General features: G+C 37.9%; 2 protein-coding genes across 5 annotated transcripts in view; one reads left to right on the top strand and one right to left on the bottom strand.

Annotated features, from left to right (window-relative positions):
- The first annotated feature begins 636 nt into the window (after positions 1-636).
- On the top strand, positions 637-38,086 carry vsnl1a (visinin-like 1a). Its single transcript, XM_046836711.1, has 4 exons — positions 637-878; positions 5,216-5,386; positions 29,338-29,553; positions 36,228-38,086. Exons 2-4 carry the CDS (start codon positions 5,225-5,227, stop codon positions 36,423-36,425), a joined length of 576 nt encoding a protein of 191 aa, XP_046692667.1. The 5' UTR covers positions 637-878; positions 5,216-5,224; the 3' UTR covers positions 36,426-38,086.
- An 11,992-nt stretch (positions 38,087-50,078) lies between these two features.
- The window catches only part of LOC124376549 (adenylate kinase 9-like), an 18,106-nt gene continuing 7,236 nt past the window's right edge, over positions 50,079-60,948 (bottom strand). For all 4 annotated transcript variants that reach the window (XM_046835696.1, XM_046835698.1, XM_046835697.1 and 1 more), the window contains exons 17-33: positions 60,749-60,948; positions 59,772-60,029; positions 57,565-57,686; positions 57,138-57,357; positions 56,984-57,046; positions 56,683-56,889; positions 56,344-56,562; positions 54,823-55,036; positions 54,475-54,676; positions 53,862-54,008; positions 53,456-53,673; positions 52,886-53,082; positions 51,891-52,060; positions 51,610-51,708; positions 51,420-51,522; positions 51,134-51,248; positions 50,079-51,002 (exon numbers count right to left, since the gene is read on the bottom strand). The exon at positions 60,749-60,948 is cut by the window's right edge and continues 1 nt beyond it. In XM_046835696.1, coding sequence (XP_046691652.1) covers positions 50,782-51,002; positions 51,134-51,248; positions 51,420-51,522; positions 51,610-51,708; positions 51,891-52,060; positions 52,886-53,082; positions 53,456-53,673; positions 53,862-54,008; positions 54,475-54,676; positions 54,823-55,036; positions 56,344-56,562; positions 56,683-56,889; positions 56,984-57,046; positions 57,138-57,357; positions 57,565-57,686; positions 59,772-60,029; positions 60,749-60,948 — 2,975 coding nt within the window. In that variant the 3' untranslated portion in view covers positions 50,079-50,781. The remainder of the gene's footprint in view (positions 51,003-51,133; positions 51,249-51,419; positions 51,523-51,609; positions 51,709-51,890; positions 52,061-52,885; positions 53,083-53,455; positions 53,674-53,861; positions 54,009-54,474; positions 54,677-54,822; positions 55,037-56,343; positions 56,563-56,682; positions 56,890-56,983; positions 57,047-57,137; positions 57,358-57,564; positions 57,687-59,771; positions 60,030-60,748) is intronic.

Here is a 60,948-nt window from a genome sequence, read left to right as displayed (position 1 = left end):
TACAAATAAAGACAAAAGCCTGCTTCATTACGAGAACATTGAGATGAGTGTAAAAATGTAGATAATTGTGTGTATTCTATAAAATTTTGTGTGTATTGTATGTGGTGTTGTGTATGGTACAGTGCTGTGTGTTGTATATAGTGTTGTGTATTGTATATAGTGTTGTGTATTGTATATAGTGTTATATAGTGTATATAGTGTTGTGTATTTTATATAGTATAGTATATTACATATTATGTGGTATATGGTATTGTATATTGTATATAGCTTTGTGTATTGTATATTGTGTTGTGTATTGTATATAGTATTGTATATTACATATTATGTGTACGGTATATGATATTGTATTGTATATAGTGTTGTGTAGTATTGTGTGTTATTATTCTAGCAGCACATCAGGCTCGTGCAGGAGAGAAAGAAAAGAGAGACAGAGAGAGAGAGAGAGAGAGAGAGAGAGAGAGAGAGTGTGTGTGTGTGTGTGTGTGTGAGAGAGAGAGTGTGTGTGTGTGTGAGAGAGAGTGTGTGTGTGTGTGTGTGTGTGTGTGTGTGTGTGTGTGTGTGTGTGTGTGTGTGTGTGTGTGTGTGTGTGTGTGTGTGTGAGAGAGAGAGAGAGAGAGAGTGTGTGTGTGTGTGTGTGTGTGTGTGTGTGTGTGTGTGAGAGAGAGAGAGAGAGAGAGCGCTCGTGCTCGTTCGGCAGTTTCTCGTCTAGCGTCACTTCATCTGCGGCGTCGCGCGCTTACGGTTTTCTCCTCCTTATCCCGGCATCGGCTTCTTTCCCATCCAACTCCTCAGCTTGGAAACACACGCACACGCACACACTTACAGTGTCGCTTAGAGCGGATAACAAACCTAGTTATTTCTGCTACTCCTTGGAAAAGGTAAGTCATTTTTATTGCATAATGAATCTGGATCTGAACCTGCGGTGGGAGCGCGCGCACTGGCAAGTCTTTTCACGTCGTGCACATACTTGTACCGGTTTGAACGCTTTCACAGATGAAACCCGTACATGTGCCCACTGAGAGACATAACTGTAATCACAGCAGAAGCTGCAGGATGCATGTCCTCCAGCACATCAACCAACACAAACAACACAGCACATTATGGGCTTGTGTCGGTATCCCACTTATAGGAAAAGGCTTGCACTCTCCTAAATTGTCTCCCCCCATGTTATTCTGCAATTTATCTGTCTGTTGTGCATGAGATTGGAGTCCAGGGGTGAACCTGATGCGAGGTCAAGTTCCTCTGCAGAAAGCCACGACAGCTGAGTTTAAACACAGGCTTTATTGCAATCTACTGCAATAAAAGTTATCCATATTGATCCCATTCTTGTAGGACCTCAAGGTCACTGCAGAAAGAAGAGAAATAATGGATGCTTCAGTGGTTGCATCTCCTCTAGTAAAGCAGGTCCTCCTTCATTCTACACTTCGTATACTATGTACAGGCTTGTCGGGATCAACTAGTACTTCTCAACCATATAAATAAAGATCAAAAACGTCTTTGAACATCAAAATAACCATTAAAAAGAATGAATTGTGCAGCATGATAAAAAGAGGAAGCCATGTGAAGCTCTCACTCCACTATGCATTCCCATATCCATACTGTAGGAACCATATGGAAAATCAGCACTGAGAGCTCCACATGTCCTGGTATTACGTTCTTAATGCTGGTCAGCAGTGTGGCATTGAATAACCTCAGATCTAATGCTGTGTAAATGATCAGGCATGATTTTATTAATTTTTTTAGGTTTAGACGTGGTCATAAGATCCAATTGTTAGTCATGATCTGGTCGTGAATGTTACAGGACTGGAGTGGGATGTGCTCCGCTCTCCCCCGTCTCTCGTCTCGGCTGTCGATAACAGCCTGTCTTTCTCTCTGTGTAATTGAAAAAAGATCAATTCAATTAATGTAGCTGCATTAAAAGCAAACGTTGCTTGAAAAGACAAAATCATTCATACAGATCGATCCAACCTAGTATAGGAAAAAGCTTCTCGCTGGGTTTTTTTTTGTTGTTGTCTAGCTGATGTAGAATAAATAGAAAATAGACAACGGGATTTATTTGCAGGTTGATCACTTTTGTTCTCAAGTCCAAAATCGTCACGCTTAGATCATATTTTTACCTGTAAGGATTTTTCATTTGTCCCTAAATAAGACATGATGTAGTACAAATTTAAGGATCATTTCGAATGCACGAGGTCCGCCATGACAGGATGGAGTGGACATATGGTTTATGCAAATGCTCTGCTCTTAAAAGAGAAACTCAATCACTGGGAAATCTTGCTCGTGCTTTAGAACATGAGTGCGTGTTTTACAGTTTTTTTTTACAGAATGTGTGAAACGTTATTAAAAAAATAAAATCAATGCATGTAATGATGATATTGAAACACAATATCAAGCTGTTGTGGTATCTGTTTAGTTCTTGTCACTATGTCCTGTATGCTGTATGCTTGACAGATATACACACCTGGTCAGGATGTGCTTGTAATGTTACTTTCTATTAATATGAATATATATGTTAACAATATGAGTATTTTGAAATGCCATCCTATCATGTCATGCTTTTACACTGGACTGTCCGGCATTAAGCACCTGCCAGTGCTTTATAATCTATAAAATAACTGAATCATTGAGGATGTTGGTCAATTTGAGGAAACAACCCTTTTGATAATTACATGTACTATATTTCATAGAGGAGTGCTGTTTTTACTCTGATTCAGAGCCGCTGAGAGGACTGTAAACACCCCACAGTCACATTTGCTGTGTCGCAACAAAAACAAAACAAAAACAAACAAAAAAAACCCTGGGGCAAGCATTGAGTCGATGAGAAGCTGGCGAGGAGAAACATTCTCAAAAGATCTCGGTTACTTGTTTGGCGTCAAGATATCGTGTCATCAAAATGCAAATTAGGCTTTTTTCTCCTAGTTCTCCTACGTGATGTGTTCATCAGCCATGACCTCTGACCTCAGCTTGCGTTTCCCAGAGCAGTGTGCCATGGGTGGTGAGGTGAAATCTAGAGTGGAGTACGACTCCTATTCTTCATCCACCTCCAGTCAAGAAAATGAACAAATTGTGCGGTTCCAAGTCCTCCATTTCTTCGGCAATGAATTTAAATATTGCTGGTGTGAGAAAATGAATTACAGTCTGTTAATCTCCCAATTTCAGTGTTGACTCTGATCCCTATCAGTGTCTGTTTGATTATTAATTGTTTGTCAAAGTGTGTAACGATGCCTTTGTTTTCGTTTGTGATGGAGGCTCTGGAACAGACTGACACAGTGAGGATGATTCCAGCTAATTTGTGGATGGATTTGGCTTCAACTATGATGTGTATTTTGGTATTTTTGTGTGTTTGCGGGGTTTCGGAAAAAAGCCATCTGCACCATCATTCCATCAAACCTACACCATGTTTTCTGGAAGACTCTTGTCTTTTCTAAACTGTTATGCAAGCTATGCAAGTCTCGGCCCATGCATACGCCTGGGTGTTTACCAGAATACATTCTATGCAGAATTGTTCCCTGCGGTCATATTATAGGCATTGCGAAGTACCAATTAATTTTGATTTCTCATTCTGTTCTTTGTTGTAGGGCTCTTTAATTAGGTTTATCACACCAAACATACATTTGACATGTATGCTTAATTATCTTTCTAATGATATCATCTCCAGTTCGCTTTATTCATGATTCAGTAGCTACAATAATCACCAAATACCATGTGTTTGTGCTGGACCTCAAATGTGTATTTCATATCAGTAAATTTGGGGTCATTTCATTCATCTATATACCTAAGGCACTGTCTGTAGTTAAAAAAACTCTTAAATGATAGTGTCAGTGTGCAAAATCACAATATACAGCCATAACATTAAAACCACTTGTCCACTATTGTGTAGGTCCATCAAGGTTTGGACTCTACAAGACTTGTGAAGGAGTGCTGTGGTATCTGGGACGTTAGCAAAAGGTTGTTTAGGTCCTGTAAGTTACTATGTGGGGCCTCCATGAATCAGACCAGCACGTCCTATAAACACTGGATCAGATTGAGATCTTGGGAATTTGGAGGCCAAATCAACACATTGAGCTTGTGTGAACAACGCGGCCTTGTGTCAGGGAACATGATTCAATTCAGTCGTAGCACTTTTCTAAATAGACATGGTCCCAAAGCTGCTTTACAGAGATAAATACTGTAGGTTCATAACTTGGAAGAAAGCTTGAAAGGAACCAGACACAAAAGGAAACCCAACCTCATCTGGGTGGCAACAAATGTTCATTCAATATAATTCATTATTCTTATATTATCCTGCTGAAAGAGGCTGCTGCCATTAAATAGTGTTTACTTGACTGCAACCATGTTTAGGTAAGCTGTGCGTGTGAAAGTAACATCTGCGTAAATGCCAGCACACAAGGTTCTTCAGCAGAGCATCACCCAGAGCATCACACTGCCTCGTCGGTCCATAGTGCATCCTGGTGTCATCTTTTCCTACAAGGTGGTTCACATGTAATAAATAACGTGATTCTACATACCAGGGCACCTTCTTTGATTGGTCCATGGCCCAGTTCTGGTGTTCACAGTTCTTTTGTAGGATCTTTGTGTGGTGGTCAGGAGTCAGCATGGGCCCTTTGATTGCTCTGAAGCTACTCAGCTTTATACACAGCAGGTTGTGAGGTATTGTTTGTTCTGACTCCTTTTTGGGAGAGCCAGCCTTCACTTTTCCAGCAATTTGTGCTATCTTGGGTGTTCATGATCCTGTTTACAGTTTGTCAGATGCCCTTTCTCGGATCAGTTTTGTTAGGTATGGACCACATTGCCCTCGCTCATTTTAATTATTTACCTATTGTTCTAATGAAGTTTAATATGCAGTACTTTTTTTTCATACTTGAATTCTAGCAATTTTGCAATGAACATTAAATGTGTTTAACCTTGTTTTTTTATGAAAGGTTGCGAATGATTTGTCGGGGTGGAGCATTTTGGCGGGAGGGCGGAGTAAGATTGGGGGGGACAATAGAAATTTCGCCCAGGCTGCCAAAAAGACTATAAACCCTGAAAGTTATTCACTTTACCTTTTATATTGTAGAATGGATATATAGAGATATAATTACTATTTATGTCTTTTATTTAAATTAGAATTTGTCCATATTGTAGGATGAATTTCCCCACATTAGAGAGCATTAGGCATATGTTTTTTTGGAACAATTCATTAATTCACCTTTTTTTCTGGTTTGTTTCCTAGAGAGACACCATGGGGAAACAGAACAGCAAGCTGACCCCTGAGGTGCTGGATGACCTGGTAAAGAGCACAGAGTTTAATGAGCATGAGCTAAAGCAGTGGTACAAAGGCTTTCTAAAAGACTGCCCCAGCGGCCGCCTGAATCTTGAGGAATTTCAGCAGTTATATGTGAAGGTGAGCATTTTACATTCCATTGTTCGGGCAGGTGATCTTCCTCTTGCCAGTAAAAGTGTTAAACTACAGTTTGTGTGATTTTTTTTTAGTTATTGTGCCTTTCTGGCAGAATAATGGTATTGCAAGCTACATCAATAGTTCCCTAAATGGGTTTTGCCGCTTCACCTCCAGTCTTCTCCTTTTGATGACCTTTAAATAGAAATCTTGACAGTGTCCTAATCCAATGCAAAACACAATTGCATTAGTATGGCGAAATATTAATAACAATGGCATAGTAATATTTGCAATTATAGATTATATTTAAATGCTTTATTGTTCAACCTGTCATTTCCTTTGTTCCAAAAGAAACTCAAGCCATTGTTTTAAGGTACAATTATAGCTGGTTAGCTGTAGTTATCTATAGTCACAGTAAACGCTTTACTTTCTCCACATTGGTTACTATACAAACTCCCAAAGATGATTAGGTATCTCCTTGTCCCTATATATCACTCACTCAAGAAAAAAAAAAGTGAGCTGTAATATTAGGTTCAGGCTGGCTTTGGATTTTCACTGATTGAGCAGCACATATTCTGAGACACTTCCAGAAATATAAACTCAAACTAAAAATAATCTCCAAGCAAGTGAAAATGTTTTCAGTATACTCTAATTTATGTAATCAGTCAACCAATATAACCAAATAATAAGCCTATTTTAAGACATTTCTACTAACCTTGAGCTTGAAATCTTTATACAAATCAAACAGTACATTTTGGCTATTACTTTTGTAGAACGAGGCAAAACGATCTGCCAAAAGAATTAGAACTTTAACAGCTTAAAAATGAATTCAAATTAGGGAAGCAACTAACGAATATTTTGATAATCAAATATAGATTCTTTTCTGATTAATCAGATAAATATAAAAAATATATATTTTATGTTTTCCTTATTATAACTATATAAAACATTAATTTAGAGTTTTTATGTATAAAACTGTACTTTAAAAAATACAAAAGCCACGTATTAAGTTTAACTATCTTTAATGTTGACATTTTAAAGCTTATAGTAGCTGCTTGTTGAGAAATGCATAGGGGATTTCTCCTTCAAAGGAATTTCCCCGTGCTGGGTTGTTTCTTTCTGTAAAAATAATCCCCCAAAAATAACGTTTGATTATGCAAGGTGAAGCAATTTGTGTAAATCAACATTTTATATTGTTTTTAATGATAATTGCAGATGGCAAGTTTAAAACCATGCTTAAAAAAATCTATATAATATATTTTGATAATGTTTAAAAAATACACTGCCATTTTGTTCAGTTGTGAAAATATAAGCATCTAGAATATATAATGAATTCAATGTTGTATGGGCAGTGGTAGTCCAGTGGTTAAGGCACTGGGTTACTGATCACAAGGTCAGCGGTTCGAACCCCAGCACAGCCAAGCTACCACTGTTGAGCCCTTGAGCAAGGCACTTAACCCTATCAGCTCCAGGGGCGCCGTACCATGGCTGACCCTGCGCTCTGACCCCAGCTTCCAGATGAGTTGGGATATGCGAAAAAACTAGAAATTTCCCCACTGTGGGACGAATAAAGGTTAAATTATTATTAATTAAATGATATATGCTTACATTAAATATACAAACATTTGAAGTAAATCGGAGTAAATCACCTTTGAAAACCGATAAGTTAATGTTGTAGTAGACAAATGCTATAAAAAGAGATTGGAACGGAGAAACGCAGCTAACAGGCTTAATTAAAAAAAGAAAGAAACTATGCATTGGTGTACAAACGCATAAGCAGTCGCTGAAAACCCGAACAGTGACTAAACATGTACTTGTTTACTGCTGCTGTTATTTGCTGCTTTTAGATTTAGTGCAAGCTGATTGCACAATGTGAATCACACCAGAACAGATCCGGTGCGACTGTCCCGAAGTTAGCAAACAAATAGTTTACACAATAGCACTTCATTAAACTACACCATACATGAGGATTATACCGTTTTTTTTCTTACCATGCTGATGTTTTGCCTTCATCTGTGACACCAGCGTGTTTTCTCTGCATGTGCTTGTGCATCACTTTGGTACTTTGATGCCACACCAGCTCCACTTTGCATAACTTCCAGGTACAGTTTTCTTTGTTGTGTTTAATAAAAAATGCTCCCATGTCTTGGATGAAAATTGAAATCTGAAAATATTGGAACAACAAGGACAATTTGTTGTCCAACCAAGATATTTGAGATTAGGATCAAAGAGTTCTATAAGGAGAACAAAGAGAATGTTCCCTTTTATATCCTGATATAACAAGATGTATTAAACAAATTTGGTTGTATGTCATGACTTGCTTACAAGGACTTGAATTAAGATGGTGAGCCATTAATATCACCAAACTCCAACATTCCCTTTGTGATCTTCATCCAGTCCTTTTTTTTTTTTTTTTTTTTTTTTTTATGGGGGCAGGAAGGGACTCCTTTCAGTTTCCCCATTGCCTCAATTCTAATGATTGACTTTGCCAGTCTAAAACCTTACACTTTTTCCCCTGGTGGAGTCATTTCTTGCGTTGGCTGTGTATCTGCTTCCACCATGAGTTACATCACCCATCAATGTCCAGGCCATGATCTCATCTCCAAAGGTTTGCATCATAAGCATTTCCTTTCTTACTTCAAAATTTGGCCATTCCATTTCATCACTTTGGTCAAACGTTAGCTGGGTTTTGTGTCTATTGTGTAATTGGCTTTTTCTTTGTTGATTTGTTCAGTGTCTGGTTATGTGTACTCTAGTGGTTTCTTTTTATTAATTGTTGAATTGACTGAAAATTCTGATAGATTTTCCATTTTTCAGGTTCTGTCACTTGCATTTCTCCAGTAGACAGCTCTCTGTTCATGTTGGTTGATCCACTTTTATTAACACCAGAGCTCCACCTGAAGCAATGAATTGTTAAACAATAAATCGAACAATTACTCACAATCATTGTTTCAACTATGTCTTTCTAATTACTAACACATCTTGATGTGAATAGCAGGAAATGAAGCTGTAATTCTGATCCTTCATCTCATTTTCATCTTTCAATCTCAAACCCAGATGTCTCGCCAATAGGTTTGTGTGGACCGTATATTATACAACTGGACTAAATGATCAGTTCAGCCATCTGCGCAAGCACTGTGCCTGTTATATCAGCTTTGCCCACAAAGCCATTTAGTTTGCTGTTCACTAACCCTTTTAGCAATTGTCTGATGGGTTTCCCAGCAACAGTGTATCAGACAGATGGTTTTATTAAAATCCAGAGGCAAAGATAGTGAGAAAATGGATGACCTTGCATTATCACTGGAAAAGTGTTGTGTTGTCTGTCTGAGAGAGAGAGAGAGAGAGAGAGAGAGAGAGAGAGAGAGCGAGAGGAGAGAATGTGTGCTTTCTGATATGTTGACTACAGCATAGTGAGTGGTGATAGAAATTTGTAATTATCTATGCAGAGACATTTTGTCACAAAATGTAAATGAATGGAATGACTGTCATACTGTAGCTGTTCCACATGCACCCCTCAAGCAGGACTGTACATTTACTCATTTGTAAGTATTAACGAATTAATTAATGAAAGATTGGAAATTGTGTATAGTACTGTAGAAAGGTTTCTGCTACAGTATCGTGAAAAATGCAAGCGATAATATTCCTATTCTGAACATTTTTGAGCATTTTTTTTTACAAATTTAATTTGATTCAGTTCAATTTTTTATAAAACATTTAACAATGGATATTGTCTCAGAGCAGCTTTACAGAGATAAATAGGTTATAAGTTGGAATGTTTACGTTTAGTGTTAAGTTCTTTATATGTTTACACCTAATGAGTGAGCCAGTGGCAACTGCATTAAGAAAAAAGATGGCATGAGGAAGAAACCTTAAGGGAACCAGTCTCAGACATTTAGAACTCATTACATTTTCTTCAGATAATTTTTCTTCTTTTAAAAAAATAATTAATTTAATAAGCAAAAAACTAAGGTAAAAATGATGCATATCGGTTTAATAATCATAATTTTTGGTAGGAACTATTTGCTAAATTTGACTAAATTGGTCCCTTTCTCTCCTCTCTTTCTCTAAAAAAGACCATTTCATAGCTACATATAATGCCACTACATCACTTATAAAATTTGACCCAGGTTCACTTATGATACATATAGATTTCAAGTTTTTTTATCACAATACTGTGGACTATTAAATACAATTGATATACAGTAAATTCATTTCATAGAACCATAAACTGAGACTTCTCAGTTTCTTGCAGACACATTCAGACTCGCAAATCACATGGTAATGCAGTTGAATGTTTTTCAGCCTGTAATTTCTTTAGGTTATTGCCGAAAGGATTAAGTGCAAAAACATGACATACAAAGAATTTGCCATTTGAGTTTGCTATAGTGCGATGCAAAATACATAGACATGCACATACATAAGAAGGCTTTTGATGTCAGTTACATATAAAACAGCTGCTTAGTTGGACATCATTTTAGGATACAACCTTTTGTTGTTTTGATTTGTTTTCATCACATAAATTAGTTTAAGAGAATCTACATTTATGGCATTTGGTGTAAATGTAGAGTAGACATACAGTATCAACTAAGCAGTGAAAGGTTAAACCTTGCTCAAGGGCCTACCTTCTTAACCATTAAGCTGCCATTCTATGATGAGCTTGAACCTTAAATGTGGTCTGTTCTAGCTTTCTGCTAAAGCTCACATGCTGCCCGGCCAGTCATCAACTTAGAATTTAATTTTAATCCTGATTATACATATGTTCAAATGATTACACGACATCGGCAACAAATATTTTTCAGATTGTCTTAATTTTACTTTTTTTTTCTCCCTGCATGTAAACATGTGCCATTTGATACAGTGTGTTTGTTAGACCTCAGCAAAGTGAAACACGCAAGCAGAATGCCTAAAAATAGCATGCTGCTATTGTTTCCCTGTGTCTCGTAGTACGCTTGTCAGGTTCGTTTCACCGAAAGCAACCACAAGCTTCCAGATTTATCTCGCTGCCTTCCTCCTGCTGCTGCTCAAGTTGAGATGCCTGATCTGTTGTATTGCTTGGAATAAGTAAGGCAGACTATTTACAGCAGCATGATTATTATGAACCATTATGAACTATGAGATCCAGAATATGAAAGTATAGAGGTAGCAAAATTCTATTTAAAATGTAATATTCAAAACGTTAATGCAATGTTCAAAATGGCAATGTATTTATTTATTTAAATGTGCATTTTCCATTGCAATACACACAAAGTTTAGTGCAAAAATTGTAAATGAAATTATATAATTTACATTTGCCATTTCAACAGTAGTTTTAATATGTAAATTACATACTAATGTTGATGCTTTCTAAGAAAACGTTTTACCCAAAATAATTTGATATGTGCAACATGTCCAAGCAGAAATTATAGCAAAATTATAATTTAAATGTTATTTGTTCTAAATGCATTGCATTTTCATCATAACGCCATGTAATATATGTAGCAAAATTGTGTGTATTTTTAAAATGCATTCTGAGCTAAAGCTATAGCAAAAAGGTAGCAAAATGGCATTCTAAATGTCTGTTTTAATGCGTTGAAGTTTTAAAAGTGCGTTGCCAATGAATACTCCGTGACAAATCTATTTGTCAGTGTGGTTTTGAGAAGACATTCTGACCTGACCACGCCCAAACTCAGTCATGGCGAAGTCCGTTTCAAACCTTCTCTGAAAAGATGCCCAGGCACATGTAACATTTAAAATTGAATTTTGCTACCTCTTTTCTTCCATACATGAAAGCATAGCATATATTTAGAGTGTAGACCTGTAGGAGGATATATGTTTGATATGTGATGTGTGATGTATGATGTGTGATATACGCCTTGGGTGGTTCCATGAAATTCCGGAGTAAGAACAGGCGCTTTGAGGATGGATTGGACTGTAGTTAATGTCAACAGTCTGCTACACTGACTCAGGACTACTTTTCGCTTCTGATCATCATCACTGTACCCCACAACATCGTATATCTGCTATAAATGGACATTCGGTGGAACCCAGATGAGGATGGGTTCCCTCTTGAGTCTGGTTCCTCTCAAGGTTTCTTCCTTGTCCCAACTTCGGGTAGTTTTTCCTTGCCACAGTCGCCACCGGCTTCCTCATCAGGGACAAACTAACATATAAAGAACAGATTCACTATAAATCACCACATCATCTGTGTAAAGCTGCTTTGAGACAATGTTCATTGTTAAAAGCGCTATACAAATAAAAATGAATTGAAATGAAATGTTCTATATAGCAAAGCCATATTTAAGTGAACTCTGGTGTATTGTGTATTTTGTTTTTGAATGCTATAAATATGTTTAAATTTACATTGGGGTATTGTTTCTGTGCATGTTCTCTGTGTATAAATATGGGTTTTCTGTGGGGTCTGCAGTTTCCTCCTGCCTTACTATTCAAGCCAGTGGGTGAACTCCAAATTGTCTATTCACCGTCAGGGCAAAGGGTGTGTTTGGAGTCCATTGCTTAACACACAGGGTTGCTGGGGTTGTAACCTCACTGAGTCATGGTTACACCTTGAGATCATTCTATCCCCAAAAAAGATCACTTATATGGCCAAAAGGCTGACAAGAGGATGTATGAGGTGCCTATATTATCAGATACCAAGTGTGTTCCTTTGTGGGTACTTCTCCAGTGACAAGCATCATTTGTCAATGAGATATTTTTATTACTACAGTTGAATAAAATAAATCTATGTGTTCTGAGAGGTGGAATGCATCTACTGCTGCCCAACTCTGGGCAAACTCACCTTCCTACTTCCAAATGTCTTATCTACTCAGGCTTATTATAGTTATAGAATGATATGCCTTCGCCTTCATGCATGTCGCTGAATTTAAAGTCATACTGAGTTGTTCCTGATGAGGGAGAATAAATTTATTCTCTGGGGTCAGTAGTAGTTTCTCTAGTTTAACATTTTTGTTTATTCCCAAAGATGACTCAGATCCAATTCTATTTTATTTCTATTTTGAATACTTCAGGAAATTTTAACTATAATTTTAGGTCTTGTCAATGAAAACAACAAGTGCCTAAATAAAGCTAAGAAAAGGGTAAAGGGTAATGCTGTGGTCCTGGAAAATATCCCTTCACTGTGACGCAGTCAATAACTAGCCTGTAACTGGTACAGAACAAAACCTTACAGTACACGATGGCAAGGCTGAAGACGTACATTCTCCTGCAGTGGTGTTTCGGGTAAAAAAAACAACAAGCCATGGATGGCTGCTCTGATTAGCTCATGGTAGCACAGCAACCCTGACACCTGTCTGTTCAATGTTACCCCAAGGTCTTCCCTCTGCCAGTGATCTACGGCCTAGCTGAGCCTGAAAACATCACTCAAATTGAGACTTTCAATTTACTGCACACGTAAATAGGGAACTGATACCATAGAAAAACAACAGAGAACGTAAAATTAACACAACAGACTGCAGATGTGAATTGTACAATATACTGTATGTTACATATTTTGCAGTTGCTCAGACATTAAAACAGATGCATTTAATGAACACATTTAACCTTTTTTTACTACCAGCAACAACAACAACAAAAAAATACAGCCGTGTTCTGGGTCAAAGGTTAGCAGCAGTATCTTTGTACAAGCATTTACACAAACTATTTAGCATTCATGAGAATTCCTGATGAATTTCTGAGAAATGGTTTTCTATCTATCTATCTATCTATCTATCTATCTATCTATCTATCTATCTATCTATCTATCTATCTATCTATCTATCTATCTATCTATCTATCTATCAGAAAAGTAGCTAATGTAAACTAATGTAAATTTCAGGAGCCTTTTAAACATAAACTGCTAATGCAAAGTAACTGATTGATTTCAATAATCAAGTTTGATTCCTGCACATTTAAATATTTTTATTACAGTAAAACCAAGTTGTATGAGCATAATTCGTTCTTGAAAATTGCTTGTAGGTCCATTTGCTCGTAAGTTCGAACTAATTTTCCCCATAAGAATGAATGTAAAAGCGATTTAATCCATTCTGAGACCTCATTCAATCGCTTATTTCTGCACTTAAAAAGTATTTGTAGCCTATTTTAACAGACAAATTCACCGCAAATTACCGTAATGTAAACATAATTTAACACTTACCCTTGTGGTAGTGGCTGATTGCGAGTGTGAGATGCACACCACGCTCGTAACCTTTATGGTTTTTGCTGCACTGAACAACAAAAGCGACCGAGCAAAATGTCATCAACTAAGTGACTGATGCGTCCTCAGCCGAAAACAGGGAACCGGTAGCGTGGGTTTCCCTTTCATTCTTGCAGATTCCCTACTTTAACAAATCACTCCTGTCACTCTTCTTCACCCACTCCACCCTGCCTGCACTCTTTTCTTTACTTCTCTAACACACTCTCCATTACTTTGCACTGTTGACCCCAGGTACCTGAACTCCTCCACCTTCTCCACCTCTTCTCCCTGCAACCGCACCACTCCACTGCCCTCCCTCTCATTCACACACATGTACACACATGTCTTACTCCTACTGACTTTCATTCCCCTTCTCTCCAGCGCATATCTCCACCTCTCCAGGCTCTTCTTAACCTGCTCACTACTCTCACCACAAATCACAATATCATCCGCAAACATCATAGTTCAGGGAGACTCCTGCCTGACCTCGTCCGTCAACCTGTCCATCACCACTGCAAACAGGAAAGGGCTCAGGGCCGATCCTTGATGTAGTCCAATCCGCACCCTGAACCAGTCTGTCGTTCCTACTGCACACTTCACTGCTGTCACACTGTCCTCATACATGTCCTGCACCACTTCTCCATCAACATCCTCAAAGCAAATAAGGCATCTGTGGTGCTCTTCCTCGGCATGAAACCATACTGTTGCTCACAGATGGTCACCTCTTCTCTCAGCCTGGCTTCCACTACTCTTTCCCATAACTTCATGGTGTGACTGATCAACTTAATTCCCCTGTAGTTACTGCAGGTCTGCACATCTCCCTTATGCTTAAAGATCGGTACCAGCACACTCCTTCTCCATTCCTCAGGCATCCTCTCACCTTACAGAATCTTGTTAAACAATCTGGTTAAAAACTCCACTGCCATCTCTCCTAAACATCTCACGCTTCTACGGTATGTCATCTGGTCCAACCGACTTTCCACTCTTCATCCTCTTAATCGCTGCTCTCACTTCCTCCTTACTAATCCTATCTACATCCTGCTTCACCAACTCCACATCATCCAACCTTCTCTCTCTCTGATTTTCCTCATTCATCAGCTGCTCAAAATACTCCCTCCACCTTCTCAACATACTCTCCTCACTAGTAAACGCATTTCCATCTCCATCCTTTATTGCTCTAACTTGAAGTACATCCTTCAAAGGCTCGGTCCCTCTGCCTGGCCAATCAGTATAAATCCTTTTCTCCTTCCTTAGTGTCCAACCTCTCATACAGCTCCTTATATGCCTTTTCCTTGGCTTTAGCCACATCCTCGTTTACCTGCTGCCGCATCTCCTTGTACTCCTGCCTACTTTTCTCATCACTCTGTCTATCCTACTTCTGTTTTGCCAACCTCTTTCTCCTTATGCTCTTCTGCACTTCCTCATTCCACCACCATGTCTCCTTGTCTTGTTTTCTATTTCCAGATGTCACGCCAAATACTTTTCTAGCTGCCTCCCTCATCACTCCTGCAGTAGTTGCCCAATCATCCAGCACCTCTTCACCACCACCGAGCCCCTGTCTGACCTCTTCCCTGAACCTCACACTACACTCTTCCTCCTTCAGTTTCCACCATCTTATTCTTCTTTCAGTCCTCACTCTCCTCCTCTTCTTCTTTGCCTCCAAAACCATCCTACAGACCACCATCCGATGCTGTCTAGCTACACTGTCCCCCGCCAACACCTTACAGTCTCCAATCTCCTTCAGGTTGCATCTCCTGCATAGCACATAGTCCACCTGTGTGCACCTTCCTCCACTCTTATCGTCACCCTATGATCCTCCTTCTTCTTAAAATAAGTGTTCACCACTGCCATTTCCATCCTTTTAGCAAAATCTACCACCATCTGCCCTTCACATTCCTCTCCTTAAAACCATACCTACCCATCACCTCCTCATCACCTCTGTTCCCTTCACCTACATGCCTATTAAAGTCTGCCCCAATCACCAATCGTTTTTTCCCAGGTACACCATCTACCACTTCATCTAACTCACTTCCAGAATCTTTCCTTCTCCTCCATCTCACAGCCAACTTGTGGAGCATAGGCACTGATGACATTTATCATCATCCTTCAACTTCCACCTTCACGATCATCACCCTATCAGAAACTCTCTTCACCTCCACTACACTCTTACTGTACTCTTCCTTCAGAATCACCCCTACACCATTTCTCTTTCCATCCACACCATGATAAAACAGTTTAAACCCACCTCCAATGTTCCTGGCCTTACTCCCTTTCCACTTGGTCTCCTGAACACACAGCATATCTACCTTTCTCCTCTCCATCATATCAGCTACCTCTCTCCCTTTCCCCATCATAGTACCAACATTTAAAGTACCAACCCGAACCTCCACTCTCCTGCACTGCTCCTTTCCCTGCCATCTCTGTAGACGTCTTCCTCCTCTCCTTCTCCTCCTTCGGCCAACAGTAGCCCAATTTCCACCAGTACCCTGTCGGCTAAAGATACCCCGGGCCTCGACCGATCCGGTATGAAATTCTCATTTGTGATCCGCATATTTGATTTGGCACATGTTTTACGCTGGATGCCCTTCCTAACGCAACCCTCCTCATTTACCCGGGCTTGGGACCGGCACTAAGAGTGCACTGGCTTGTGCATCCATAATGGCTGGGTTAGAAACATGCTAATTGAACAATGCATAATTGAACATTAAGTCAGAGACTAGAGTATCAGGCAGTTTATATTATTGGCATAAATTAAAGACTGAAAAATGAGCAAGTGAGTGAGCTAACACGAACCCATACATTATGAGAAACAAAACCTATTATTAAATTATAACAAAGGTTGTATACATTAAAGCCTCAGCTGACTTAAAGCAGGAGCTGCTGTAATCGAAATGTAATAGTGTTAAACAGTTTAGGCTTTAATTTACATGCTTAATGCCACCTGATTAAATAGAGGACATTTATTATTGTCAGTTAAACAAGGTTAATTGGGTATATTGTCTCTTTTTATACAGCAACCTGGTCAGTATATCTTTTAGGGATGTGCATCTTCATAAATGAGTGCAAAGAAAAAAAAGTAAAATTATTACATAAAAACAGATGTTCTTTTCCTGTTGTGTCTCCGGAGAAGACGCAGCACTGCCTCTGCCATATTAATCTGTATTCTATGGATCTCTCAGGACATGCCTTGTTCAGTGTAGTGTTGTGATGCATCATATTTATGTAGCAGCCGTTGTGCTGAGAGAACGCGCTCAAGTTTAATTGAAATAATAAAAGTATTGAGCATCTATTAATAATTATATGGAATTCTTTTAAAATCGATGCATCACATTATGAACTTTTATGCTGATGCATCAATGTGCCACTGAATATTAAATATACAAGTTGAGTTATGATGAAATCAAATTAAAATTAATATCTTTTGTTTACTGGGATGACGATGGATAAGAAAAACGGTGTTGAAAAAACACCTAGAAGCCTTTTTGATTGGTAACTGGGTTTGTGTTTCTGATCATTTTTCAATCAAGGGCTTTGTTTCTAACCTTTGTCTCTGTGTCTGTGTGTGTGTGTGTTTTAAATCTGCTTGTTTGCTCTGTTTATTCAGTGGTTAAGAACGCAAGAGGCGTGACAGAGACTGAGCCCTGGACAAATTGCTACAAACAGTTGATTGCAAATTAGTCATTATGGTGGTGTAGGTGGTGGTGTCCTGTACACAGCCCCAGATTCGCTTCTTTGAGCTTATACTTGATTGCTTGAAATTGTGCTCTTACCAACCAATGATCGAGGTGATTGTGGTGATTTGGCAATGAATTTGGACATTGAATGGCAACCATCTAGGACACAGTGTCCTCTGGAGAATTCAACCTGCATTGTAGTTTCCATCAAATGATGCAGGAGAAACTGTGGATCAAGCAGGTAGAGGAGAATTTAAAGAACCAGTGGCTTGTTATAGAGGAGGCCAGAAATGTGACTATGAAGCACCAATCCTGGAAAAGAATGGGCCAACTCTGACAAATTCCAACTGTAGGTAGGTAGGTAGGACTTTATTTATCTACGTTTACACACTATTATCTTCAAAATAGTCCCCTTGCACAGCAAGCTCCCAGTGTTCTTCTGGAATGTGTCCTGGAAGTCTTCTTTTCAAAGCGTGACAAGCACCTTCTCCGATTTAGGCTGGATCCGCAATGAGCCGGATCTTCATCTTCAGGAAGTCCACAGGCGTCAAATCTTGCCAGCTGGGTGGGTGTGAAAATAGGATAATTTGGATTGTTCTCCGATGATCATCATTTTCGGGGGTTGAGCTCGTTAAAGGTCTTCCTGATCTTTTGCCGTCTTTCACTTATGTTCTGCTCTTGAAGTGCGCATGCCACTCAAAACACCTTAAACCTTGCAGCATCGCCGTATATCAGACATACGTCATGCCAAACTTCTTTCTGGCAGATTTGCCCAATTTCACATAATATTTAACGTTTGCTCTTTGTTCTAACTTGCTGTCTATGATGAAATCGCAGACGTGGTAACGCATGTGGTCATAATAGCACCAGTTACACCATTAGTTTAAAAACTTTTTAATACCATAATGATAATCTTACAATTATAATGTCATTTGAAAATAATTATACTTTACAATAGACACAGAGAAATAGTAAAAAAATGCATAAGTAATTGCCAGTGTTTTAAATGAAATGATGCTTCATTTAGACTTTCTTTTTCTTTTCATGCCTTTTTAATCTCTTGTTTTTTTTTTTTTTTGACTGCAGTCACAAATGCAATATCTGCCTTGGTATACACTATATGTAGGGTTGCTACCAAGTCTTTCCCCTGACTGGAATCTAGACCAGGCTGTATTCCTGCCTCACAGGATCTGGGCTCTGATTCTTACTGAAGATGGACATATCCAATTATATTAAAGCACATCTAACCTGATGTCATGAAGGTCAACAGTAATTGAAAGGTTGTAAACTGACAGCTTGGTTGAAAGCACTGTGCACTTCAGTTGATTCTTCCAGTTCTCTGTTTTAAAAATCTCAGGAATGAACTTGAGTCTTCAGTAATGTATAGACGAGGGGGAGAAAGTGAAGTATGCACGTCATCTCTCAGTGGTTGGCAAACAGAAATGCTCCCACACATAACAGTCTTGCACTCACTGCTTTGTGCATTCTATTTACATCATGCCCACAATTGTTTTTGTCCTATGCCTTGTTTGCAGTAACATATAGACACCACTGCTATAAATCTTCTGTATCCCTTCATGAAAAATGTGTCCCCCCTCAAATGTGTCCCCGATTACATTTTTTTAAATCCATAAAACATTCCATAAAATTAATGACAGACTTGACTAAATTAGTTTTTCTTTCTTTCTTTCTTTCTTTCTTTCTTTCTTTCTTTCTTTCTTTCTTTCTTTCTTTCTTTCTTTCTTTCTTTTTTTCTTTCTCTCTTTCTTTCTTCTTAGACAGTTATTTTTTTTTCTCATTGGCAGCACTGCAATTTGTTGCTTATATATGTTTAAATGATTTTCTACTGTAAACTTATAATTAATTTTATAAGCATTTCCCTTCTATTATTTTCCTGAATTTCCTGAACAACCCTGAATTGTTATTGCTTTACTGCATTTGTAGATACACGTACAAAATCTGTTTCATTTAATCGCCTTATTTTACAAACTGAAACATCAGATTATTGTTGAATATAGTGTAACAAGGGGTAACAAGGGGTTATTGTTGGCATATATGGAGACAGTCTACAGTTCCAGCAACTTGTCAACAGTTCAAGACACTTCTTCAGGTTTCTCTGAAAAATCCTCATTCTTTGTCTTGTTCAATTCAAGAAAAAGGAAAAAAGTAGAGTCTGGTGAAGCACTGACTCTTTATAGCTGCTGTAAGACAAGATAACAGGAACAAGGACATTTTTGTGGATGCAATAAATCATTCTTTGTTAATTGTAGCTGCTGTGGGGCTGCAACACACCACCCTGTTGTAGATTATTTTCCAATTGTCCTGTACTACTTACACTATATGAACAAAGGTTTTGGGAGACCTGACCTTTCCTGCCATATGTGGTCCCTCTCTAAACTGTTACCCCAAAGCTGGAGGCACACGAGTGTATAGCGAACGTCTTTGGATGCAGTATAATAACATTTTGTGTTCACCAAGGCAATGCACTTGTGCACAAAATTGAGCTCCATTAAGATCTGCTTTACATGGTTTGGAGAGGAAGATCTTGTGTGGCCTGCTATAGAGCTCTGATCTCAACCCTACTGAACAACATTGGGATGAATGTGAACACTGACGGCACCCCAGACCTCCTCACCTCACCTACATCAGTACCTGCCCTTAATAACACCCATGTGGGCAATGAACACGTCCAAATTAAGCACATCACATTCCAAAATCTAGTGGAACAGCTTCTCAGAAGAGTGGGGGAATTATAAGAGAAATTGGGACTAAATGTGAAATGCGATGCTCAGAAAGCACATACCAATACTTATGAGCAGGTGACTGCAAACTTTGTGTATTTGGACAAAGAGAAAGAAAATGAGAAGAAGAAAAAAAAGCTTTATTTAAAACAGTGTGATTAATTTGGACAATTTTCATAAGAAACAGAACCTGTTCATTGTTTAAAATGTATTTAGATGTTCTTTAACGCTAGCCAGTCTGGAATGAATAGGCTGCAGGGGATTACATTATGGCATTTGGAACTGTCGCGGCAGATGGAAGGATGTGCCAACTGGACACAAATACACCTGCAGGCACCTGGCCAAGCTCACTCAATCAGGGAAGAGGGTTAGACACAGGGTAGGAGAGAGACAGACCCCTGCACATAGTATTTACTTTATGTAATGCATTAAATTAGGAGGTGTCCAGCTTAGGTGTTGGAGGACTGGGCTCTAGTCCAGCTCTAAGAGTGCTTCTACATACATGCTTATACATGCATACGTGCTTAGTGCATTTAAATCAAAACCTGGTTACGTTTTTTTCTCTCTGTGCAGTTTCAGCAACAGTTTCAGTTGCTGCAGTAAGAAACAATTTGATCCTAAAATTCGTAAACCCAAAAATGTTGTGTATTTTTTATTTTTGTATTTATTTTTGTATATGCAAGCTGCTAAAATGAGCCAAAAGTCAGACACTAAGCCAAAATAGTGAACTGTAGTACAGATTTATGATATATTTTGTGGATATTTTGTCTTACTCCTTTACTATGCATTGTATTTAATAGCATTAATTTACTCTTTTTCCAGTGTCGTAATAGATCATTTTATAGCAGTTACTTATTAATATAGAATAAAAAATAAATAAATAACTGCTTAGTGAACATGTGTATACTGTATATGCTTACAGTATACTGTGGCAACTCGCAGCTGCATCGGGCTGAACACAGACTTGGGAAACTCACATCTGGGAATACAGTGTCTTTATCGGAGTGATTTCCCCTTACAGTACTTGAGGTGGAGGCCCATCGTTACAATACACATATACTTATATTCAAGTGCCTGTCAAAAGTTTGGAAACGCTTCACCTTTTATGTTTTTTGAGACACATGCATGTTCCTTTGTCAATATGCCACAAACTTGATAAAAATAAAAATAAAAACTAAGAATTAGAGGTTGAATGACAGGGAAAAAAGATCTGTGGATAGATGAGACCAATTTGGAAATTTTTGGCACAAAATGGGGAACAGGAGAGAAGATGATCAGACTGCCTCACCCCCACAGTCAAACATGGAGGTAGAAGCTTAATGGTTTGAGGTTGTTTTGTAACAGGAAAAGTTGTTGACTTATTCCAGGTGAAAGAAATTTTGATCCAACATGGCAACCATTCCATACTTCAACACAATGCAATTCCATCTGGACTGCGGCTGATTGGAACCAAGTTCACCATACAATTAGGGATGCTGCTAACGATTATTTGAGTAATCAGGAATCGAGAGAGAAAATAAGACGGTCTCTTAAAATTAACAAGTATTTTGTTTTTCTTTTTAGATACATTTACATTTTTATTGCTGAAATAGCATAAGAGAAATATCAGTGGAAACTTAACCCATTTAGTGCATTTAATAGCCATATTACATCAAAATGCAAATACAGTCCCTCAGCAGTGGCTGTAGGTTATGAGAAAGTATTTGTATTTAATGAAACTCATTGATGAAATGAAACTAATTTGTTTAATGAAACTAATTGTTCTCACTCATGTATTTATTTATGAAATGTATCGTAACAGTATCGTTTCTTGTCTCTGGGAAGCTGCTTGAAATTTCATTAAATCAATGTATTTATCGCCAGATGTAAACACGTGCTCCACTACTCTGCTTTGTACTCTGCATGGTATACTACTAATGCATACAAGATGACAAAAAAGTGTTTATTTTAAGGTGTAGGTAAAGCTTTTTCACCCGGTGCATAATATTTGCCCTAGTGACGTGTCTCTGTGTCTGAGTGTTTCAGTGTGTAATATAGATTGCACGATGAGTCTCAGCTGATACAGAGAATGTTTATCTCTATAACTGAGGCCGATGCGATTCGCATCTTGATGCATAGCCAACCATACTATACATTAAAGATGCATATAAAGCAGCTAACGATGCAATGCGATAAAATTCACCCCAATTACGATGCAGTGCGATTTGATTCAACACAATGTGATTCAATGCAATACGATGCAATATAAAAATTATGATGCTCTACAATTCAATATGGTGCAGATAGTTTGCTTTTATTTCTTCAGTTTTTTAAACAGACAGCAAATCATCAATTTATTGAGTGCCTTCTGATTTCTAATGCATGGCCCTTTTTATATTGGCCACAAATGTTTGGTCATTTTCTAAATTATAAAAGTAAAGCACATCTACTAATAATTAAATATAAATAAAAAAAAATTTTACTAATGCAAATATTTAAAAAGAAACGATGCATAGTCATACAAATGCCAACTTGTATCCATCGTTAACTTTTATGCTGATGTACCGATGCGTATCGCTGAATTTAACTGTCTCTAGCTGATACTGGTGGGTTTTTTTTAAATACTAATCTTTTTTAATGGCCGACTTACTTTAAATCAAAATCATATTGTAAATATAATACAAATAATATAGTAGAAAGTATGGAAATAATTAAAAAAGTTCGAACAGGAGAAAAACAATAATTTGTCCAATCCTCCATTTTTTTTTACTGGTACTGGTAATAACATTGGTGTCATTTGTGTCATCTGAAATTATCAACCCAGAATCCCAATATTTATTTTTTAATTGCTTATATAAAGAAACACTACTTTGGCTGTTCCTGTTTATAGAGGAATTTAATAAAGCTTTAATCCAGACCACAGGTTTTAAGTCGGATACTCTAAAAATGGTGGATGAATGATAGGAGTAATTGTCTTATTTAATAATAATTATTATAATGTATATTATAATAATAATTAATAAATAAGATAATGTTGGATATCCAGCCTGTTTTTGGCCTTTAATGTCTTTAAGCCATAGTATTTTCACTCATTTTGTTCAGATCTGGGATTTAAATTTGCTACCAGGCATTTGAACTCAGAACCTTCAAATGTCACAGATACAAGGCCAAATCCAACGCTTTAACCTCTAAACTACCACCTCCCCCTGACACAGTGACAGAGCCTTCAGCTGGGCCATGGGTTGAAATACAGCGTATTTTTTCTCCATAGCTCCAATTGTGGAACTTGAAGCTTGTTTGCAACAACACACTATTGTCAAAGTTATTCTATTAACAGAGGATTTAAAGTGTTTTGACCATTTGACTAATTATTTGAATTTAGTTTAATTAATGAATGAATTTCCAGTGATACGCATATAGATTTTAACAAGGGGGTCAGTGGCTGTAGAACATTTCGATTATGGACCTGGACTGCGTTATCTATTTTGTTGTATTTATCACTAGGTCTGTATTGTAACAGACATCACACCACCTCTTCACTGATGGAAGCTGTTGTGTTCTTAGGGAACATATAATACCTGCAGAAAGTGTTCTTACAGTATGTCCATTACCCAGATGTCTATCAAAGCATTATTTTGCCTTGGAAGGCTACAGTTTCTTCACTGAGTTTTTTACTGAGACATACACTGTGTCGAGGTCTTTATTAATCTTCATTAATTCATCTTCAGCAACCACTTTCTCATGTTCAGGGATGTGATGGATGGCAACACATGTCATAACTCTAGATAGCTATTTGAAGAATTAGCAAACTGCAAGTCAATGAACTGCATTTAATTTGCCTACAAAGTGGAAATTTGTAACTCGAAATTACATCTGAGCATTGAAGCTATGACAACATTTGTTTAGCACAAACTGTAATGAGTGGCCTGATAAGTGATATATACTGAATTTTCCTCTTTAAAAAAATACTAAACTCTATAGTTATAGTGTTATAGATTTTAAAATTCAGTATGTCTATGTCTGTCTACCTCAAATAATAACTAAAACTTATATCAAGATGAGAATGCTCCTTGGTGTGCTGCTAATGCTGTGAGCAGCCATGTCGATTTAACATCACTAGTCAACAAAGAGTGGTTTCTGCCAGAGGTCCTATTCAGTTAAGGGTCCATTTTTTTCAGAGGTCAGGAAATACAAATAACAAATCAATACAGACTGGCATTAGCATCTGCTAGGAAAGTGCTAAAGGTAATGCATCAGTGAGAAACTGTTCAGGTTACATGCGCCAGCATGTATAGATGATGGTGAACCACTTACTTATCCTCCAGATAATCCTTCTACTTATAGTTAGATCTGTCCGACTCTTCCGGTACTTTATATTTGAAGCTCGCAATTCAATGAATATTGATAGTTTCAAGGGGAAAAATCATATTATTATTCTTTAAATCAACTATATGAACTATTGTGTATTGTATGTAGGTGGAATATAATTGAAGCGGAGTAAATGTGGTTTAAAACACTTGAAGTAATTCTAAGTATCCTCTTTAGTTATACCTACATCTGTATAATCATAGTAATTAGACCCTGGAGCTATGTTTGTTTTGCAGCCAACCTCAGAACTATACAGAGCCCCCAAGTCACTGAACGTTTTATAAAACCCCTCTCTCAGGATCATGTAACATAACCTCAGAAAACCACATTCACACATTACTTTATTGTTATGATTTAATAAACAGCCTTTCTAGTTTTCTCTCATTTCTCTTTTTTCTTTCAGTTGACTGATGATCTGTAGTTTCACAAACTGTCCCTGGCCAAAACAGTTTGGATAATTAATGCACCGAAAATTTGATCTCAGTCAGATTAGATTATAACTAAAAGTGATTGATTCTGAAAATGTAAAAAAAGTTATTTAAATATTCCCCTTTATATGTGAACTTTGCCCAAACAAAACTGTAAATGATGTAGTTGTTGTAGCTTTATGTAAAATTAGTACATGTTTAGAAAAAGGAGAAAAGGATTTATACCGATTGGCCAGGCAGAGGGACCGAGCTGGGAAGGATGTGCTACAAGTTAGAGCAATAAAGGATGGAGATGGAAATGTGTTGACTAGTGAGGAGAGTGTGTTGAGAAGATGGAGGGAGTATCATGAGCAGCTAATGAACGAGGAAAATCAGAGAGAGAGAAGGTTGGATGATGGAGGAGATGGTGAAGCAGGAAGTGGATAGGATTAGTAAGGAGGAAGTGAGAGCAGCGATTAAGAGGATAAAGAGTGGAAAGTCAGTAGGCCCCGATGACATGCCGGTAGAAGCATGGAGCTGTTTGGGAGAGATGGCAGTGGAGTTTTTAACAAGATTGTTTAACAGGATTTTCGAAGGTGAGAGGATGCCTGAGGAATGGAGAAGGAGTGTGCTGGTACCGATCTTTAAGCATAAGGGAGATGTGCAGACCTGCAGTAACTACAGGGGAGTAAAGTGGATCAGTCACACAATGAAGTTATGGGAAAGAGTAGTGGAAGCCAGGCTGAGAGAAGGGGTGACCATCTGTGAGCAACAGTATGGTTTCAATCCGAGGAAGAGAACCACAGGCGCATTATTGAGGAAGTCGGGTGTGTCAGAGAAGTATGTGAGGGTGGTGCAAGACATGTATGAGGACAGTATGACAGCAGTGAAGTGTGCAGTAGGAATGACATACTGGTTTAAGGTGGAGGTTGGATTGCATCAAGGATCGGCTTTCAGCTCTTTCCTGGTTGCAGTGGTAATGGACAGGTTGATGGACGAGGTCAGACAGGAGTCTCCATGGACTATGATGTTTGCGGATGATATTGTTATTTGTGGTGAGAGTAGGGAGCAGGTTGAGAAGAGCCTGGAGAGGTGGAGATACGTGCTGGAGAGAAGGGGAATGAAAGTTAGTAGGAGTAAGACAGAGTACATGTGTGTGAATGAGAGGGAGGGCAGTGGAGTGGTGCAGTTGCAGGGAGAAGAGGTGGGAGATGCCAGAAGAAGAAGAAGAAAAATGCACAAACATTGATTAACTTGCTGTTTAATATGCTGTAGCTCACTGCTTGAGCAAGGCCCTTAACCCTCACCTGCTCAGTTGTATAAATGAGATAATTGTAAGTTGCTCTGGATTAGGGCTTCTGCTAAGTGCTGTAAATGTAACATGTGCACCATATCTGTAAGTTGACTTTGCATCAAAGACACAGGAGGGTTTTTCTGAGAAGGTGTGAAGGCGAGTTGGAGTTGAGGATTTGAGAGTCAGACGAGGTATATCTATAATAACGCTTCAGTTAAAAAAAAACTTTGCTGTGCTGAGGAATTTGAGGTTGTGACTTTTTTTAAAATCAGGCATTAAATTGCGAGAGGAAGCAGCTTGCACCAGAGTGGGAGGTGAGCAGTGGTGAGAGTTTGTACCTCTGATTTATTATGATTGCTCACTTAAAGACTCACCAGTCTCTAGACCTTTGAGTCATCCTGCACATGCACACACACGCACACACACACACACACATACACACACACACACACACACACACACACACACACACACACACACACATACAGTATATATAGACACATCTTCACACACACAAAGTGGCACGACAATGCAGTGGGTAGCATTGCTGACTTACAGCTTCAGGGAACCTTGTTCAGTTCTGAGCTTCGGCTGCTTGTCTGTGTGGAGGATACCAGATGCTTGGTACTTGTTATGTAATGTATGAACTGCAACGTATACTGTAGGTGTAAAGTCTGCTGCAACCCTGATTACAATGAAGTGTGTGTACAGTATATACCATCCACAGTACACTAAGACGTCACATTGTTCAGATTTAACCATATGATTGGGGAAAGTGATCTCGGATCTCAGTTCACAGTGATTTTAATGATTGTCGGTACCAGACAGACCAGTTTGAGTATTCCTATATCAGCTGTACTTTTATGCAGACTATAGGGATAGCCCTTTAAACCTACTAGTATTATATGTCTTGAAGGCATTATCACTGACAACTTGTAATCTTCAGTTGGAGAAACTGAGACAATGTTTATTGTTATAAGCGCTATACAAATAAAAATAAATTGAATTGAATTGAGAAGTGGCACATCTGCAAGCATCAGCTTCATGTGATTGGACTCTTAAAGAAAAAAACATGCACAATAAACACAATAAAAAAAAAAGAAATGAAATGCATACCGTATGTTCCGAGGTGATTTCCTAATTAAATTATTGGCATGCTCTAGCTCTTTCACTGCAGCTCTGTTTTCCCATGACTTGCACTTTTCCCCCTCGCATGTTTGGCCAGATGGAGCAGAAAGGGTCTGCCCCATGAGAGAGACACTTTGCATTATTGCAGCCTGCATGATGGCATGTGCTGCTCAGTGCTTTTCCATTAAAGTAAGGCCCAATGGAGGGGCAGAAAAGGGGAGACCGCTGTCTTGATGTCATGGTGTTCGGTCGTTTCATGAGACTGTTATAGAATCTCTCAGGTTGAAATTTTCAGCACCGCTTTGTTCGCTCGCTTTTCTTTTTTCACATAGAAGTTTGGAATTGTTCAGAGTGTGACTGACTGTTATATCTTATGCCTTTGTATGTGGATATCAGACTGTTATAAAAGTGGCACACACAAATATATGGAAACAATAGTTTTAATAGCGTTATGTAATATGGTTACAAATATTTGTACTTAGTTACAGCTGATCAGCAGAACAGCTGCAATATAATTTAAGTGTTTTAACTGCAGTTTTATTATCTGAACTTAACTTGATTAGAATTGTGGCAAGTAAAGTTTCCTTTTGTGCACCAAATATGATATGTGCATATAGAAAAAATATAACCTTTCAACATCTGCTTTTAATGCCGGTAGAAGTATGATGAAGGACCTGATGCCCAGTGAATTATATTTTGAAGACTCTCTAGGCAAACCTTCCATGTGGTTCTACAGCTATTAGACCTTAGAGATTTATGTTAAAATTCCAAGTACAGCCTTTATTTTGCGATATAGTGCAACAGAAATATGTTTTGCAGCTGGATTACATCAAATTAAAATTGTATCCCAAAAAATAAATGTGTGGACAAGGTTTAAATATACATTATTACAAGTAATTTAATTAAAATGTATTTATATTATACATTTATTTTACAATTACATTTTGATTTTTATGTAAAAAGTTACCATTTAGTAGTCTTTAGTAAAACTTCAGTCTCTGATGTGTTGTAAAATTCAGTTCAGTTCAATATAACATTGAATGCATAATAAAGTGTAAAATGTTAAAAAGTAGAATACATGTAAAAAATTTAAAATAAAAAAATATTAACATACAGTACATATAAAGCAGCATTTACATTGGATGGAATTGCAGAAAATTACCATAAATGAAGTTGGACTTTGGTTTATGCACTTTCTGTTGATTCTGGATTCTGGATTCAGGAAGTTGATAGCAGAATTACCTATATAAACTGTATGAGCCTCGCCCATATCTGATCTAAAGCTCCTGGCCTTTCAGTTGTTCTGAAACTGTTGTGATGTATGTAGGTTTGCATTTAGATAAAAAATCAAGCATTTTTCTGTTTTAATTTCCCTTTCACAAAAAAATTAACTTGTATTTCTGTTGTTTGGTTCTGAAGTAATAGAAGAAAATAAAAATATTTTTTTATATTTTTAATAAACTGAAAGTTGAATGACCAGAAGATGTTGCCATCATTACATTTGATCATTACAGTTGTCTCTAATTAAACCCTGCATAAGATAACATGCACTTTGTTTTTTTTGCTTTCGAATCCTCCTGTGATTTGTGTTAACACTCAAGAAACATGGCATTTCAGCTCCATCCATTTGTTCATATATAAGAGGTTCATATATACAGAGATATTGTTTTTTTGTTACCATGCCAGTAATTCTCACACCCAGTTATATAAAAATGTGAATTAGATAGTAGATTGGCGTTTCAGCTGTGCACATTCACGGGTCTCAATGCAGAAGCAGTGTGCGCACTAGAGGAGTGGAGGTCATTTCAGTCTGAGGTTGTTAAGAGTCTTATCATCTATCCGCCCACCCCATAAAGAAAGGAATGATGAGCTGTGTTGCTGCAGCATTCAGAGCTCTTCTGAGGTCCGCATTGCAGCCCACACCTGCAGAGAGGCCGCCAAAAACACTCCATGGTGATGGTGTCGGGATCAAATTCACACACACACACACACACACACACACACACACACACACACACACACACACACACGCACACAGACAGACACACAACTATATTTCACATCTTAACCATTGGCCATTTGAAACTAAACCCCATTGTAGAGGTTTTTGTTCAAATCCAAAGTGCTGGTGTTTAAAGCAAAAGCATTAGAAAATGGAAGTACCTGTTAGTGTAACTATACCTTTTATCTTTCTTTCAGTTTTTCCCCTACGGCGATGCATCAAAGTTTGCCCAGCACGCCTTTCGGACCTTCGACAAAAATGGAGATGGCACCATTGACTTCAGGGAGTTTATCTGTGCTCTGTCCATTACATCAAGAGGCAGTTTCGAACAGAAACTAAATTGGGCCTTCAACATGTATGACCTGGATGGAGACGGCAAGATTACACGAGTAGAAATGCTGGAGATTATTGAGGTATGTATGATAGCAAACTGGCTGCACATACACCGATCAGGCATAACATTATGGCATTATAACATTCGAGTGTTGAAGTGAAGAACACTGATTATCTCTTCATCATGGCACCTGTTAGTGGGTGGATTTATTTATTAGACTGGGTCAGAGCATCTCCAAAACTGAAGCTCTTGTGGGATGTTCCTGGTCTGCAGTGTTCAGTATCTTTTAAAAGTGCTCCAAGGAAGAAACAATGGTGAACCGGCGACAGGGTCGTGGGCGGCCCATACTCATTGATGCACGTGGGGAGTGAAGGAAAGGGAGTGCTGGTCCGTGTGGTCCAATACAACAGACGAGCTCCTGTAGCTCAAACTGCTGAAGAAGTTCATGCTGTTAATGCACGACGGGTCAGAACGGTTTTAGCAGCAAAAGGGGGACAAACACAATTTCATACGGAAATCTGATATATGGCCATACAGTATATGAACATATTTATAGTTCTATTGGTTGCTTGAGACATTTATAATAAAGTATACGCACAAATTTGTGGAAAATACGTTTTTTTATCTTACTATCTAATGTCTCTATACATATGTAGGTTACATATAGTTTAATATATTGTGTTTTAATATATAACAGCATTCATGATACATTAAATTGGAAGATTATATGTATATGAGATACCTGATGTTAAGTTATGGATAAAGTTACTCATGTTAAGTTACTATGTAAAACTAATGTCACATAGATGTTATTGTAGAATTTGCTAATTGGAATTTTCAACACTAATACAATCCTAAAAAGTAAATTGTCTCTGCTGTTGGATGGAGATCTTCCAAATGCATAAATGTAAATGCAAGGGGGTGAAATGATTCAAGCTCTTCTTTAAATAGAAGCAAACAATTCAAATAAGATATATGCAAAATGCTATAACTATTATTGTTCGAAATTACTCTCTCATAACATGATTGTAATGGCTCTAAACCAACCTGATGAAATTACGTTGTCTGTACCTTATTTACGGCCATAAGGTGCAAAAGTAGATGTTGCGCATGCGCCTTACAGTCACAAAAAAAGACAACAGCAAAAAAAAAACTCTGATGGTGGCAAGTCAGAGGAATGTTTCCTGCAATACTTTCTGCAATACTGACTCAACGACAAGGAAGATTTGAATGAAAAGTTTTGAGGATTTTACAAGGTAAGAAATGTTCTATATTTATAAATGATTTACACTTAAACAGGTACAATTTTGATGATTTAATCAGTCTTGATTTAATTAAGTTAAATAGTCTTAATTTTGCCTTGACTGCACTTATGAGCGAAATAACTATATCATTATAAAATCGATTACTGTCGACTCACTAACATGCATCATGTTTTACAGATGATGAGTTTATGTTTTTTTAAACAGTTTTGTCATCTCAAAATTGAGAGGATTTCTTACCTGTTAGCAAACATTTGTAATATGAATCGTTGTCAGATATACGGTCACATATTTAAAGCAAATGACGTGTGTATGATTTATTTTACTTTGCTAGAATTATCCTTTGCCAATATGCCAAAATGTTGGACAAACACACTTAGTCGACTGTATATAAAAGTTCATCTACATTTAAAGGTTTGATGTCATGTTAAAACAAATTTTGTACATGAAGTGTAAATTAAACATTTAAGAAAAATGTTTCAATCACTGAATTATTTTTTGAGGTATTTTTCCTCTCTTTTTTTTAGATTAAACTTAACTTTACTTGTGTAATTTCTTTGATTGATTCTTGTTTTCTCTCTCTCTCTTTTTTTTTTTTTTTAGATATGTGTGTTTTAGGAATGACATTATTTCAACATATTTGACTCAAATTGATGTTACTTTGAAAATGCGATAATAATGATTAATGTTGCAATGTTACAGATTTGTTACATTATGTTTAATGTTAGATTTGGTTCCTAGTTTATCTCTGTTACTTGTTAGCACAAAACAATTGAAAGCAATTATAAAGCGCCAGTAAATGAAAATAATATTTTCTTTTGATTATTTATTTAATAACATTAAGGAAGTGTAAGGTAGTTGGGTAGTAAAGTAAATGATAAGTTATTGGAAAAGAGTAAGTTTTTGTATTACACAAGCACAATATGTGTGTGTGTGTGTGTGTGTGTGTGTGTGTGTGTGTGTGTGTGTGTGTGTGTGTGTGTGTGTGTTTGTGTGTGTGTTTGTGTGTTTGTATTATAAATACAAGAATAAACATCCTTTACCCATATATAAACATGTATCCTATATGTATATATGTGTGATATTTATATGTGTGTGTGTGTGTGTGTGTGTGTGTGTGTGTGTGTGTGTATTTGGGAAAAGATATATTACATATATAAAAACATATTTTTTTTTTTTATATATGTGGCATGTATGTACATGTATCTGACATATATTTCTATATCAGTTAAATCCAAACATGAACATCTATGCAAAATATGTGCTTTGCATATATTGCTATATATTTGATTTCCATATGGGATATTAGGCAGGTGGTCATTATGTTATGCCTGATCAGTGTTTATGGACATATGACTATCACACACAAGGGTTGCCAGATCAGGTTCACTACCACTTTGCTGTTATTATACTGTAAGCTCCACTCATCTGGGAAGGCTTTCCACTAGATGTAGGAGCATGGCTGTAGGGATGTTTAATCATTTAGCTAGAAGAGCATTAGTGAGATCAGGTACTGATGTAGGTCAGGAGGTTTGGGGTTCAGACAGTGTTAAGTGGACTTGATGTCAGAGCCCCTATACAGGACAATTGAGTTCTTCCACTCCAACTTTAGCACACCATGTCATCATGGATCTCAGTTTGCGTACAGCTACGTTGGGTGGGGTTTTCAAGCCCCGGTATTGGCAAGCTGCCACTCTTTGGTGCTAGAGCAAGGCCCTTTAGCCTCTGTGCTCTAGGTGTGCTGTATCATGGCTGCCCCCAGCTTCCTAACATCCCTGGGATATGCGAAGAAAGAATTACTGTAAAAGGCACCTTTTTATAGAACTAGATGATTTCAGATAAGAAGAGACACCTTTGTGACTTGAACGGCAATGTGATTCAAAAATAAAACACATCAAGCCATCACAGTTATATGACACCTTCACCCCACTCATGGAAAAGTGGGTTTCAGAAACCGTTGCAGTAGATTTATGGCATGGGATACATCACCTGATCACTAGATTTGTTTCGTAACAATCAGGGTGTGACCACACGACAATGGAACAATTCACAGAAAGTGAATCATCATATATGAAAATACATGTTCTTACAGTTTTCATGTTGACCACCACCAAACACATTGCTCAGCTCTACAATGGTGTGAGAAGCAGACCAGCAGGTGAAAAACAGACACTGGATTCTTTGTGCTTTCCAGTTTTCCAATTCTAACAAAGAAACGGGTGCCTACACTCTGCGTGCCAGACATGATTGTAGTGAGACAATAGACCTGAAATATGCGGGTCCACATTTCATTCGCCGTCAAATACCGAATGCTGCATTAGCAGAATGATTTCCCTTATGATTTCGGATGTTGGAAGTGTGATGCAATTGTAGATTGAACAAACCAAAAGAATTCCTGACATTTAGAAGAAAACAAACGATCAAAACCAGGTAGAATATACAAACTACAAAAAGACTGCAGTCTTCAAAGAGGTCAGTCCAGAGGTAAAAGAAATAATTGCATCTGCATGTTTAAATTCAACTGAGCATGTGTCTTCTTCTATTAACTGCCATTCACCATGGAAATCTTAAGGTGGAGGGGCAATAAAACAGTGTCACAGTGGAGCTCAACATCTATTAATGACTGAGTTGTTGTTGTTTTTTTTTTTAACCCATGTGAGGTTTAGCGATATTTATCCTCAATTGTTACCTTATTAGACCTCATTCCTGATGGAATCCAACATTTAAGGGATTGCCATTTTTAGTAAAAAGCAGGAAGCAGGAACCGCCCCTATGGTTGATAAACAAGATATGGCAGGGTCCTTTTTTTACCTGCGGTCACAGTCACAATGTGCTATTTGTACTTTGACAGGAGGCAAGCAGATGAGGAAACAAATTCCATACTTGTAGTCATAGTCATAGAGTCACGGATATACATAAAGCTTTAAAACCTTCTAAATATATTGTGTAGCTTTTTTTTTTGTCTGAGCATTGGGTGCTTTGAGATTTGAACACTGCTGAAAGGAAAGACATTTGATCTTAATGTGTCTTTGTCCCTGTGGAATATTCTAATTCTAACATCTAATCAGTCAATCTTCTGGTTTAAAATATATTTTTGTTCCTAGGTGTAAATATTTTTTTTTCTAATTGCTTTTCCTGTAAAATATAAAATAAAATTGCTCTTCATTCTTATTCTGTCAAACTTTGTGTTTGTGACCAGGACATGGTATTTAAATGTACACTGAAAAAAGTATTGGGACATCTGACTTTTCCAGCCAAAATAGTGAAAGGTGCTATTGCCACCACTGAACATATAAGTGGGCCATACAAAACAACCTGCCACAGATCTGGGAAAGGATTTGATAGACACCCTTATTTAGGGCAATTTACAATTTAATTTAGTTGTAGGACTGAGAACTTAAGGGTTAAAGTCCTTGCTCATTGGCCCAGGAGTGGCAGCTTGATGATGCTGGGATTTGAAATCAAGATCTTTTAATCCAATGTCCTGTGCCTTAACCACTAAGCTACCATTTCTTCATCCTTGAGAGGCAAAGAATTCTCACGAAGCTTAGTAGGATGGAAATAAACCTGGAACTGCTGTATGATGCAGTTTGGGACTTCCTGTGCTATCCCAAAGATGAAGACTATGTGAAGCTTTGTGGTGAAGAACGACAGCCTAGTGCTGCAGATCTCTCAAATTCAATGTGCTCAATTTGGTTTAGATATTGTTAAACCTCAAAAAACACTTTGCCTCTAAATCTTTTGTGGTCTTTATTTTTTATAACTAGTATAAATATTTTTTATTTTATTTTAATATCATTCATTTTTATTTATTTGGGTTTATTTTTTTACATTTCAAACTACCATAATTTCTGGACTATTAAGCGCACCCAAATATAAGCCGCACCCACTGAATTTAACTAAGATTTTTATAACGAAAGACAGTGTCTGTAACACGGCTTGTATCTAAACAGTAGCCTACCAAGAAAGTCATTGTTCATTGTCTTCCTCCTTCCTTTCACAACAGTTTCTCTCGAGATTTTATCTTTTGGCATCATCGCGCGTTTAAAAATCACCATCGGTGAAGCTTTTCTCCCGATGCCGTGCAGCTCAGAACACAGGTGAAGTGCGTTTTTTTATGCCCGGTTGTTTTCAGCGTGACGAATGATTTGCATTTCCTGTAGACAGTCCGAGTGAGCGGCAGGTCAAATGTCAGAGGAACATCATCCATATTTATGATGTGGTGCAGTCTGATTCAGTGGGAGCGCATCTGATTTGATATAATTAAATTTTATTGGTCTAATGTTATGGGGTTCAGTTTTTTGGCTTGAAGTTTGTGAAACCGGGAAAAACCCATGAAAAATCCATGAATTAGCCGCTTCGTTGTTTAAGCCCAAAGAGTGGGAAAAAAGTAGCAGCTTATAGTCCGGAAAATACAATACCAATGTCCAATGTAACAAAAGCAAAGTTAAAGGGGATTAATTTGAGCCAGAGGGCAGTAGGGATGTGCATCTTCATAACTGAGGCCGATGCGATTCGAAACTCGATGCATAGCCAACGATGCGTTACATTAAAGATATATGTGAAGCAGCTAAAAATGCTATACGGTTCACCCATATTACAAATAAAATGCGATTCAATGGAATATGCAATTGAAAAATACGATGCTCTGAAATTTAATATGGTATATATTTTTTGTTTCTTGGGTTGAGACAGGCAGAAAATCATAAATTTACGTAAGTGCCTTCTGACGAATGTATGGCCCTTTTTACAAACAGGTCTTGTAGTGCAAAAAAAAAAAAAAAACATCAGTAAAACCAGTCGTTTTTTTCCTGTTCTGTCTCCAGGAAGATGCAGCTCTACCTTGAGAAACAGTTTAATGAGGAGAAATCAATCTACATACAAAAAAATTGGTCATAAATGATTGGTCACTTTCTAAATAATAAAAGTATAGTGCATCCACTAATAATTATATATAAATACTGTATATATATTTTACTGATGCAATTATGTTAAAAAAACATGCTTTTTTAAATCGATGCCTCACATGGCTAACTTTTATGCCAATGCACCGATGCAAATCTGTGAATCTTACCATCCCTTATGGAGAGACACACAACCAAAATCTATGAGAATAGAGAGATTCTAATGGATATTGTGCAGTAAAGATCATCAATGTGTTCAGTTATGAACAATGTGGTAAATTATACCAGGTTTCTTGGTGATATCTGGTCTGTCACTGGTGTCTGGCCTTTTAGCAGGAGTTACAGATCATGTTGGTGTGAAGGGCTTAGGCTGGGAAAGGAAATATAAGGTAATTTGACATATATTGCCAGAAAACACTTCAACAAAAAAAGGAGAATTTTGTAGCGATCAATATAGCCGTGAGGTAAGCCTGGTTAGATAACGTGTCCTATCCCAATATCCCTGCATTTAAATGAACAAAATACTGTCACACGGTAGAATGAAGAAACTGTTCATAAAAGTTGAATCAAAACTCTCCCCCTTACAGGCGATCTACAAAATGGTGGGCACTGTGATCATGATGAAGATGAACGAGGATGGGCTTACCCCCGAGCAACGGGTCGACAAAATCTTCAGCAAGATGGATAAGAACAACGATGACCAGATCAGTTTGGAGGAGTTCAAAGAGGCAGCAAAGAGCGACCCATCCATCGTATTACTGCTGCAGTGTGACCTGCAAAAATAAGCATGGCGTCCGAGTGAAACGCCAGAGACTGTGCCGAAGATCAGTGTTCCATTCAGTTTGCAGCTATTTCCACTGAGAAAAAAATATGCTTGGACTACCTTTCAATAGATCTGCTTTCTGTGTTTGAAACACTTGTGTGCATGAGAATGTTCTTTGCTAACAAATTTTAGATGTGCACAGACAGAAGCACACACTTCCAAACACACACACACACACACACACCCACACACTAAACAAGCTCTCACCATATAAAAAATTTAAATAGAATCGAATAGATGCATAAACTTCAAATCAACTGCCAATATGTGAAGTGTGAGAACATACATTTCCATACAGTCTTGTTCATTTAGAACTTGAACATGCTCTACTGACATACACGACCACTTATTGTACCACAATACCAATGCTTGCTAAGTGTATAATAATACTGTTTAATGTTAAACAAATCAGATCCATTGGTAACAGGACATATTTCAGATTTTTCAGTTATTATACTGTGTGAGTAGACATTCGCGTTCATATTAAAACAAAACATTGTTTCTGTGTAACTGAAATATTAGGAACAGCTGTTTACTATGATATGCAAAGTCCATGATGATAAAAGGGATATGTTTTTTTTCTGCATAAGTTTAAAATTAGTTTTGGCTAGATGTTGACCGATGGATTTTACCAATACAGATAGCTAGGTTGAATCGTACTTGCTGAAAACCGATTAATCAACTGATAGTTTAAAAAAGAAAAATACACTCCATGTAAAATAGTACAGAACCTTATTACAAAAAAAAGTACTGATCATGAAAATGTGCTAAATGCATGTGGTGTCAGTGATTCATCTATAGAGGCCTATATCACACTGTATATTGACAGCAGACCTTCTCAGTCGCTCCAGCAACCTGGAAAAACTATCAGTATGGATTTTTGCTAATAGCTGATAGTTCCAGCAATCAACTATCAGTGCAAAACCAATTAATCTGTTGACCTCTAGTTTTGGCGTCTGCGCCAGTAATGAGAAGCCTTAGATAATTATTGGCACCCTGTGCAGCATTTGTTCACTTTGAAACAAAATAACATTTGAGACTAAAAAACAAATTTTAAGTTTTATTATAAGGTACTGAAATCTGCACACACGATTGTACGAAGTAGACTCTACTTGTGAGAAAACGTTTTCACAGTTACTCATACATGCGAGATGAGATTATTATTATTGTTATTGAGATGCCCTTAAACAGTATATTGTGTGAACTATAAACTGCATATCACTGTTAATGAAATATTCAGATATTGTTTCGGCCGCATTTAATTCACCGGGAGTTACGAGAGAACCTCTAGAGGGTTTAGATAAATCAAAAATAACGAACTAGACCACACAAAGTAATAATTAAATTGTCAGTCCACATTCCTAGACCAGTCTGCATCGTTTATTCAGCTTGGCTTGTCAAACACGAGTTTGATTTTGATCTCAAATGTCCTGTTGTTAATAAGCGCTTTGCACACACTGTTTTACATTAACGTTTTCTCGCTTTACTCTGCCACCAGATTTGTGCGATAGCAAAACGGTTTTCATTATTTTGTATATGTTGCATGTATATGTGTCTCTGATGCCATGGCTGCACTTCTCCCTGTGATGTGATTTAAATGAATAAAACAATATATGGCCCTTTTTCCCCTCAGTACGTGAGTTTGATTGCATGAAGTTAGTGGATGTGATATAGTCATGAACTTGGCAGAATATTAAATCTACACATTTACCATGTAAGACTTTTTTGTCTCCTGGTTTCCCAGTCAAGTGTATCTTTAGAACCTATGGCCGCTTTTAAGATCACTAGGCTAAATAGTTTGCATAAGAATAGTTTGAGGAGCACGAGAGATCACTTTTTACTAAAGATATATTCAGTAATGATAGACAGGGATTTTATACAATGCTCCCATAGGAGGACTTCTTGTGGTTTTACTTCATCACAATCATATATTACGATAAGACTTTTGAAATCCAGACTGAAAAAAAAAACAAGGTCTTTACAAGGTTTATAAGATCCGTTTAATTCTGATTAATTTCTTCTTCATTCGAGCTTTAAATTCCTGGACTTTCCATACATGTATGACGTATGTATTTTAAAACATAAAACAACATATTTTGCTAATTTCTTTAAAATTGTAAACTGATAAGAAAAATAATTTAACTTTTTTAAGATATTATGGTTTAGATTTCCAGTCAAAGACTATGAGTAAATAATCAACGTAACAGCAACAACGCTAGTTGATTAAAATCTCCATCATGTGAACACAGTCATGTCAGGTGACGTTGAGAGAAATCCACATGTGCACCATACAGACTCTATAATGGTGTTCCATTACCCTTAAAACTTGATTTTGATGCATCTTGCTATTCAATTCAGTTCAATTCAATTAATTTTTATTTGTATAGCATTTTTAACAACATTGAACATTGTCTCAAAGCAGCTTTACACAGATAATGTGGTGATAAAAAATTAATATGTTCTTTATAAGTGTAAGTTTGTCCCTGATGAGCAAGCCGGTGGCGACTGTGGTGAAGGAAAAACTCCCTGAGATGGCATAAGGAAGAAACCTTGAGAGGAACCAGACTCAAGAGTGAATGCATCCTCATCTGGGTTGCACCGAATGTCCATTTATTGCAGATATACTATGTTGCGGGGTACAGTGATGGTGAATCTGGGAAGATTTGCGGAGGGAAGGATTTTATTAGAAAAAATCTTGTAGAATTGTAGTGCTCTCAATCTTTGGCCTAGTAAATGTAATAGCATAGATTAAGTGTGTCTGCCAAATGCTGTGCATTTAAATGTAAATGTGATACAAAATCAAATAAAATAAAAAAGTCTAGCTTATTCAGCTCAGGTTCAACATGTATAATAGTAACCAGAAGGCAGGAACCAGAAGGTAACACACACATGAGGAATCTCTGGGATAAGAGACAATATTATGACAGCATACAAATTTCCCAGTTCACCAAACACTCGATATCCATGATCCCTCCAGATCTGCGCCTTTACCTAAGAAAAATCTACTGATTAAAAACTTGACTACATAAATATGTTTTCAACCTTGACTTGAACACTGAGACTGTGTCTGAGTCCCGAACACTGATTGGAAGGCTGTTCTATAATTGTGTGGCTTTATAAGAGAAAGATCTGCCCTCTGCTGTAGTCTTCATTATTTTAGGTACCAGGTCTAATCAGGTGCTAAGGTCTAATTATGACATAGGGTTTTCATACAAGTCACGAACAGTCTTCAAACGATGACTAAAACCTACCTGAAGTACTTAAATTAGCATTTTATTAGAAAAAACTTGTAGAATTGTAGTGCTCTCAATCTTTGACCTAGTAAATGTAATAGCATAGATTAAGTGTGTCTGCCAAATGCTGTGCATTTAAATGTAAATGTGATACAAAATCAAATAAAATAAAAAAGTCAAGCTTATTCAGCTCAGGTTCAACATGTATAATAGTACTAGGGTACAATTTTGGTTTTAAGTTTATCCAAAAGAAGTGGAAAATTACTCATGCAAAAGTAAAGTAAACAGAGTAAAATAAAATTTAAAAAATTGGATATGTCCATACTCTCATACAAGCACTGCTACATGTATGTCCATGCTGAGAAAAAGGCATCAAGACATCCAAGTGCATGATGCAATATGAAGCTTCCCATGTCCACTTAATGGATTTTATATTTAATAATCTGTGCCTGAGTCCTAACGGCTGCTTTGGATAAACCATTCTTATAGCTTTGGATGTTCTTTATATATAAACTATTATTTTATTTAGTTCAAATTAACCCACATGGGCCTTATATATCAAACCTTAGGTAAAGGAATTGGGTTCACATTAAGGTTAAACTGGGTATAAATTAAAACTGATTTCTTGTAAATATCATCTACTACCTACTCTACATCTATTATAATAAAATGAATTTTTATTTCCTAATTGTAAAAATTATACATTTACCATTCTGTTAGCACCTGACTTTACTGTTGATGACAGAAATAAGGAAGGAAAAACAATGAAATGGAATAAATAAATAATTCATTAATTGATTAATGTAATAATACTGGTTTATAGTATATTGGTTAATACTGATACTGAATACTTAACTTTTCTACATTTTGTAATGTTACAGCTCAATTCAAATTGATTAAATGTATTATTAATTATTAATTCTACAAACAATACCCCATATTGCACAGCCATTTTCAGATCTCGCCAGAGATGTTCATTTGGATTCAAGTCGGGCTCTGGCTGGGACACTCAAGGACATTCACAGAGTAGCCACTCCTTTGTTATCTTGGCTGTGTGCTTTAAGTCGTCGTCCTGTTGGAAGATGAACCGTCACCCCAATCTGAGGTCCAGATTGCTCTGGAGCAGGTTTTCATCAAGGATGTCTCTGTACATTGCTGCATTCATCTTTCCCTCGAGTCTGACTAGTCTCCCTGTTCCTGCTGCTGAAAAATATCCCCACCATGCTTCACTGTAGGGATGTTAATGGCCAGGTGATGGGCGGTGCCTGGTTTTCTAAAGACATGACGCTTGGCATTCAGCCCAAAGAGTTCAATCTTTGTCTTGGCAGTCCTTCGGGTGCCTTTTGGCAAACTGTGGGCTTTCATGAGCCTTTTACTGAGGAGTGGCTGCCTTCTGGCCACTCTACCTTACATGCCTGATTGGTGGAGTGCTACAGAGATGGTTGTTCTTCTGGAAGGTTCTGATCTCTCTACAGAAAAACACTGGAGTTCTTTCAGAGTGACCATTGGGTTCTTGGTCACCTCCCTGTCTAAGGCCCTTCTCCCCCGATCGCTCAGTTTAGCTCGCCAGCCACTTTAGGAAGAGTTCTGGTGGTTCCAAACTTCTTCCATTAATGGATGATGGAGGCCAATGTGCTCATTAAGATCTTCTATGCTGCATAAATCTTTCTGTACCCTTCACCAGATCTGTGCCTCGATATAATCCTGTCTCAGAGGTCTACAGACAATTTCTTGGACTTCATGGCTTGGTTTGGGCTCTGACATGCACTGTTAACTGTGGGACCTCATATAGACAGGTGTGTAAATTTCCAAATCATGTACAATCAACTAAATTTACCACAGGCTGACTCTAATCAAGTTGTAGAAACATCTCAAGGATGATCAGTGGAAAGAGGATCAAATCAAATCAAATCAAATTTTATTTGTCACATACACATACATACAGAGTACGACATGCAGTGAAATGCTTTTTACAATGGTCCGGCATTCAAGCATAAAAGGGAATGAACTAATGGGTATGCAATGAGGAAAAATAAACCAAGAAAAAAAAAGAAGGTAGATAAATAAAAAGTATAACCTATATAAAATATACGAAGATATATGTGAAAATATGTGTATATACATGGATGCATATGACAGTAAAAACAGTAAAATATAAAGTGATTAACGTGATTAAAAATTAACGTGTCCTTAAAGTGACCGTCTGTGGTATGGTGTGGTATAACGTGGCACTGTGCTGTGCAAGACCAGAGTTAAAGTGACAGTCCAGAGATTAAAGTGTCATAGTGCAAAAAAGTGAAGATGGAGAGAGAGTTCCAGTACTAGATCCTGGGTGTTTCCTGGTTTAAACTCTGAATGGCCTGCGGGAAGAAGCTCCTCCTCATTCTATCTGTGTTTGCTTTCATGGAGCTGAAGCGTTTCCCTGAACGGAACAAAAAAAAGAGTCCAGTGTTTGGATGGCTGAGGTCCTTCACAGCACCGGGGAGCTCCAGTGCTGAGGGTGAGGGTGGATGAGGTGTGTTTGCCCACCCGTACAGCTTGTGGTCTGTCTGTCAGAAAGTTGGAGATCTATTGACACAGCAGCAGGCTGAGTCCCAGGACCCACAACTTAGAGTTGAGCGTGCAGGGAATTATGGTGTTGAATGCTGAACTCTAGTTCACAAACAGCATCTTTGCATAATTCCCTTTTCTGTAGTCCAGGTGGCTCATTGTTGTTTGTAAATGAAGATTTGCAATGGCATCCTCAGTAGTGCGGTTCTGGCGGTATGCGAACTGTAGAGGATCCAAGGTGTCTGGTAATGTTGCAGGGATGAAGTCTCTGACCAGTCTTTCAAAGCACTTCATCACTATTGAGGTCAGGGCTACAGGGCGGTAGTTGTTGAGGCAGTCGTGCTGGGGCTACTTCAGGACAGGAACAATGGTGGACTGTTTGAACACCAGTGCTAGCTGGTCAGCACAGGCTTTCAGAACCTGACCTGTAATGCCATCTGGTCCTGCTGCCTTCCTGGTATTCACTTTTTTTAATGCCCTCAACGATAAGATGCCATCTGGTCAACGTGTTTACCTCTCAGGCTCTCGGCGTGCATGCTGTTTGTGCCGCTAGCGCCACTAGCGTGGTTAGCTGCAGCCTCAAAGCGAGCATAAAAGATGTTTAGCTTGTCTGCCAGAGAAGCGTCCACATTCCCCATTCTAGAAGATGGTGCTCTATAGTCTGTGATGTTTCTTAGTCCCTGCCACAGGCTCCTAGAGCCACCATGTTGGAACTGTGACTCCAGTTTCCTCCCATAGCACCGCTTTGTTTCCTTCACCGCTCTGCGTACACTGTTAGACGCAGCCTTGTACTCGTCCAAGTCCCCAGTTCAGGCAGTTAGCGGCTTAAATAATGACGCCCATCCCAGCCAATATTAGCTTGTTACCCAAAGCGTGCTCTCTATAATTAATGCCGCTCGTTCAATCCTTCCTGGTACCTCACATGACCATGGCTAGAGACCTGGGAATTGGTGTCTACTGCATTAGGTAAGAGTTCCTTCTTCACACTGTCAAGAATTCTATTCTCCACCATGTTACATATAAGAAAGAGGAATTTAATGATGCTGGCCCATAAGAAATCTATAACCAGTTCTTTAGACATGGATAAATTTGGAAGGATTTTTGCAGAGGGAAATGGAATACTAATGCTGTAAATAGATGGATGGATGGAAAAGTCAATTTAATCATTTTTATTTGTATAGCGCTTTTAACCATAAAATAGACCAGACTCAAGAGGGAACCCATCCTGATTTGGGTTGCACCGAATGTCCATTTATTATAGATAAATGATGTTGCGGGGTGCAGTGATGGTGATCAGAAGCAAACTGTAGTCCTGAGTCAGTGTAGCAGACTGTTTACATTAACTACGGTCCAAATCCATCCTGGAACCTCCCGTTCTTATTCCGGAATTACATGGAACCCGTCAAGGCGTTGATGTAAACCGTCCCCAGCTGCACAGAGTGGCCTACAATTGAAGAGGACACTATCCAGAGGCAGGCCTGGACGAAGTGGGAAGATCCAAGGAGGGAAGAGGGGCATCAACAGTGGTCAGAGAGAGAGAGAGAGAGAGAGAGAGAGAACTCAGACATATTTCTTCAAGGACACGACAAAGAAAGTAATGTGAAGCTTAGTATTAAAATCCATAGGAACTTATGAGAAGGCTTGAAGCTGGTGAGTACCAGCTCACTGTAAAGGTGACCTCTCTAAAGAGACAAAAAGCCTCAAGGTGGCCAGAGACTTTCTGGTGCAGGTCAGGTAGAGGACCCTGTATAAACCCCCTGTAGAGAAACGTACTGCTGACCTGCAGTGGAGGATTATTCACGGGGCAATGGACATGTGGCCCACCTTAATCCAGCAGTGAAGGGGGACTGTAGGTTCTGTGGGGAAAAGAGGACTTGGATCATCTATTCTTTAAATGCAAAAGATAACATAGTGTTTTTACTTTAATTAAAAGCTGGTTCCAAAAACTTGATGCAGTTATCTCAGAAAGTCTGTGCTCAGTGCCGCATTTTCCACCAAAAACAGATTCATCCGTGGCTAAAAGAAAGACAGACAAGCAGAGTTTTCTGTATCCACCTTCATCCCGGCGCATTCCTGCTCTCGGATCACGCGTGTCTCTCTCCACTAAGGTTGTTGTCTTTTTTTCTTTATCGTGCTTCGCCCGACTAAAACAGAGCACACCAATTATTATCATTATCTGCAGGTGTAGTCTTAACGCTCGTTTTGTCTGGCTCCCCCACTCAACTCGCGAACAAGCACCCCCTGCCACATATCCCAATGCCCGACTCAGACCAGGGAACTGTCCGGCCTGAGCTAACTCTCTCCACTGGCTCAAGAGGTAGACGATGGAAAAAGGGAGAGGTTGATGGAGAAGGAGAGGGGGAGCAAGAGAGGAGAGAGGAGCTTCCTGTCCCCATGTACACCACCACCTGGACCTCACTTGAGAGGCGTGGCAGCCGTTGAAGTTCCTGTCACTCCCTCTATGGCAGAGCCTCCTTGGCGTCATACCTCTCTTCCAGCACTTGGTTTAGTCACCACTCTAGCGGCTTGAGTCAAGCAGAACACAGACAATGCTGATATCAGGGAACAAATAGTGTCTTTATTTAAAAGGGGGAAAGAGTGTTCTAGTGAGGAAGGAAAGTATAGTGAAAAGTGTATAGAGTGGGAGAAGTACGGCTTAGTTCCGACAGGTGAGCTGGATTTATTCGTGGCTTTATAAGAAAAAACTGCTTTAGGGCCACAGAGCATCTCTCTCACACATTGTGACATAAACATAAACTGAGAGAGCCCAAGCCAGTATTATTCAGGGACCAAAGGTTCTCCACATCACTGTCTTCCTGATGTCTTTTTATAGGCATCGCCAGACATAAAGACAGTGAGAAGCCACCACTGTAATTGAGCTCCAGCTATGCTTTGTCCAGACACCACGACTCTACGCCATAAGCTCTGGGCTGCGCCGCTCGTCGTTATTCCTCCGCAACCCTGCTGGGAGTTGTTTTACAAATTCCTCAGTTTCTCTAGCTTGTGTTCATGTGAAGCTATTTTGGAGTACACCTTTTCCCCCATAAACGTGTGAAATCTACTTCATACATGTACAGTTTTTCTTTTCTATGACCACGTTCTCAAAACTAGCCTGCACTAACTAAAATGCATCCATTTCTTTATTAACTTCAGAAAATCTTCTATTTGTGAATTGGACAATAAAAAATTAACAATTTAATACCATTAAAATATAACACCAAAGCATTTTAATTGAATGCGTCGAGTAAATGAAACGACGACGTGCTCCTAATTTTAAGAAACCCATTGGCGCCACCTACTGGTGATCTGGTTTAGTGAAGAGTCACTGAATGAATATGAATAAATCTTTTTTTTTTTAAATAAAGGCACACAGAGGGACACAAATTAAGATACTGCTAATGAAAAAAGGCTTTTCTATCAAATTATAGAATCCTCATGCTAAGGATTATATCACAATTTATTTCTTTATCATGATTGGTGCCACAGTTACTGGCACTGCTATACTGCAAATTCCTATGGGTAAAATATATTTTTAAACATTTTCCCACTGACATATCACATTTATTTAGTACACCTGGGTGTTCTACTGTAAATAGCACTCTACACTACAACCCTGAGCAGTGTACTGATTGCAACAATGCATTTATCTTAAAAATTCATGCAGCAGTTTAAGGAATATTTAACAGAATAAAAGTAAGGTGGATATTTTCTGGGACCTTTCAAAATTCCTTCTTTATACAGAAAAAGTGCAAATTTAATCAATGACTGCTTGAATTTTACAAAAATTAATCTGGATTAATTGATGCCGGAAAATGTATATTTACTGAATTTGGCAGATTCCAATATAATAGTAATATAAATAAAGTGAGCAGTTGATACAAGGGACCTTGAGCAGGGTAGGCATGCTGAGATTTGAACTAGTGACCTTTCAATTAGAGGTGCAAAAATCAAACATCTGAACCACTTACAAACCACCATTTTTATTTTAGAAAAACTGTACATGAGGATATGTAAAAACTCATTCAAATCTGGTGAAGATACATTTCCACAGTAAAGATTAGCAAAAATAAATAACTCTATATCATGTATAAAAATTGGCAAAGTACTAAAAAACCCTTTAAATGGTTTAAAACAATGAATAACTAAGTGGAACAAATTAATACTTATCATTTTTGTGCTATAGTCAGTAAAATCCACAAAAGGCACCAGGTTTAATCACAGCCTAGCCTATATTTAATATTAAACTCTGATTACCTCCAAACAAAACTTGAATGAATAAATAAATAAATAAATAAATAAATAAATAAATAAATAAATAAATAACCCTTTATTTTATATATATATATATATATATATATATATATATATATATATATATATATATATATATATATATATATATATATATATATATATATATATATATGTATATATATATATATATATATATATATATATATATATATATATATATATATATATACATATATACATATATATATATATATATATATATATATATATATATATATATATATATATATATATATATATATATATATATATATATATATATATATATATATATATATATATATATATATATATATATATATATATATATATATATAATATATATATATATATATATATATATATATATATATATATATATATATATATATATATATAACCCAGCCATTAGGGGGCACAAGCCAGTGCACTCTTAGTGCGGTCCCAAGCCGGGTAAATGGGGAGGTTGCGTTAGGAAGGGCATCCAGCGTAAAACATGTGCCAAATCAAATATCACGGATCACAAAGGAGAATTTCATACGGATCGGTCGAGGCCGGGTTAACAACGACCGCCACAGGTATCGTTAGCCGACAGGGTACCGGTGGAAATTGGGCTACTGTTGGCGAAGGAGGAGAAGGAGAGGAGGAAGGCGTCTACAGAGGCGGCAGGAAAAGGAGCAGTGCAGGAAAGTGGAGGTTCGGGTTGGTACTTTAAATGTTGGTACTATGACGGGTAAAGGGAGAGAGATAGCTGATATGATGGAGAGGAGAAAGGTAGATATGCTGTGTGTTCAGGAGACCAAGTGGAAAGGGAGTAAGGCCAGGAACATTGGAGGTGGTTTAAACTGTTTTATCATGGTGTGGATGGGAAGAGAAATGGTGTAGGGGTGATTCTGAAGGAAGAGTACAGTAAGAGTGTAGTGGAGGTGAAGAGAGTTTCTGATAGGGTGATGATCGTGAAGGTGGAAGTTGAAGGATGATGATAAATGTCATCAGTGCCTATGCTCCACAAGTTGGCTGTGAGATGGAGGAAAAGGAAAGATTCTGGAGTGAATTAGATGAAGTGGTAGATGGTGTACCTAGGAAAGAACGATTGGTGATTGGGGCAGACTTTAATGGGCATGTAGGTGAAGGAACAGAGGTGATGAGGAGGTGATGGGTAGGTATGGTTTTAAGGAGAGGAATGTGGAAGGGCAGATGGTGGTAGATTTTGCTAAAAGGATGGAAATGGCAGTGGTGAACACGTATTTTAAGAAGAAGGAGGATCATAGGGTGACGTATAGGAGTGGAGGAAGGTGCACACAGGTGGACTATGTGCTATGCAGGAGATGCAACCTGAAGGAGATTGGAGACTGTAAGGTGTTGGCGGGGACAGTGTAGCTAGACAGCATCGGATGGTGGTCTGTAGGATGGTTTTGGAGGCGAAGAAGAAGAGGAGGAATGTAAGGATTGAAAGAAGAATAAGATGGTGGAAACTGAAGGAGGAAGAGTGTAGTGTGAGGTTCAGGAAGAGGTCAGACAGGGGCTCGGTGGTGGTGAAGAGGTGCGGATGATTGGGGAACTACTGCAGGAGTGATGAGGAGGCAGCTAGAAAAGTACTTGGTGTGACATCTGGAAATAGAAAGCAAGACAAGGAGACGTGGTGGTGGAATGAGGAAGTGCAGGAGAGCATTAGGGAAAGAGGTTGGCAAAACAGAAGTGGGATCGACAGAGTGATGAGAAAAGTAGGCAGGAGTACAAGGAGATGCGGCAGCAGGTAAAAGGGATGTGGCGAAAGCCAAGGAAAAGGCATATGAGGAGCTGTATAAGAGGTTGGACACTAAGGAAGGAGAAAAGGAGTTATACCGATTGGCCAGGCAGAGGGACCGAGCTGGGAAGGATGTACTGCAAGTTAGAGCAATAAAGGATGGAGAGGAAATGTGTTGACTAGTGAGGAGAGTGTGTTGAGAAGGTGGAGGAGTATTTTGAGCAGCTGATGAATGAGGAAAATCACAGAGAGAGAAGGTTGGAGGATGTGGAGTTGGTGAAGCAGGATGTAGATAGGATTAGTAAGGAGGAAGTGAGAGCAGCGATTAAGAGGATGAAGAATGGAAAGTCGGTTGGACCAGATGACATACCGGTAGAGGCGTGGAGATGTTTAGGAGAGATGGCAGTGGAGTTTTTAACCAGATTGTTTAACAGGATTCTGGAAGGGGAGAGGATGCCTGAGGAATGGAGAAGGAGTGTGCTGGTACCGATCTTTAAGCATAAGGAGATGTGCAGACCTGCAGTAACTACAGGGGAATTAAGTTGATCAGTCACACCATGAAGTTATGGGAAAGAGTAGTGGAAGCCAGGCTGAGAGAAGAGGTGACCATCTGTGAGCAACAGTATGGTTTCATGCCGAGGAAGAGCACCACAGATGCCTTATTTGCTTTGAGGATGTTGATGGAGAAGTATAGAGAAGGACAGAAGGAATTGCATTGTGTATTTGTGGATTTAGAGAAAGATTACGACAGAGTGCCAAGAGAGGAGTTGTGGTATTGTATGAGGAAGTCAGGTGTGTCAGAGAAGTATGTAAGGGTGGTGCAGGACATGTATGAGGACAGTGTGACGGCAGTGAAGTGTGCAGTAGGTACGACAGACTGGTTCAGAGTGAAGGTTGGACTGCATCAAGGATCGGCCCTGAGCCCTTTCCTGTTTGCAGTGGTGATGGACAGGTTGACGGACGAGGTCAGACAGGAGTCTCCCTGGACTATGATGTTTGCAGATGATATTGTGATTTGTGGTGAGAGTAGAGAGCAGGTTGAGAAGAGCCTGGAGAGGTGGAGATATGCGCTGGAGAGAAGGGGAATGAAAGTCAGTAGGAGTAAGACAGAGTACATGTGTGTGAATGAGAGGGAGGGCAGTGGAGTGATGCGGTTGCAGGGAGAAGAGGTGGAGAAGGTGGAGGAGTTCAGGTACCTGGGGTCAACAGTGCAAAGTAATGGAGAGTGTGTTAGAGAAGTAAAGAAAAGAGTGCAGGCAGGGTGGAGTGGGTGGAGAAGAGTGACAGGAGTGATTTGTGATAGTAGGGTATCTGCAAGAATGAAAGGGAAAGTTTATAGGACTGTGGTGAGACCTGCGATGTTGTATGGATTAGAGACAGTGGCATTGAGTAAAAGGCAGGAGGCAGAGCTGGAGGTAGCAGAGCTGAAGATGTTAAGGTTTTCGTTGGGAGTGACGAGGATGGACAAGATTAGAAATGAGTTTATTAGAGGGACAGCACATGTAGGATGTTTTGGTGACAAGGTGAGGGAGGCGAGATTGAGATGGTTTGGACATGTGCAGAGAAGGGACATGAATTATATTGGTAGAAGAATGCTGAAGATGGAGCCACCAGGTAGGAGGAAAAGAGGAAGGCCAAGGAGGAGGTTCATGGATGTGGTGAGGGAAGACGTGCAGGTAGTTGGTGTGAAAGAGGCAGATGTAGAGGACAGGGTGGTATGGAGACGGATGATCCGCTGTGGCGACCCCTAATGGGAGCAGCCGAAGAAGAAGAAGAAGAAGAATGTATATTTATATATATTCTCTGTCCATTTTAAATGAGCTTGATCTAGAAAAGGCAGCAGCGTTTCTGTGTCATATTCACATGTGGCTTCTTCTTTGTATGATTGTATAATAAAGCTTTAACCTGCATTTGTGGATGACATGGCGAACATGTCATGAACAGACAAAATTGTGTTTCTGTGAACATGCACTCATTTCCATTAGAAAAAAACAGGATAAAAAACTAAGCTTATGGACATCCAATATTGATTTTCGCCCTTGTCCTTTGTGCACAGAGATTTATCCAGATGCTCAGATTCTTTTAATGATATCATGTACTGTAAATGTTGCATAAAGTGAGGAACATTATTCTAAAATTGTTTTGCTAAAATTGTTTGCAATTGTCTTTATACTCAATTAGTTTACTGACCTGTTGCCTTTGACCCAATGAGCTGTAAAATGTTTGTTGCCCCTGTCTTTTCACCAACGTTTTTGAGACATGTTGCGGTCATCAAATTCAAAATTACCGTAGTTTTTACATGAGGAATGGAATTTCCTCAGTTTCAACATTTGATATTCTATGTTTAATTTTGAATAAAATAGGGGTTTGTGAGATTTGCCAATCATTCTGTTTTTATTCAAAAGTTTTACACAGAGATCCATTTAATCTATTGATTACATTTGTGCCTTAAACTGGAATGAGCGTTTCTGCTCCGTATTAAGTTAATGTGCATATTAATTCCTTCCAAGCTTGATGAGCCCTGGAGCAGTTTTAGTGGAGTCCTTCAAGGCAAGAAACCTGTGAAGCTTAGTATTAAAATCTATGGGAAGCTCATGAGGGGGTTTGAACTTCTGTGTCAAAATGTTGCTCAGATAGGAAATGAGTTGACAGTCATCCTGATACTGAACCAGCTTCTTCTTGTACTTCTGATCCCTGATCGATGTTCTGTTATATGCTGTGTAATAGATGGGGAAAATAGTTTATTCAATAAAGCTTTACTTTGTTTAAAAGAACAAAAAATACCTCATATTTAGTCAAACAAGTGTTGATGCCTCAGCAAATAAACATAAAAAACAAAATCATTACCTTTTAGATATAAGCCCAGGAAGCGTATCGCAGATCTCCTAATACTGAGGTAAGGGAACTTTGGCTTGAGATTGCCCAACGCTGTCAAGCTTTTAATGAGGGCTCTGGCAGCTCCCTTAGATAGAGAATGAACACAATGAGTCATGTCTGAGAACCACAAAACCTCCAATAAAATGTTAATATTTTTACTCTAGGTTTATAAAAAATATTCTGACATGCAACATAATCTGAATTTTAGTGAACAATTAGTAAAAAAATGTCATTTCCACATTTATTTTCTTCATACCTGTTCCAAATAGCCCAATAATGGCAATGAGGTCAGTTGTATTGGCTTGCCCATTGGTGGAAGTTTATGAGGAAGGTTCTGGTTGCAGTAGGTCTCAGGTGACCTGGGAACAGGTGCAAAAATATTCTAATTAGTCAATTACCGCAGCTAAGAGATAGTCTGAACTTTCTAGCATGTATCATTACTCAACCGTAGAAACTTATGTTGTTTTTCCTCCGTCTCAAAAATGTAGATCTTCTTCTGGTATTCTACTGCAAAGTTCACACTGCCTTGAACCAGAGCCTCATACCTTTACATAAAGGAAAAAGGTAGCAAAAAGATTGCATTTTGTTTGCCTTTAGGTAACATTTATATTTATAAGACTTATCTCAAAATTCTTGACTTCACAAGTTTACTCTGACTGGTAGCTATGATTAGTTTGTTCATCACAAAAGCTCAGAATTGCAAAATGATATCTGAAATGTTTCATACCTCTGCTGGCCTTCTAGGTAAGTGACTGGACAGAAACCTTTCAGCTCCACCTCCTGAGGTAAGTGGCTCTTCACCTGGCCTGCACTCAGCTTACGAGGAAGAAGATCAGGAGGGGGTAAATTATAAGGGCAATTTGGAGCCACAAACTGCTCTGGTGCCTCAAGAAATTTCTATTGTAATGGAGAGATGGGGAAAAAATGACAGACTTATAAAATGCTTCTGTATATGTTGAAAATCCGATGTTTTTTAGGTAAAAACAGTTTGTAAACAGTTTTGCCAACACAATGCTGTACAACCAGGGTTTCTGCAGGTTTACCAAGTGAAAATCTTATATTTTTAACAACTTTTCAAGACCATTAAGAATTAAATTTATACATTACACATAAATATGTTGTCAACCAAGCCTTAAATTCAAGCCAAGAATCGCTAAACTCGCACTTCCCAATAGCTGAAAAATAAGCTGTTTTACATCTGTGGTACAATCCAAGAGAGATTTGCACTGATAACAGAAAGCTGATTGGCTGTTGCATGGTGGTCTTATTAATATTTTAAATACAGCAATCAGAGAATCAATCACAGAAACAAACAAACAAACAAAAACATCCTAAAGTGCCACGGAAGTGTTTCAATAAGCAATACAGGTAGCGTCACAATTCACAACGGAAAATGAAGACCTGTTTAAAAGAATTTAACAGCGACTTTAAGACTTTTTGAGAAGTAAAAGTTAGATTATTGATTTGTAGACTTTTTGGACTTTTTAAGACCCCACAGAGACCCGGACAATGCACTTACTGTTACGACTTTTTTTCATTTATATTATATTATCTACAACATTTGCATTTTTTTCATTAAATTTCGCATAATATGACAGTAGCAGTGATTTGGTCAGGTGTAGGAAAGTTTTCAAATGATGCTACACTTTGGAAGTGTGTTCATATCACAAAGATAAAACAGTGAAGTCTAACACAATATTTAAGATCGGATTAGACCCCTACCTCAAGACATTCCCTGAATGCCATTTTGTAGTAGCATCCCCTGAACTCTGCTGCCAACTCCAGGTAAGTGTCATGGCTGCAGTCAACCAAGTGTTTATGTAGGGCCAGGCTCACGGGACAATAATGGCCAAACTCGCCCAGCCGAGACTGAAGCTCACTTGGAGTAATACACAGATGCTCAATGCTAGCCGCCTGGCCTAAGAGAAAATTTATAGAGTTAATATTGATCTTATCCCGAACGGAAATAAGGTGGTAAAAACTCAGCTTACAACTTCAAAATGAAATTATTAATTTACATTTATGCCTTCTGGCAGACGCCATTATCCAGAGCGACTTACATTTATCTCATTCATATAAATGAGCAGCTATGCTTGTAAGGGCCTTGCTCAAGGGCCCAGGAACAGCAGCTTGGTGTGGCTGAGATTTGAACTTGCAGCCTTCGAATCCCAAAGCCTTAGCCACTAAGCTACCACCTCTCACAAGATGCTCAGGTATTTTTGACTAGGATTCAGGATATGTGTGTATGCACACAGAACAGAGTTCCACAAGTTTTTTTTCTTGAGCTCTCACCTTTATGAATTCTTTTCAAGTAGTTGTTAATGTGTCGCACACTAATCTGGACTTCATTCACGACCTGATGCCATACCCACCAACTGCTTTTGTGTGCATTAACTGCAACCCAGTTTCGGTATTGCTGCTGGAAGTGTTTCCTGAGAGCCTCAATCTCACGCTTGAAACATGAAATCCGGATGTCCAGAAACTCAGTGCCCTCATGCATTGTGTCTGGCCTGTAAAAGGAAAGAGTATGACGGCATTGCTACACTTTACAGAGATCCCTTTTTTTATATATTGGTTTCTTTACTTACTGATAATTGATATAATAACCAATTTCTTTTTTGTACATTCTTTCAGGTCCACGGTGGAAGTTATACTACATACAACTACACATTATTCAATGCATGACAAGGACTCAGACCTGTTCAACTTCATCTTATCCTTTATGCCTCTTGTAAGCATTTCCTCTGTGCCTAGCTGCAGCTCGATCACTCGAAAAGGAATAATGCGGCGAGCAGCCATCAGCTCTGCCTGTCTTTGGGTCATGGGAAAGCCGTCCAGCACATACCTGGGTTGATGATCAAACAAGTGTTTTCTTAAATGCAATTACAAGAACAGTCATAGATCTTATTTTAATTCTAACATTCTAATTCGATTTCTGTCATATTCATATAAATTTTAGGGTTGTAAAAGATTGGAACGAAGGACTGGAACGGGTCTGGCTATTTGGTCTGTCATTAAATTGTTACATTTTTTTGTGCTTTGTTTAAAAAAAAAGACATCATAAAAACAGAACAATAACCGAAGATCTGGATGAAGTGCCCAAAAATTACAGTCTTCAAGTTTAGGATTTTAAATCACAACCTTCCAGCCACTAGAAATAGTCATGAAAGTAAAAAAAAAAGTAAAAAAAATTCATCAGAATAGATCATTAGGTATTAACCTTTCTGTAAGTTTGATTTCTACAGAAATAATACCCTGTGATCAGATGTGCAAATGGACAATAAAAAAAAAAAAAAGAAATGATTCATTACCCTCGTGTGCTGCAGACTACATTCAACAGGACCACCTCTAAGCACTGAATTGTCAGTTCATCGGGCACAGTCAAACCTTGGATCAAGTACTTCAGTGTCTTAGTGGCGAGCTCTGTCTTGTCTTGGATTTTGAGCACTGTCTGTATTACATCACTGATGGATAGGTGTGCCAGTCCATATTCACGAGCAAACATGCGAGCAACTAGTCCACACAACAAAAATAAAACAGCTTTGGTTTGTTTGTGTTTTAAATTTTACCTTATAATGTAGAATACAATTATTAGCAATATTCATAAAGATATATCAGACCATGATGTCTGTATCTATTAAAAAGCAAGGGTCAGTGACCTGTGGTTTTTCCAGATTTTGGACTACCGATGATGGCAAGTTTGATGGGCAGAGAAGGGTTGGGTTTGGGCTGGCAGAGGTATTTGATAGGGTTCGTCATGAAGGTGTTGCGTGTCTCCTTGGAGGCGAAAAAGTAGATGAAGTTGTGGAAGAGGATTGGGTAGCTTATCTTCAGGGGGTCCTGCATATGCTGGATCAGATCTCCTGCTGCATACTATTTATCCAAGCATTAATAAAAAAAAAAAAAAAAGAGTCATTATTTTTTCATTCACTTGGATATATGATATATATATACTGTAATCTTGAAGGACATGGATAAATGCATTTTATTCTTAAATATTCCATTACATCATTATGTAGGTACATTATTCAACATTTTAATTTATAAAACTCTTATACTGGTGTATATCTCCATATTTACATTATATTTCCCTCAGTTGATAAAAAGTATTAAGCAACAAAAAAAAACATTTTTCTATTCTCTCACTTTCACTGAATAACTTGCAGCTTTCAACTGTAGTTATAGCATTTTTACCCATCTTTTCTTTCACTAAAGTCCTAGTTAACTGTAAGCAAAACCCACATCTTCTGGATCACATGCTCTTTTATAAGCTGTGGCATAATTAAGCTGAAAAATGTCATATACTAAAATGTATAGCTCTCCTGGGATTTTCGGGTTTTAAAGTGCCCCTAATATCAAAATTGTTGCTTTAAATCCTAACTGGTCTTCTTCTAAAGCTAGTTTGCTGAGCTAGTGTTTAATTAATTTACCGGCATTGACTGGCTTGTAAAATATTATTATTAGTGTGTAAACCAGTCTGATCTTTCCACTACATGTCACTGCAGGAAATATGTAAACATAAGGAATCCCAGCTTTTAAGATATTTTATTAGACTTAAATTGGCTTGAGACGAGTTTCTTGTGTTTACAAGCGTAAATCGAGATAATATTCTACTCTATCTTGAATGCTTCCGATCAAAAAAGTTGGAGTAAGTTTTAAATTTTAACAATTAAAAAAATTAGTTCAAAGACCAATGTAAAGTAAATATACATAAATAGAAAGGTTTTGTCAAAAAAATATTAACATAGTCACCAACTCAGTACACGTTGAATTATAAACATTTTAAATTAAGCTTAACCTTGATAGAGGTTTTTTGTTCAAGAGCCTGTGAAGTCTAGTGGTGGCTCAAGCAGAAAGCATGTAACTTAAATAGAAATCCCAACTGGATACATGAGCTACCAGTGGTGAACAATAACAAAGTAAATGTAGGAGTCTTGTGACAAAAAAAATGACATTAAAAATAACATTATAGCCAAATTAAATAATAGTACATTGGATACTTAAGTACATTTAACTCAAGTACATGATTTGTGTACTTCGTCCACCACTGTGAGGTACAAGGCTGTATTAGTTTACACTACATTTTTTGTACTTGTAAACATTGTGGTTTTGTAGTGATGATGGCAAAAAAAAGAAAATTCAATGAAATAGAGCATAAACTCTAACACTATATAACAAACCCGGACAGGATCCCAACACCCAAAGGCACTGTAGAACTTGTAAGAGAAGTGCAGGAGTTTCCGAGCAATGGCATAGCTGATGGGATGACAGCTGTGAAATAGAGATTTCCTGTTTTCCATCAAGGGCTTGACTTGCTTTAGTAGCTGGGCATGCACAATGCAAGGCTTCCGGCCGGCACTGATTATAAGGTGAGGAATACGGTTTTCATTCAAAAGCTCCTGAGAAAAAAAAGTTTACTTGCATCTTCAGTTGTATTTGGCAAAAAAAAAAAAGAGATTATTTTCTACTGATTTAATTTCAATTCATATGAATAAACTACATTTCCAAACAGTGCTTACCATTACAATTGTGAGGTTGCTGTCATCCCTTTCAAACCTCTCACTGATCTCTGTTCCTATCCGATCCGTTGCATCGGCTTCGGGCTCTTCTTCCTCTCCGTCCTCTAGCTCCTCCATGGGAAACTCCTCCAGCAGTCTTTCTTCCAGTTCTTGCTCCCAGTTCGGTTGCTCTTCATCTTCTTCCTGCAACTCCTGATCATCATAGTTCTTATCATAGGGGACGAAAGGACAGTAAGGTCATTTTGAGGTTGTATCCCAGTGCATTACAGTGTTAGCTATGAGAACTATAGTCATGACTTACACTGGGGATCTCGGGTGTAAATTCCGGTAAAAGTTCAGCTCTTCTTTTGGCAACGGCCTCCTCCTAATTGAGAAAAAAAATCATTAACAGAATGCTAATAACTGTCCTTAATGATAAACATAATTGTGATGAATCTCATTGTTTTCTTTCTCACTCTAATTTGGTTGCGTAGCTGTTTTAGTAACTCCATTTGCCCTCTCCTTCGTGCACACCTCTCTCTCCATCTTTCTAGCCGTGGGGGCAGCAGACGCTTTACCACTTCTGAGACGTCTATAGACATATTTAAGGTGGTATCTGGGTATAAGTTGTTCTCCACTAGAAAGGACACCTCCTCTGAATTTTGAGGAAAACCCTCAAGAATAAAGCCTGTTGACCTATGAGAACCATAGAAAGGCAGTGAATATATATATATATATATATATATATATATATATATATATATATATATATATATATATATATATATATATATATATATATATATATATATATATATATATATATATATATATATATATATATATATATATATAAGAACATACAAATATTTTGAATTTGAACATTGCATGGAAAAACTTTACTTGTATGGCTCTTGATGCCAGAACTGCAGCAGAACATTCTCTAAGATATTGTGTGGCAAAGGCTGTCCATCGGACAAATAAGACTTTATGAGTTGTTCTTCATTTGTCAAGGCTGGAGTCTCCTAAGAACAGGACATGCACAAAAACAATGAGCTTTTGGTCTTCGTACACAAAATGCACAATAAATTCAAAATACTTCAACCAATCCATTGTTCTTAATAGATGTGATTTGAATAAATCAACAAATCGTTATATGAAATATAAAACATTAATCATATAATTTTAGCAAAAAAGGACAATTCAAGCAAAACAAATTATTACATGCACAATGTTAATCCTTTGTATCGATAAAGAAATTTAGTGTAAAATTGTACTCCAATCACAATGGTACACAATCATATACGAGGTGGTATTGAAAAGTTAAGACTATTGGTGCTAACTGGTGCTATTCCGACCGTGTGTGTTACCACGTCTGCGATTTAATCATGTACAGCAAGTTAGAACAAAGAGCAAATGTGCAATTCTGCGTGAAACTGTGAAAATCTGCCACATATGCACACTTCCAGAGCCGAATAACATCACTGGAAGACGGCAAGAGATCAAGAAGACCTTTAACAGGCTGAACCCCTGGAAATGTCAAAACCATTTGGCAACTTGTGCATGATGAGCATCGGAGAACAATTCACATGATCTCACTTCCGCACCCACCCTACTAGCAAGATTTGGCTCCTGCGGACTTCACCCTCTTCCCTAAGATGAAGATATGGGCCAAAGTTTGCCGTTTTGACATTGTTGCAGAGAGCCGGCACAAATCGCAGAAGGTGCTTGACACACTTTGAAAAGAAGACTTCCAGGACACATGTAGATAAATAAAGAACTTTCTTGTAAACTTGTCTTGAAAGTTTTGATACCATCTTATAGTAATATGAAATTATTGATTATTTAATTCCAGCAAACAAGGACAATTCCAGCAAAATAAAAAAGATTAGTTACCTTCACAATGTGAATCCTTTTCTAGCTAGCGTTTTTAAAAATGTTTGATATATCAATGCTTCAGTTGCATAGCCCTCTGTGAGACACACTGAATAGCAATCAAGAGGATTGTTGTGTACTGGTCAAGCCTTTTTATCTGCATAACCAAATTGTCCATATGACAAAGAATTCTGGACATCATCAGCATCTCCACAAACTAGCGGTGTATCGGTACACGTATTTGTACCGAACCATTTGGGTACAGGACTTTCTGTGCGGTGCGCATGTGTACCCAATAAAATCCTTGTTTTACGCCAATCCTTGTTTTTGGACATAGTTGAAATCTGGGTTCCCTAATGAACATTAATTGGTTAATTAATTGGTTAACCACAAGTTTGTTAAGTCTCAGCCTCACACTTTGAGTGCAGTGTCACTGGGGCTACTCGTTTTGTATGAACGAATGATGGAAGGGAGCATTATTAATATTATGAATAAATAAATTGAACGAATAAATAAATAACTGTCTTGTTTCTTAAATGCAGACATTTGCTAAAGTATGCTCAAATAAATAGAGCAGTTAAGAAAATTTTATATTAAATGTAAAAGACACACACACACACACACACACACACACACACTTATATAGACTGTATTTACCAAATTGAAATTTTCTATTTGTTTATTTGTATTTAATCATCATAATCATATTAATAATTTAATTTGTGACAATTTAATCAATTACTCAATTTATACTATATAGATATATACTATATCAATATAGTAAAATGTGTTTTGTGTACCTTTACACCACTACTACAAACAAATGAAAAAGTTGACTAAACCTCAAGACAAGAACGAAAGAACTGATATATAAATATGTACCATCTACCATAAAAAAAGTCCTACATCAACATAAACTCTTGTTTTTTTTGGAGGAGTGTTTAGTGCTCAAATGAAACAAAAAACGTTTGGCCATAATGATCGTAAAATAAAAAGTAAAATACATATGAAGAGAGAAATAAGTCCAAAGGTATAATAGATAATTTAAGCATTGCTTAATTCAAACATTAGCTTAGAAAACAGTTGTCATATTTGTGTATTGTGAAGGAACCAGAAGGACTGTTTCTGATGTTAAGTGGCAGCCTGATTTTCATACTTTTAATCAGCTATAGAATCTTCTCCATACCTACTTTTGTATGGTCTTTATTATTAAATAGAATTTCCTTTCAGCTCACCTCATCCTCTGGCTCGACAGGAGAAGCTGTGGACTGGGGATGTTCCTGCAGCAAACTTTGCAGCTCTTCAGGTGGCTCTTCAGGTGGCTCAACCTCATCAGCATAGGGCACACGGGTATGAGTCTGGGGCAGGATCAGCTCTTGCAGCAGCTCGCGGAACTGGATATGAAAGAGACCCAACTGCTGCGCCAGCCATCGGCCATGAGTGGTTTTTCCTGAGCCACGTACTCCCAGCAGGAACAAACGCAGGGCAGGAGGCTTTAGATATGAGGAAAATATGAGGTGTTTATTTAGGTTATGCAAGAATACTTATGCAATAAAAAAATATGATGGACATTTCTAAGATTTCTTCAAAACTCCAAGATATGTTCTAGAGGTTGACCGGTTAATCGGTTTCCAAAATCCATACCGATAGTTTTTCCAGCTTTCAGTCAGCTGTCATTATAAAAGTGGCCTTTATCACTGACCCCATGTGCTGATTGTTTTTACACGTGAGACTGTGCCCTGCATAGAGAGCGCTATATTATATTTATTATTTAAAATGTATTAATTATATAATTAAATGTATGCATTCATATATATATATATATATATATATATATATATATATATATATATATATATATATATATATATATATATATATTTCCTTTAGCACATTTTCATGATTTAGCCTGTATATTTTATGTTTGTAATAAAATTCAGTATTATTCCACTATTCAGGAGTGTTATGTTTGTTTGTTTTTTTATCCAGTATCCATTCAACTATCGGTTGATTAATCAGGTATCGGCAGGTACACCATCAGTCGACCTTTATTATATTCTTTCAAAATAATCCTTGTAATACATTGGAAAATATCTAAATGTACTTTGCCTCACACTGGTAAAGACAGCATTTTATAATCACAATTTTTTACAGTTCAATAAAAAACATTTTTAACATTTATTGATATTTAAATTATTTGATGATCTCCGACCTTGAGTAGATGTGTAGTTGCGACATAAAACTCTGGCTTCTGCATGAACTTCTCCCATGCTTTTCTACTAGAAAGGAAGTACACCTTTTCCCTGTATTTTGCAGCAATGCCACTCGTGCAGGGAACCAAAGTGCCGCTCTCCTTCAGCACCACCGGGCAGTACTTATTAGAATCCCCAAGCCTCCAGTTACTGCTCTTTT

Source organism: Silurus meridionalis, chromosome 23, assembly GCF_014805685.1.
Source record: "Silurus meridionalis isolate SWU-2019-XX chromosome 23, ASM1480568v1, whole genome shotgun sequence".
NCBI lineage: Eukaryota > Metazoa > Chordata > Actinopteri > Siluriformes > Siluridae > Silurus > Silurus meridionalis.
Note: the sequence above shows the minus strand (reverse complement) of the source record. Positions and strands in the feature narration are given on the sequence as shown.

Coding starts and splice junctions, on each gene's coding strand:
- vsnl1a (XM_046836711.1), top strand. CDS start 5,225: ATGGGGAAACAGAACAGCAAGCTGACCCCTGAGGTGCTGGATGACCTG. Junction 5,387..29,337: donor TTCAGCAGTTATATGTGAAG/GTGAGCATTTTA, acceptor TCTTTCTTTCAG/TTTTTCCCCTACGGCGATGC. Junction 29,554..36,227: donor AAATGCTGGAGATTATTGAG/GTATGTATGATA, acceptor TCCCCCTTACAG/GCGATCTACAAAATGGTGGG.